This window comes from Cicer arietinum, chromosome 5, assembly GCF_000331145.2.
Source record: "Cicer arietinum cultivar CDC Frontier isolate Library 1 chromosome 5, Cicar.CDCFrontier_v2.0, whole genome shotgun sequence".
Taxonomy (NCBI): Eukaryota; Viridiplantae; Streptophyta; class Magnoliopsida; order Fabales; family Fabaceae; genus Cicer; species Cicer arietinum.
The window spans coordinates 49,550,507-49,613,483 of NC_021164.2; the positions used below are offsets into that span (position 1 = coordinate 49,550,507).

The window sequence follows — 62,977 nt, forward strand, 5'->3', positions numbered from 1 at the left end:
AACACTTTTTCTATGAAGAATATTAAACAGATGAAGATTCAAAATGATGACCGTCCTGCCTCAAAGAAAAGAAAAACTCGTCCTTCCTCTGTTTCTCAAAACTCTGAAGTTGAAACCCCTCATCCTCCACCTGAGGATACACCATCACCACTTATTCCAGAACCAACCTCTCCACTGCGTAACTCTCTTGATACTACTCCTTCTCCTGCCTCACCTGTCCCCACAACAACTCAGTCTACACCAATCCACAAACTGACTCCCCTTCATGAAGCCGATCTTATCCCTGAGGATGCCTCAAATTCAACTTCTCCTCAACATATGGAAGATGGTGAGGAGTTATACTTTGATCTGAATTTATCTTATCCTCCATCTCCTACGGATGTGCCTATGGCTTCTCCTCCCACTGTGCCAGTGGATGAAGATGTAATCCCTCCTGCTGCAAACTTTGAAAAAACTGCTCAACCTCTCCATGAGGTTACAGGTGTGTTCAGTTCCCTTGACTCCTTCTTTACTGCCACAACTAATAACCAGTCAAAGGACAAGGCTGGGAGCTCTCAGAATAAGAGTTCTAGTGTAAATGATCAGCCTAAAGGCTCGGTTCCTAGCACAAGGATTGGGGAAAACAAGAATCAGATGAAACTCCTCAAATTAATTAGGAAAGACCAGAAGAAAATTCTTCAGCGCTTCACTCATTTTCAGAACTCTTTGGTTCAGTTTGGGCTCATTCTTGAATGGGTTACCAAACACTTGGTTCCTACTATTACTCCTGGAGATCATCCTCCTGAGCTACCAGCCCAGTCAACCTCTGATGTTCCATCTCCTTCATCCTCATCAGATGAACCAGCCTCCTCAGATTAAATTTTTTGTTATTTCTTTTTGCTGCTGCCAAATTCAGAGGGAGAATGATTATGTTTTTATGATTATGTTTTTTGTTTAGTGATTATGTTTTTTGGTTCATGCTGTTAAAACTGTTTAATTATTGTGGTATTGTTGTGTTGCTTATGAACCCATGTTTATGCTTTGTTGAACAAATCTTTAAATTATTATCTAATTATCATGATGTCATATGTTTGGTCAAAATCATGTTATTTCAACACTTTTGGCATACATTTAGGGAGAGTAATGATTTTTAGTTTTAAAAATTATTACACATATAATTGAGGGGGAGCATAAACATTTTATCTTTGTCTTATTTAAAATCATAATCTAAAGAATTTTGTCATCATCAAAAAGGGGGAGATTGTTGAGACAAAATCTCTCAAATGATTTTAATGATAACAAAATTACTTAAGAGATTATGATTGTGGTTAATGACTAACATGTGCTCTTGAGTGTATTCATATAAGATAATAGGTTATTAATCATTAAGGCAAAAAGAAGGAAAATGTGATTTTGGCCTGAGGATGGAAAACCCATGTGAGGATGGAAATTGCTGCAAACGTGAGGATGGGCTGCAATTTGAAAAACTCCAGATTTGGACAATCTGATCTCTCACCAAAACAAATGTGTTTATTCAAATGCATAACAATGTCAAACATGAATAAACAAAGCATTTAAAATTAAGAGTCAAAAGGTCAAAAGAAAAAGATGAATATGGCTAGATCTAGTATGCAGAAGATGGCAGAATAGGCAGAGCATAGGCCAGCAAAAGTGAAAGCAACTCATCAAGCATGTGCAAAGGCTAAAATCTGAACATTTATTGGGCTTGCACGTTTTAATACATGAAGAAGTCAAGTTAACAAAAGGCAACTTGAAACAAGCCATAAATGGAAGATCACATGTTGCTGCCAGATCTGATCCTCGGACTGAGTATGACACCTATGTCATAGGGTGGCTTTTTCTCTCTTGTCAACATCACCTCAAAAGGTGAAACCAACCTAGACCTTAAAGTCTTTGAAAAATGCAGCTCAGAAACAGCCTTTCACTCTGATTAAAGAGAAAAAGCAAGGACATGTCAAGATCAAAGCTATGCTGCGAGAGGATGGGTTCTGCCTAAGCCTAACAAGCTGAGTGGCAGTTCTATAATTATGATGAAAACCTTGGATCCTTTGAAAATGAGCTCCAACGGTCATCAAAGGCTTGGATCTCTATAAAATGCAAACAAGCTCTCCATTGGAAGACACACAACACACTTGCATAAAAAGATCAAGTATCTTAAAGCTTTCAAGAAGCAAATCACATCCTCTCTTATTACTTTCTTTGATCCTACACTATATCTTTGTATATCCTTTGATAAAGTACTAAGTATCAATCACTCTCATTCTACTTTGTAATTTCCTAGTGAGTGAAGCTTGGAAATATTTGAAAATTGATTGTAAGTTTGGTGAAGCTTGATAATACACAGTTTGTAATCATCCTCGGGTTGAGGATCGATCTGTTTGAAAGTTAGTGAAATCTCACAAGGATGTGAGGACTGGACGTAGCCATCTTTGGGTGAACCAGTATAAAATTGTGTGTGTGTCCCTCATATTCTGCTCTTACCTTTTTTGCTCAGCTTAGATCTAACGATTTAAAAATCTCATCCTCGAGCTAGCCATCCTCAGCGAGAGGATAGTTTTTAAAAACACTTAAATTTTTTTAACAGCAAAATCCCTATTCAACCCCCCCTTCTAGTGATATTTAGCTACATCATTTAGGAGCCGTAGGGCATTCCAACGAAGATTGCCAAACCCTAAAATCTAAAATGCATGAACTGACTAATGAAAAATGGATTACCATCATGGAAGACAGTCCCAACATAGGGAGTAATCCTTTGTCGGGCCACGAAGATACCTCTATAAATGTCATTGAATATGACATAGACCAATGTGCAAAAGATGACCATGTATCGACCATGCAGCCGTGCATGGAAAATAGATCTTTCCCAAGACCATTGGAAATCCTCTATAGAAAATAGAATCTTAAGTCAACTCCTAGCAGGCCAAATGCAATAATTGTCCAAGCACCAATCGTTTTTCCTTAAGAAAATATCAAGGCAGTAACATGGAATTATGAAGTCACATCCCATTTTGTCAATCATCAATCAAGTGATAGCTTTTAACCTCAAGGAACTGATGTCACCAATATTTTAGGGATCGGTGGGATGACTTGGAGTGGTTGAGTATACACTCTTGAGCAACTTAGAAAAAATGAGGGTCATGGAGAAAAAGGGAAAAAAGTTATGTATCATACCATAAAAAGACACGAGACTAGCAAAAAGACGGTGTCTGAAGAAAAAGCTAACGAATTTTTGAAGTTTATCAAGAAAAGTGAATATAAGGTGGTGGATCAGCTAAATCAAACACTTCCAAGATATCTGTTTTCTCGTTGTTATTGAACTCTAAAGGACATAGAAATGCACTGATGAAAGTTTTAAACAAGGCCCATGTTACTCATGATACATTGATGACCAGTTTGATGGAGTTGTCGGTAATATCACCGCTAATAATTTTTTGAGTTTTAGTGATGGCAAATTGCCAACTGAAGGGACAAGTCATATTAAAGCACTACACATTTTTGTGATGTGTCATGATCATATTCTTACATGAGTGCAAGTTGATAATGGTTCATCATTAAATGTCATTCCAAAATCAACACTATCAAAATTATTTGTCAATGGAGCCTGTATGAAGCCTAGTGCTATGATGGTCAAAGCATTTGATGGATCCAGGAGACAAGTTGTTTGCGAGATTGACCTGTTGATTCAAATCGGACTCCATAGTTTTGGAATAACCTTCCAAGTGATGGATATTAAACCGGCGTACAGTTGTCTTTTAGGGACACCGTGGATTCATGCTGCTAGAGCAGTGGCATCCACTTTACATCCAAAAATAAATTTTATAGTGACCAATAAGCCGGTAATAACATCTAGGGAAGAAGATATGATAGTGATTCATTTATCTTCTATAAGCTACATTGAAGACACAAAGAAAGCCATAGAGACTTCCTTTCAAGTATCAGAAATCTCCAATGTTGTCTTCAAGGGTGAACAATCTCGCTTAAAGGAACCAAATTTGTCTACCACATCATTGAAGTCTACCAAATCCGTGTTGGAAGGAGGAATTTTTGTTAAATTGGGAAAATAGTTAGAAATACCAGAAAAGAACGATAGGTATAGGATACAATATGTACTTACCAAAGTTGATAAAGAAAATGTTGTTAGAGAAAAAAAGGAAAACAGGAGGACTCGTCTGGAAAAATGGGTACCGAATTCACTGAATATTCTTATTTGTGACATTCGCGAAACCTTTCAAAGCACCGAAATAATATATCATAATCAGGTGGTTGTTGCGGAAGAAGATTGTGATGATACCCTCAAGCTAGTGTACCATTGTCCTCCAAACACCATTCTCAACAATTGGAAGATCATCGATTTTCCCGTGTTTGCTAATTCAAGTTCAAAGTAATCTTGTATTTCAACTCCTTTTGCTTTGTCCAAGGTTATAAGGATAACTAATTAGGGCACATGTATTTCAATTCTATACTTATTGTCAATAAATGCATTTTTGAATTCTCCAACCGTTTTTTTTTTCTTCTTGAAATGGCAATATTTATTCATAGTTTTTTTCTTTTTTCTTCTAAATTTAAACAATGTAGATTCAAAAATGAATCTATTGAAAATAACAGCGCTAGAACTCACTCTTATAATTTTGAACACTCAATTAATCACGCTGATGAGGATTGTGAAGACAATTATGAATCTCCCCCAGAACTAGAAAGGCTAATGGAACAAGAAGTTAAGATGATCCAACCCTATCAAGAACCTACTGAGGTTATCAATTTGGGGTCTGAAAATGATAAGAAAGAAATTAAAATTGGTATACCTATGAAAGAAAGTGAACGAGAGAAGTGGATTATTGGGATTTAAATAAAGATAGTTCTAAAGACGATTTTCCTCTGCCTCATATTGATTTCCTAGTGTCGCACTGCTCAATATTCTATCAGAATACTGATGGACACAAAACTAGAAGAGACATAGTGGGTTCAATCACAATATGACCAACTGAATCTCATAGAAGAAACAATAATGATAGTTTTGTGCCATGGTGATAACGTTTAAGCAAGTGTACTAAATCATTGTAAGTAATAATAAAACGATAACCGAGTGTCGAACTCAAGGATTGCGTTTTACTATCGAATTGTATTTAATTACTAAAATTGAACAAAAAATTTCTGAATTGATTGAAAGAATATTTGAAATTAACAACAATAATAAAATTGATCCTTTATTATAAGAAAAATGTCAGAGATTAGTTTCACTTTGAATCCAACTTTGGTGTTTAATTTAATCTGAGTTACTGAATTTGTTTATTGAATTGTTATTGAATTCTCTTTATTATTCTTGCCCTAATGTCTTAGTGACAGAACCTTTAATTCCAAAGTAACTCTTAATTCCTTAATGGATTTAAGATTAGAATTAAGCCTTATCGTACAGGAATTCTCTTGTTAAGCTACTGCCTTTGCAAATAATTTAATTGGTTTCATGACTTGGATTCATCCCTAGACTACAATATCATGAATTTCTCATCTCAAGCATTCGTAAAGTCCACTTACGTTTCAAAATACGAATCGTAGAACATTTTAAAGTTGATCAAGCAATAAAAAGCATTAAGCACATAGATGAGAAAAATAATTCAATAAACTCACTCATATAACTAGAAATCAAATCAAAAAAATAAGTGTTTCATCTTGTTACACTCATCCCTAACAAATAGGGTTTAGTTACTTATGACAGAGATAGAAAAGAAAGAGATTAGAGAAGAATTACAAGAAGGATTCACGAGTGATTCTTGATAAAACTGCTCAAATGGTGTTTGAAACAATCGTCTCTGAGTTTCTCCGTTAAGGCACAAGTTTCCAAACTTCTCAATAGTAAAAAGGATCCCTAAAAACTGAGGAAAAACGTGTTTTATTGTATTCTATTGCGTGTCACGTGCCTTGGGCGCACTTCAGGCGCACCTGGACAGTGTTAGTTGTGCAAAAATGAGCACGAGGCGCAGGTTTTTGCGCTTCTGGCGCAAAACCTCTTATGTCTGGCGTATAATGCATTTTGATTTTCTTTTGAGTTCGAATTTAGCTCCAGTGTCCTCTTAAAAGATGTAGCTCTGGATCTTAGCTTTCATGTTCACTTGTTTTGAATTTAATTGGACATCTACGACTCTAGATATGGCTGAAATACTACACATATGTCATGTTGATTTCTCTCCAAAATTCAACACTGCATTAAAACAAAGAAACAACCCAAAACTAGGAAAATCTCTACTCATTCAAGGAAATAAGAACGTAAATATTTCATTAAATTCAAGAACTAAAATCAACAAAATATGTCAAATAAATTCTTAAATTAACTAATGATTGAAGGTAGATAAGACTAAAAACAATGAAAAATATGCCAATGATGAAGAGTCATCACATGGTCAGCTATATCAAAAAAGACTTAAAAAAGCATATGAGAAAAAAGTTCGTCCTCGAGAGTTTCAAGATGGGGACTTTTGTTAAAGAAAATATTGCTCATAAAATAGGATTCTCTTGAAAAATGGACTTCGAACTACGATGAACCATATATTGTAAAAAAGGCTTTCTCTAGGGGAGCTCTAATACTCGCAAAAATGGATGGAGAGAAGCTATCACTTCCAGTAAATTCAGATGCAGCCAAAAAATATTATGCTTGTAAAAATTTAAAAAAATTAAAAAATGGGCTCGCTAGGTTGATTACTTGAAAAGGCGATCTAGGCAAAAATTAGAGCATCCTGATGGATTGAAAACTTGGAAGAGTGGTCCATGCAAAAGTTAGGGATAACAAAAAAGGATGAAGCGGTTCAAACTGGAGCAATTATTATTCTTGGAAAATGACCAACAAGAGTCCTAAATGACAATAATGACTAGCGTTTGTTACCCCTCCAACTAAAGCTAAACACACTCATCAATACATTGTAACTCCAATTGTTTTGTTTATAATGAAATGAATATACATTTTTCAATATCGTCATTCAATGTTGTACCTTACACTCTTTATATACCAATCCCGTTTCATTATTGATTTCTATTGTTTCAAAATTTTGTTTTATGACAATAAATGTTGGCTAAACTAATTTAGTTTCAAGGTTGATTGTTCTAATATTTTTAAATGTTGTTTTATGATAATAAATGTTTGAATTTGAAATATGTGGAAATATAAAAAATATATTTAAGTATTTTGACGCTTGAAAAATATATACACGAGAACTCAAGATATATGGGTGTGTAAGAAAAAATGGAGGGTAATTATTTTAAACAATGCACATTTGATTCACCTCGAAAAAAAAAAGAAAGAAAAAGGTCGAACAAGATGTACTAGAGTTATCACGGTTGTTATCTTCATACATCCATTGAATCTTGTGGGCATATAAAATCGTAAGGATCGGGAAACTAAAAAATAAACAAGAATTTATCTACATTTGCATGCATCTTACATTCATTTTTTTTTTTTTTTTTTGATGTACTCACACATGATTTATGCATCTTCATTCATATTTTACATATACTCAACAACTTTCTTTGTGCAATGCATAATGAATGAATCATGAATATCTTATATTTATACTTTATTTATATTCAATAACATTTGTGTTACATTGTTCATTATACGTTTGTGTTGCAATTATCATAAACATGTTTTTTTTTTATAAAAAAAAACATTTCACTCTTTATTTACCTTCTAAACTAGATCTATATGTTGCTTATGATCAGCATTTTATTCATATTGATCTATGCATCAGTAACTAATCTAAAGACAATCATGCTTTTTATTTCCGTCGATCTACATATCGACAACCAATCTGAAGATAGTCACTTATATTTTTGTCGATCTACACCGAAGACAATCATTTTCATTCATGTTAATCTACGCACCAGTAACCAACCTAGGGAATATCATTTTATCTTACTCGATCGTATCTTTAATTTTTTTATATTAAATATCAAATCATTTTTTGTTTTCGAATCATGGTTTTGCATTAAACATGTGTTGCATCCGCTCTTGCATTAAAAATTAATCTACTTTCTCAATTTAGACAAAATTTAGGTCCTTATATTTAATTATCTTTTAACAATAACAACATAATATTTTTGTTGTTAAAATATAATTAAATAGGGACAACTCTAATACCTCAATTTTGTTGATCAATTAAAAATAATTTTTTAAAATTAATAATAATATGTTTAATAAGCATTTTGCACTTATTATTATTAAGTAAAAAATCGTTATTTTATAAATGGTCCAAATTTTAATTCTATATTTATATGGGTTTCTATTACATTATATTTAACAAAATAATAATAATAATAATAATAATAATAATAATAATAATAATATTAATAATAAGTATCCGAGGTTGCTTGTTTTTGCTGCAAAACAATAAAAAAATCCAAAACTTAATTTTATCTCATGAACACATTTGTGCAACATAACAAAAAAAATAAAGAACTTCTCATGAACACAAAGATTTACCACTTTGTTGTATAAAGTGAGACAAAAAAATCAATCACCAAGTGTAGTTTTTGAGAAGAGATCATATACTGATTCTCATAAAAAAACAAACACTACAAGAAACGAGTTTTATTTCTAAGAAGAAAAAAAATATAAAGATAAAGAGATCTGAAACAAAAATAATGATACCTTGTATTTATTGGTGGCTTTGTTGATCTCATGCTAAAAAATTATATTCTTGATCTCATGCTAAAAAATTATACTTATTAATTTAAAGTTGAGAGATATATTGTTAAAATGATGAATTGAAAACTGATATATTGGAACTCTTGAATGGTAGAGATAGGTGTATGTAGCATAGCATAACAACAGTGGTTAAATATTCTTTTTATCTAGATAGAATAAACTAGAAACCAATCGATTAGATTATTTTTCTTTCTTTCTTTAAGCGTGCAAGCTATAACAATAACAAGTGTCCTTTTTATTTAGCTTTAATGTATCAGCAACTAGTATTCTTTTTTAATTTATGTTAGGTACTTTTTATTCTTCTTCCAGCTTGCATTGGTTGTTTATTAAATTATTGTTTTTTTATAAAAAAAAATACTGTAAAAAATAAAGTCAAATACAATATTGTTTCTAAGTTATGTGTGAACATAGTTGTTATATCACGATAATTCTAAAAACGCATTTTATTTTTAATAAATAAATAATTATACAAAATTATTTTAAAATGATTAATTAGATGTGACATCTTTTTAATCTTTGAAAAATATTTTTAATTCTTGAATACTTTTTAATATAATTATTTAAATCAAACAAACTCATTTTATTTCGTCAAAACTTTTTTTCTTTTCAACAACAAAATAAACTTACTTTAAAAAGACAATCAATACATCCGTATGTTTTACCTAAGAACTACGTAGCTTTGATTTTTCCATCACACCGGGAGATACGTAAGAGCAATATCGCACTCTTGTCAACCATAATAATAACAAAGTTTTTTTTTTCCTCTATGTTTTAAATATACTTTTATGATTAGATTTTTTCCATAAAAAAATTATATTTGCATTTTAAAAAGAAGAAATAAATTCATATACGTCAGCACTATTTTTTGCACAATTAATTATAGATAACCGTATTTTAATGGATATCGTAGAGTGCTAATACATTTCCTACGCATAATCGTCTCTCGAACTCAAAATTTGGTTTCAAATACTTTTTTTTTTCTTTCTTACCATTGAATTCGAGGAAAATTCAAAATTTAGGCCGCAACAGTTATATATGTGTTTAGTCCCAACAAAATTATGACATTTCAAGTTTAGTTCTTTAAAAACAAAATTATCCACTTTTATTCCATATATTGATTTTTTAGGGACTTTTTTTAAGGAATAAAGTCTCAATTTTTTATAATTTTTTTCAAAATAGGGACTAAAAGTAAATAGCATAGTTTTTTATGTTGCAGATGTTCTAAGCAACCAAATTAAAACACTAGTCAGATTAACAATCAGAATTAGGAGGCTTCTTTGAACACTCCAATCAAATTCATTAACACTACAAACCTGGATGGGAATTCAAATCCCTTCGTCTATAGACCATCTAATTAGAGAATATGAAAATTCAGAATCTGAAAACCAGAAAGAAGAAATAAAAAGGTTTTCAAAGTTGAAACTGAAACTGTTGACATATAGGTTATATATTTCTTTAAATTTAATTATTGTCTGATATTATGTTTACTGTGATAACAAGAAGCTTGATCTTGAAAATCAAAGGTAGATAATTATTTTGCAAGTTCTCAAAAATTTAGAGGAACAAAGAGATCCACATAATATGAACACTTCAGCAGAAGTAGCATAAAGTTTGGTTTTCAAAAACAAGCAGAAACCACCAGAAAAAAAATTTGATGTTTTGGTTGAATTTATTTCATTCTTCAATTATCTTATTTATATTATGTTATATGACATATAGCTTGACCTTAAAAAGCCAAAGCAAGTCGAGGATACTGCAGGCTTATCGGAACCAGAGGAAGCAAATGCAACGAAACCAGAAGATGGAAAATCTTTAGAGGATGAATCTGATCAAGTTAGAATCAGTCAATATAAGTCAAAAGAAAGATCTGGATAGAAGTACAAGTATTCTCATCTCATTGTAAGTGCAAGTGATCATTTGAGGATCAAATCATCATTAAAAGGTACCACTTTGTTTGGATCACTCTCATCAATTGAGCTTACCACTATTGATGAAGCATTCGCAGATGATGGGCGGATTCTTACAATGCAAGAAGAGTTAACTGAATTTAAGAGGAATGATGTTTGGGATCTAGTACCTAGACCAAAGAAGAACATTATTAGCACCAAATTGGTTTTCAAAAATCAGTTAAATGAAAAAGGTGAAGTGGTCAGAAATAAGGCAAGACTTGTCGCACAAGGATATAGTCAGTAAGAAGGCATTGATTACACTGAGACATTTGCTCCAGTGATCAAGTCAGAAGTTATTCGTATCCTACTTATTTTCCAGCAAATAATAACATTACATAATTTCAACTGGATGTTAAAAGTGATTTTCTAAATGGTGAAATAAGTGAAGAAGTCTATGTTAAATAACCCCCCAGGTTTGGAAATTTTTGAATTTCTCAATCATGTTACTTAGGAAATCTTTGTATGGTCTAAAACAAGCACGTAGAGCATGGTATGATAGACTTAGTAACTTCTTGCTTAAAAATATCTTTGAAAAATGACAAGTAGATAATACACTTTTTAGAAAATCAATAGAAGATGACATTCTTATTATTCAAATTTATGTTGATGACATTATTTTTAGATCTACTAATGGCATTCTTTGCGGAGAATTTTCTAAATTGATGCAGCTTGAATTTCAAATGATATGATGGGAGAACTTAAGTTATTCTTAGGGATACAAATTCAACAAAATAAAAAAGGTACATACATTCATCAAACTAAATATACAAAAGAGCTTCTTAGGAAGTTTAAGATGAGTGATTGCAATCCTATGGCTACACCAACACATCCTACCTGTTCACTTGAAAAAGATGATTTAGGTCAAAATGTTGACCAGAAAACCTATAGAGGAATGATAGGATCCTTACTTTACCTTTCCACTTCTAGATCTGACATCATATTTAGTTTATGTGTATGTGCAAGATTTCAAGTTGACCCTAAAGAATCACATCTAACTACTGTCAAGAGAATCCTTAAATGCCTAAAAGACATTATCAACCTTACCTTGTTTTACAAGAAATCTCCTAAGTACAAACTAAGTGGATATTGTGATTTTGATTATGCTAGAGAAAAACTTGAGAGAAAGAAAACCAGTGGCAACTGCACTTATCTAGGTGACAACTTAATATCTTGGTCAATTAAGAGACAAAACACCATTGCAACGTCAACAATAGAGGTTGAGTTCATTTCAGCAGCTGACTGCAGTTCTCAACTACTTTGGATTATACGTCAACTTAAAGACTACAAAATCCTAGAATCCAACATTCTCATCTATTGTGATAACACTCCAACCATTTGTCTAACCAAAAAACCCTATCTTACATTCTAGAGCTAAACATAGAGATCAAACACCATTTCATTAGGAACTTTGTTCAAAAAGGGATATTAAACATTCAGTTTGTAGACACTGAACATCAATGGACTGGTATATTCACTAAACCACTACCTGAAGATAGGTTTGACTTCATCAAGAAAAACCTAAACCTTACCTTCATACTTAACAGATGATGTGATAACTTCAAAGTAGTTTAACTTTACATTAGTTTTTAAATTTTCTTATAATATGCTATATTCATGTTATTAAAAAAAATGAAAAAAAAAATCTTACTTTCAAGTTTTTCTCTCTAATGACAAAAAGGGGGAGAAATATATTAGATAAAGTAGGGGTGAAAATGATACTTAGACTTAGAGAGAGTCAAAGAAATATAAAGAAAATATGTTATAAAAAATACAAGTTTTGTCATCATAAAAACTTTAGGTATAAAATCAACTTGGTTCCAATATATATATATATATATATATTTTAATATTGTAAACATAAAAATGAGAACAATTATAATATATTATTTATGATTTTTTTCACAATTTAATTTTTTCACATTGTTTTTCTGAAAATGAGTAACCAAAGAAGTCTTTCAAGCATACAATTCATACACATGACAAAATACTTCTCACTAATAATTAGTCAAATTTAATATTTTTTATATCTTTTAAAAAATGAGAATAATTACAATATACTAATTTGAGTTAATTATAAAAACTATACACAACACAAATGATAGTCGCTAAAGTATTTAATAAATTAGTATTATTTTTTTTTAAAATCAACAACATAAATATGGGAACAATAATAATACAATAACTAGAATGATTGTACACTTTAATTTTTCATGTTGTATTTATAGAAATGAGTAATTAAAGAAGTAGTTGAAGTGTCCAGTTCATACGCGAGACAAATATTTGTTACTAGTTAGTTAGTTAATTATTTATTATATCTTCTAAATAAAAATGAAAATAATTATAATATAATAATTTGATTTTATTTTAAAAATAATACACGAGATAAATAGTTAAAATTAGTATTATATTTTATTATAGATAAAATTAGTATTATGTTTTTCATGTTTTATATTTTTTTTTAAAGTCACTGAAGAAACCTTTGAAATATACAAATCATACACGAGATAAATGTTTGTTGACCATGAATCAATTTATTCAATTTAGTGTTTTTTTTTTCATCTTCAAAATAAAAATGAGAATAATTATGATATATAGTGATTTGAGTTTAATATAAACACCATAAAAGTAGGGGTGTATGTGGGTTGAGTTGGGTTAGTATTGACAAAATTCGACACACGATCTGATCGTTTATCTTTGGGTTGAGTTAAGTTTTAAACCAGTATGTTTTCATTTAATCTAAAACGAACCGCTCAAGAATGAGTTGGGTTGGATTGAATTGACGGATTATACATAAATAATAACCTGTGTTTTTATTTTACGGGAAAATATATTAAATAAAAATATATTTAATATTTGAATGTCTCAAAAAGTATAAAATTTCAATCACATCATTCAACTCTTTAAAAAAGCCAACAACCTCTCACACAATAAAATAAATCCAACAATATTGAAATACATAAATAAATTCAACAACAGTAAATCAATAAAATATGAAAATTCATCAATTCTAAGCAATGTCAACTTCAAGTCTAAACACTTAACATGTTCCTCAAATTATGGAAGAAAACAGTTGGGAATATGCAAAAAGTTCAACCACTTAAAGTTCATAGCACTTAACAAGCTCATCATTACACATAACTCACCAACCATTTTAGTTTACTAAACTACCATAATTTTTTAATAATAGTTTTTCATTTGTTTATTTTTAGAGTACTTATTGTTTTCAAATACAATACTAAAAAAGGTGTTTAATAGATTTATATGAAAAAAATGTAAACTAAATTCATCATAAGCTTAAGCTTTTGCATAAGCATCATTTGTACTCATAAATAGTATTTAACTCAAAAAATTTGTATTTAACAAATGTAAAAAATTTGAACTAAATTCATCATAAGCATAAGCTTTCAGTTAATACCTTCATTATGCAAAACTATAATAAAATATAACATTTAAATAAATATCAGTTAAGAGCACCCGCGAAACGAAAGAAGAACATGGTGGCAACACAGTGGACGCATATATGGAACAAAATAAGAAAATGGACGTATAAAACCGAAAAAGAAGGTAGATCACAGCGGTTGAACATTCGAAGAAAAAAGAATAATAGTGAAATCCTATTGGACTGCCAAACACATTTTTTTTGTTTTGAAAAATTATAACTAGTTACTGAGTTGATTTTTTTTTTTTCACGTTGTTTATGTGAAAGTGAATCACTAGTTATATTCAATTCAGTTTATTATAAAATCATACATATGCCAAATATTTGTCACTAAAAAATCACTTAAAAATGATCTACATATGAAGATAAAATAAAAACTTTAGTGGAGAAAATTATCTGACAACAATGAATTCAAAACAAGAGATATTACCTTATTTAAATTTTTTTTAAAAAAATTCTCACAATTTATGTCGTTAAAATTTCAGTAAAAATTGTGTTAATTGTTATTAATTCATGAAAGAATGACATTATTTATCATTAAATTTTTTGAATTTTGTTTATTTAAATATGTTTATTGTAATCATAAATTAAATTTGTAAATAAGATTATAATTCACATCAATTCTTTTTTTAATAATATTTATCCCAAATTCCTTAGAATATAAAGTTACAAATTTTACGGAATATAATCAAATAGATTAATTTATGTATATCATCTAATTCATTATATGTGTAACACAAAAATATAATATCAATGACCATATTATAGTATAATCACAAAAATGACTTTAATTGATTGACACCGGCTACTAATGTAGAATATACCGTAAAAGATCCTTTTTTTCACATAAATGTACACGGTAAAAAAAAATAAAAATAATATGGTTAGGAAAATACTGGCTCCATCGATTAGTTCCGAAAGATTACATAATCTTTCCTTACTCTTTTTTGATTAGATTACATTTGATTTGGAGAGAGAGAAAGAGAGAGTCCACGTGAAATTTGTTATTGTTAGGGACTTTAAATTTGGACTGAGATTTCAAAGAGGAAGTAAAATACTTCTCTTTACCTTAACGCCTCCACCACCAAACCCCACAACAACAACAGTATCCCCTAAAACTATTTTATACTAAAACTAAACAACCATCAACAAGAAACTACAACCAAATTTGACCATATAAAAATATTCATTGCATTTATACTTTTTTATTTTAATTTTAATTCATTCAATACCAGAGATTCCAAGGTATCATTCTCTTTCCTTATTTTTTCTCTAAACTTTTTTTCCTTACTATTTTCATTGTCCCTTTCCCTTTCCCTTTTCTTATTTATTATTATTGTATTCTTGTTATTGTTTTGCAGTGTTTTGGTTTCCAATAAACCTTTCAAGATCTCAAAGGGGCATGATCAGAACCTAAAAATACATTCTTTTTACATATAAACAGTGTGTTCAGGATCGTGAGAGTTGATTTCACGACCCTGACACAATAGGGTTGTCTCTGATTTTTGTTTTTCTGGTTGGTTTCTTTTGTTTTTTTTTCCTTTTCCTTTGAGTTAAGGTTTTGGTCGGAAAGTTTTGATTTTTAAGATACCCTTTTCTTAAAAACCATGATTTCATCGTTGAGACAACAACCTAGTATAGCGATCAGTGGTTCTGATGTTGTTTTAAGGAAAAGACATGGAACCCTAGTTCAACCACAGTCGTTTTTACCTTCACTGGTAAGAGGAAAATCACAGAGATCTCTTGTTTCAGTGCAAAAGCCTCTTCACCTTGCATGTGTTGGTGTTGGAAATTTTGGGTCAGTGAAGAGTTTTGATTCAGTGAAGGGTTTTGGAAGTGATGATTTGGTTAAGTGTGAAGCCTATGAAGCTGATAGATCGGAGGTTGAAGGTGCAGCAACACCATCAGAAGCTGCAAAAAAAGTGAAAATTGGGATATATTTTGCAACTTGGTGGGCTTTGAATGTTGTTTTCAATATTTATAATAAGAAGGTTTTGAATGCATACCCTTACCCTTGGCTCACTTCAACTCTCTCACTTGCTTGTGGCTCCCTTATGATGTTGATCTCTTGGGCCACTAGGATAGCTGAAGCACCTAAAACTGATTTTGAGTTTTGGAAGACTTTGTTCCCTGTAAGTTTGATTTTGTTTTTGTTTGTTTCTTTAGATGAAAAATTGATTGGATTAATTGAAAGGTTTGTTTGTTTGTTTGCTGTTATGTTTTTTTGTTGCAATTTGTAACACACAACTGGATGATAATTTCGTTGGTTGAGTTCAGAAAAAAACAAAATAGAGAAAATTTATGAAACAATTTGGTCATTTTCATTCATTCATTTATCAATTTGGATGGATAGTGTTGACTTTAGTCTTTGGTGTTTCAACTTCAGGTTGCTGTTGCTCACACAATTGGACATGTTGCCGCTACGGTCAGTATGTCGAAAGTTGCGGTATCATTTACACATATTATCAAGAGTGGCGAGCCTGCTTTTAGTGTTCTGGTTTCGAGATTTATTTTGGGTGAGACCTTCCCAGTGCCAGTCTATCTGTCCTTACTTCCAATCATTGGTGGATGTGCACTTGCTGCTGTGACTGAGCTCAATTTCAATATGATTGGTAATGAACTTGACTCTTTAAGAATATTTTGTTTTTGCTTTTTTATATGTTGTTTGATACAATAATAAGTTGGAGATGGGATGACAAACTGACTAGAATTGCAAATTGGACTTGAAAATGATTGTGTTGATTAATTTGGTGTTTGCATTTTTTCGGCTAGCAAATTGATCTTTACTGCATTTGTTGTCTAATCATGCTCGAGATTATCCACCAACCAATTGATGCCACTAGGGAAGGTTATTTGCTATGTATAACATTGTAGATTGAAGGCTTGTCAGGTGTTTGACACGACATGTGTAGTTACATTCAATTACTTCAATTTTTTAAAACTTTTACAGTTTTACTTGTGTCGTAGATTAAAGCCATGTCTGGTGTTCGGCACCTTTTCAAATTATTATTGGTGTCGGAAGTGTTGTTGTCAATGTCGTGTCTGCTCTCTGTGTCAATGCTTCGTAGGTCATTTGTGTTGGAATGCGTTTCTCATAATTTTGCCGCAAGATGTTCTTAGTACTCTCTCGAATTTGATTTTACTGACTTTGTTTTTTGTTTCTGTTTTTCAGGTTTTATGGGGGCTATGATATCAAATTTGGCATTTGTGTTCCGTAACATCTTTTCGAAAAAGGGGATGAAGGGAAATTCTGTTAGCGGAATGAACTACTATGCTTGTTTATCTATTTTGTCCCTTGCAATTCTCACACCCTTTGCAATTGCCGTGGAAGGGCCACAAATGTGGGCTGCTGGATGGCAAACAGCTCTCTCTGAAATTGGACCTCAATTCATATGGTAATTACGAGATGTCTACTTGAGTTAATGTTGTATCTATTATGTTTTTTATCACGGTTGCACTCATCTAAATCTGTATGCATCTCCTAACATAAGAAGTTATTCTCGGTGGGCATTTCTCCATTTTCTGATTCAGATTTATTTATGTCATCGTTATAAATAAATAAAATATGAACTTACTTCAGAATATCAGTGTAGAGAGTGCACGAGAACATGTATTGCTCGATAAGATTGATGCCAATTTTCAATTTCTTTAGTTGCGGGATTGAGTTTCTTTTCTGTATCATGTTAATTTACAATTGATAGCCAAGAGATTGTCTGTGAGGACTTAGGAGCAATGGACTGGTTATCACAAATACCCATTTTGTTATGAGTTAATGTTAATGACAGAATAAACGATTAGTGTTGTTAACTGTAAAATCATACATCATACGTGAATAATATGTTTTTGCAACAGAAAGCGGAGTTTTTTCCTTGTTCTGATTGAGTATTTTTTTTTTCCACTTCCGTTTATCTTTCGATTTTGAAAGCATCGCTGCTCCATATTATGACTAAAGTATGGCTGATAAATGTACACAACAGGTGGGTAGCAGCTCAGAGTATATTCTATCATCTATACAATCAGGTGTCTTACATGTCCTTGGATGAGATCTCTCCCTTGACATTTAGCATTGGAAACACCATGAAACGTATATCTGTCATAGTATCTTCAATTATCATCTTCCACACACCAGTTCAGCCCGTCAATGCTCTTGGAGCTGCAATTGCTGTCTTCGGGACCTTCTTATACTCACAGGTATTTTTTTTTATCATTTTTTATTTTGATATGTTGCATCAGACACTCTGAATCAAAGGCATGTCAAGTGTCCGACACATGTCAGTGTCTGACATTACACTGACACATGCAGTTATATTAAACCACTTCCATTTTCTTATATTATTACCAATGACTACGGGTCAGTGTTGCAACTAGTGTTTGTATCTGTGTTGGTGCTTCGTCTGCCATTATTTACTATACCCTCTGCCCATATTATTCGCCATTGGAAGAAAATGGTGCTTCGTCTGCCATTATTTACTACCCTCTGCCCATATTATTCGCCATTGGAAGAAAATAATGTTTAGAGAGGGAATGTGTTTAGAGTGTTTGTGGATTGCTCATTACAGGAAATTTAGGAGGACTAGAACCTCAAAAGTGGTGAACCCTTCTAGCAAATCACATTGGTCGGTGAAGGCATTGTTATTTTGACTGGAGTAAAAACTGCAACAGGATTTTAAACTTTCTCTCTCTCCTTTTTATGAAAACAAATTTAGGATCAAGGGACGGTGCCTCAGTCCAAGGTAGGGAAGACTTTAGGATTCACCGAACACTTACAAATGGATTTACATTTGCCTCCCTCCAATGACACTAGCAGGGATAGAACTGCAATCTGTGTAAACTGATTCTCTTTATGAAAAGGGTTAGGTAGAAATATATTAATTCATCAAGAGTTAACTATGGAAAAAAAAATGGAGGGTCATAGGGTAGAAATATAGAATAGAGTGTTAAATGTGCCTCAGGATGTCTTATTTTCCTATCTAATAGTGCTATTCAGAAGTTAGGTGATTTAATATTTTATTGGCAAAACAAAACTATCCCTGAAATTGCCACCTAACTCCATTGGTTTGAACTATGAACCTACCCTACCTACCATCACATATTCCTTTTTTCCATTTCAATCAATGTCAACATGAGTTGGCTTACCTTCTAAAGTTTCCATGTTGACTGCACCAAATATTTGATTCACACCTTCAAATTGAGTCTTCAAATAGGAGCTTCAATATTGACCACTAAAAGTAGAAGAAAAAAGAAGGGTTAGAAAAAATTTAGAATATTGACTAGATTCCTTAGAAATAAGTAACTGTTTTGCTTTTAAAAATAACATCTTTTGATTGATGCATACACTTGTTATTTTTCTGATTATTGCAGTCAAAACAATAGAGTTGTGGAACATAAATTCCTCAAGAGACTACTACAAGGAAGTTGATTTTGGAACATGTGGCTGCTGGATTTTTGTAAGACTAGGATGATCCGGCTGTTAGTATCTGTAGATAAACAATAATAATAATCAGAAATGATGATGCTGAGAAACATTATCATGAAACAGATGCTTAGAGAGGTTTTTTATTTTTCAATTTCTTAAATGCCAATGGATTGAAATAAAAGTTCCTGTTTATATAGTCCGAGAATAATAATTTCTCAAAACATTGTTTACTATATAAGGAGTTTTATCTATAATAACATTATGCGTGTTATCTATTTGACGCTTTTTTTATGATTAATATTTATGAAGGTGCAACTTGGAATATAAAATTAATGAGCTTTATATGTTAGAGTTAAATAAAATTTGATCAAAAATTGTTCAAACCAGCATTTGAATCCTGAGTTTTCATGAACAATTTTGGTCGTTAATTGAAGTTTATCAAGTGATTGTCAACCTTTCATTTTTTTTCTTGCCTTTTCACCCTTTACAAGTTTTCCATGTGAACTTTGTCTCGTGAGAAAGCGACTTTTCATTGTTCTGAAGCACAAGTTTTCTCTGTATTGTTGATTGATACAATTCTCAATTCAATAATCCATACTAATTTATTCCCCAAATGACGTAACCACATTTCTTTTCCAAGCTAGTAAAATGAAATTATTATTTCAACGCAAAAAATTATTTACTATCAGGAAATTAAATTAGTAAAAATATCAAGCAGTATTTAACAATTAAAGCAATTTAAGGTTTATTTTAGGCCTCACTCGCAGTCAACTAAAGCAGTATTTTTTTTTTTTAGACGAGATGATATAATATTAAAATAGTAGGCATTTGTAAGTTGACCACTTATTTAAGAGGTTCAAATCTATAGTCGATCTTTTTTTTTTGGTCTATAGTAGAGGTGGTAAATACCACCATAAACTTATACCTAATAGTGATTTATGACCCTGCTTAAAGGAAAATGTTGAGTTGTTGAAGGTTTGATGAAATATTTACTAACATGGTCACGTGAAAACAAATGAATATACACATTATGAAAGTTTCATATATTTTGATACAATTGGTAATTGTCAATTGACATATTTGAGCCTCACATTATCCAATAATGTAAAAGAATTCATACGATAGGAACCAAGAAGCACTTTAACTAAAAAAAATATTCAGAAGAATAATACTTATATTCCTAAATTTAAGCTCCATCTTAAAAAAAAAAAATCATCTTTTAATATAAATCATTTTTCAAATCATTAGATACATTAATCGACTACCTTTTCAGTAAAAAAAATAAAATTAATCGACTACCTTTTGATGTGTCACTGTTTAACTAAAACAATAAATTTTGACACAAATTGAAGAAATTCAATACGCTACTTAATTAAATTTTTTAATGTGTAAAATTAAACTTGTAAAATGATGCTTATAACAAGAGACAAGGTAGTAGATATGAGAGATAGATGAAAAGAGAGAAAGAGAACTGAACCAGTTTCATGGAGAGTATCTATGTATGAAGGTACTGCCACAAGACGTGAGAACATGAAGATGGATAGAGCAATCAAAATGGACTCTTAAAAATATTTGTATAAATTTTGGTAGAGACACTAGTTTATAGGGGATGTTGTGGATGATATATTTTAAGATTGAGGTGAGTTCCAAATAAAACAATTTCATGGATAAGGTTTCCATAAGTAATAACCACAAGTAAACAGCTTACTTCCAAATTTTCCAAAATAATGTGGGTCACCTTATAAATTCCTCCCAAGTTAATGAACTAAATTGTATGTGTTTGCAAATTTCTTTTCTTTTTAATATTTTCGTTATAGATAAAATAGTACTTTTTTTTAAGCAATTTACAGCTAAGAATTAAGAAATTATTCTTGCCCCACGTTTTCCATTTTTGCACCTTTTGTACTTAAAATAATGAGTGTGTATTAAGAAGTATATTTCTTTACTTAATCATTAAAATAAGTTGTGTTTGAGTGGTATAAACAAAATGTGGTCCAAACAGAATTCTTGATAAAGAATATTGTTGTGTGCTCATGTACACAGTACACTCACATTTGAAATGGCCAGAGACCGTTTTTGGTGGTGGCGTTTGACAATGGCTCCGCTTTCGGTAGAGTATATACAAATACTCTGACGTTTAAGTCAATAGAAGTTGAAAGAAGTGAGATGTAATAAATTAGCAGATACATTAAGGTGGTAAAATTGAGTTTCACCAATTTTGTTGAATTTGCTTTTTTAAGATAAGGTAGCATAAAATTAAAAATAGTTTTCTTTCTTCAACCATTGGAATATACATTTGATAATTTTTTTATCATTGAAGCAAACGGTGTAGATGCATAAGTATGACTTGACGTGTGAAAACCATTTGTTAGTGGTGTATGAAATCTAAAGTAAATTCCATAAAAAATGACCATTGAAGACGCTCTCACTAATCACATAAGGATAAATTTACAAAACTTTCATAAATTTTCCCCAATAAAAAATGTTGAAAGGATAAAGATACTCTTTTATTGTGTAGAAAAGTCACACTATTAATGCATAGTTATAGATGAGTTGAGATCCTCTGCATTTTTTGGTGATTTCAATATTTCCTAACAGTATACAAATACAAATAGTAAATGAAATAGAGATATCTATTTACTATAATTTTGGGGTATATAAGTGATATAATAACACATTACAAAAATATGATATTAATTAAACATTTATACATACAAACCACAACAACAAAGATGCTAATTTCTTTTAAAAAATAGAGAATCTGGTAAGTTTTGTATCTTTTCTCCTACAAGTGCAACATTACGTACGTAAAGGACGTGAAGTATTTATTTCTTGACAAGATCAATTTTCAAAATCAAAGGTTATTGTGTCATGAATATTCATGGGGAAGGTTTTAGAAAAAATCATCTGTGACCACAAATTATACTGCAACATTCAATATTCTGATTTCTCTGCAACTACAGTTGAGACCGCATCAAAGACACTTAACCGCAATACTCAGTGATATCAAGAATCGCACACGACTGCGATTTAAAATCTCATTCATATCAGGTTTTAAATCTCAAGCAGCAAACTTCCAAAGTACATTTTTGTGGAATTTATTCATTTCATGTAAAATTCAAAAACATAAGATTATGAAAGACCGTATATAAGCAGTTCCGTGAAGCAAATCTACATGGCATAGTTATTTAATTATAGCTTGCTTTTTTAAAATTAAATTGAACTAATTATGTCACTAAGTATAAAAATGAAGCCCATTTAGCAGCTAAACGATCGTTTGATACAACAACACGACCTTTTCACATCTTCAAGTACTTGATAGCAGTGTGAACGTCCTTATCACCTCGGCCGCTGAAGTTAACCACAACCTTTGTTCCATTAGGAAGGGTTGGACATATTTTCTCTAGATACGCCAACGCGTGAGATGTCTCAAGAGCTGGAATGATGCCTTCAAGTCGTGAAACTCTCTTAAAAGCTGCACATTCAATAAAAAATTAGATAGAGATGCAGGATCTTATAATAAAGCAGCATTAACATCTAACCAACAAATCAGTTTTTTGTTTTGAAAAAAAATGCATATCATGCATTTATTAGATTTTATATGGAAAATTGTTGCTTATGCAATAGAATGATGAACCTTCCTTAATTCCCTAGTAATATGATCCCCATCAAGACTTATGTTCTACATGATTGCAGATTCATATATCTACAAGCAGCATACACGCGTCTAGAGGTCGATTGCGAGATTACAAAAACAAAAATTGTTGGTTTGTAGATTTGATATGCACCAAATCATAATGTCCTAATTTCCAAAAGCAACTTGCTTTAGACATTTAAAATTCCCATAAATATCATTTACTGATTGAACAGGCATGAATACAATATTTTGATTTCAACAAGTTCACAAAAGAGTCAATGCAAATGAAGGAGAGGGAAACAAATTGTGACAACTAAAATTAACAATCAATCCAAATTTTCACTTTATACAAAATATTTCTGCTTATATGTTTAATCATGTAATATAAGCAACAAAGTCACGGTAGTCTTACCTTCCAATGCTTCATTGTCAGTGATGCTATGATATTCAGCACGGCCCAAGTCTTTCAAAAAGCTATGTTCAGGTCCGACACCAGGGTAGTCCAAGCTATAAAACAGTTTATTTTAAAGCATAACAACACAATCAGAACAAACATAATCTAAATCGACGCAAGAAAGCTGATGCTATTGAACTATTCAGTCAGAAGAATTACCCTGCACTGATAGAGTGAGGCTCAACTATTTGTCCATCATCATCTTGCAGCAGATAGCTCATAGCTCCATGCAAAACTCCAACTTCTCCCTTCGTTAATGTAGCTGCGTGCTTGCCACTGTCCAAGCCAAAGCCAGCAGCTTCCACGCCAATTAGCCTAACATCTTTGTCATCAACAAATTCATGGAAAAGTCCCATGGCATTTGAACCTCCACCGACACATGCAATCAGAACATCTGGTTTTCCTCCCCATTTTTCCAATGCTTGCTTTCTGGTTTCTTTGCCAATCACAGCATGAAACTCTCTCACCATCATCGGATATGGATGCGGCCCGGCAACAGAACCCAAAATATAATGAGTTGTTTCAACGTTGGTAACCCAGTCCCTTATTGCCTCGGATGTAGCATCCTTAAGTGTAGCAGTCCCAGCATGGACTGGTCTCACCTATATCACAGGAATCAACTATTGGATACAATTGAATAGATCACATTTTTCAAATGTAGATCTGTTAAACTCAACATATAGCAATTAGGTTTAGTCACACTCAATGATCGTTACACCTTGTTCACTGCCAGATAAAGAGACAATTTCGCATATGAACAATGTACTAAAACAATCCAAGCTTTTATATAAATAAATCAATCAACCTTTAGTCTTGGATGCTGCAATTAGACAAATATAACTAAAATTCTAATATGGTGTTGAAATTTTTTATTTTTGCTTACAAAATTTGCATATCTGTCTTGTCCCAAGTCTTATATTTCTGTGCTATCGGGTGTACTTTAACATCATGCATGTGTATGAACAGTACAAAAACTTGACATGATTGCAACCACTAACCCTCTATGTGCCACCGACACTTTATATTGAAGGCATGTCCGAGTGTTTGACACATGTTGGTGCCGGACACTGACACTTGATCACATACAATCACTTTCTATTTTCTCAAATTATTACCGGTGTCAGTGTTGGTGTCGTGTTTGGTGTCCAGTGTCATTGTCTCTGGCGGTGCTTCATAGCTAACAGTTGACAACCTTAAACCACACTATTCTCTTAAGCCAATGATAATTCATATGAAGTCATGAACAACAAACATAATAAAATTAACTTTTTTTAGGGATAATTTTTAGCATCTTTTTTATTTTCAAAAATCAGAGAACAAATATAAGATACATAAACTAAATCAAATGGAATAACAATAAAAACTGGTATACCTCAGCACCAAGAAGACGCATTCTGAAAACATTCAGTGATTGCCTTTCCATATCCTGTGCACCCATATAAATAATGCATTCTAAACCAAATCGAGCACATACAGTAGCAGTAGCAACTCCATGCTGTCCAGCTCCGGTTTCAGCAATAACACGTTTTTTGCCCAAACTCTTGGCAAGCAAAGCTTGTGCAACAGCATTGTTAATTTTATGAGCACCGGTGTGGTTAAGATCTTCCCTCTTCAGGTAAATGTGAGGCCCTTCACCATTAGGCCTCTTGTAATGCTCCGTCAACCTTTCCGCAAAATAAAGAGGACTCTCCCGACCAACATAGTCCTTTAGAATCCCTGCCAGCTCTCTCTGCAATTTAAAAATATCTATCTCAGAAGATTTCCTTCATAGAAATTACATTTACGACAGCTGAATGCTAATGTATGTGCGATTGTGAGCGTGTGACATATACAAAGTTATTCTCAGTATAATTGAGTAAATAATTCTATGGTGCTCCAGTAAACATTAAGAAATAAGCTTGACAATTTAATGACCCATTCAGATTGTCACAATTAGTGCAAACTTTACAAGCATCAAAGTGTATGAAACAATAAGGAATATTCTGAACGAGTTTCCATATTGATTAGTTCTGTATGAAACAAAAATGGTAAACATTCAAATTATCATAAAACTGAATTTTACAAGCAACAATAGTTCAAGAAACAGCAAATAAGAAAAAAAGGAAGTAAAACATCAAACAGTGTAGATCAAAATAACAAGTTCGAGTGCAATCCTTGGCTCTCCCCATTCCCCATAGCAGAAACATAACATCATCTCAGTTTCTGGCAAAACCCTAATTCCATGGCAAACCAAAGAGGATCAATTGAACAAACAAAATGACATTCCAAACATATTTCAACTTTAACAAAACAAAACTACCAATTCTTTCAGTGCTACATTTCAACAATCAATTAGTGTGCAATACCAAAATTAATAAATAAAAAATACAAAAAAGTGCAACATTGAAAACAAAACTCATTATAAGCAAAACTTCATCTCAACCCAACCAAGTGATTGTACTCAAGTAGTTAACGAGATTCAGTTAAGAACGAATCGTTCAAAAAAACCCGAATTTGAATCCTAGTTAGAACAATTATTGACCAGATTTTACTTATCTTCCAACGGAACTCTGGATTACTATGACTCATTTCCCTGTGACCCAGAGGCTTAAAAACAAAATTCATCTCAACTCCACATTGCAAATAAGAACATCAGTAACCAAATCCAATGAAACAGCTTCACAAAATAAAAATAAATGAAGCAATTCCCTTAAAAATAAACATAAAAAAAAAAAACCAAACTTTTTTTACAGAACCTGAAAATCTTCATCAGCAGTAAGGGAATAGAAAGAAGCCTCAAGTTCAGTGAGAGCATGCATAAGAGTTTCAGGAACATATTTCCCACCAAATTTCCCAAACCTCCCAAACGAATCGGGTCGTTGATGCACAACCGACCCATTATCAAGCTTCGTATGATCCAGCAATGGAAGAACAGAGGAAGGGTCTTTAGTAACAGAACAAGAAAGAGAATAAGAAGAAGAAGAGGTTCTAGAAGGGAAAGATGAAACCTTTAGAAGGTTTGAGTGAAAATGGGAAGATGGGTAGTTTTGTTCTTTGGAAATGGGAAGTAATCTTGATGAGTTGAGGGTTGTGATGGATGAAGCCATGTTTGATTTGGTTCTGTTTTTGTTTTTTTTGTTTTTTGTTTTTTTTTTTGTTTCTTCTCAATTGAATTTGGTGAAGGATTGTTATGAGAGAATGAGAGAAAGCGAGGTGAAAAGTTTTATGGTGTTTGGGATTTAAACGTTTGATAGGGATTTTGTCTTCAAAAAATGGGGTAATGAAGATAAAGAAAATTATGGAATGTATTAAATTTTGTGATTAAAAATATTGTTCACAGAAACATGGTTAGGTGGATTCAGAAATAGTAAATAAAGATACTAATGGCAAACGTTAATTAATTGTATTAGTATCATCGAATGATAAAAATAAATAAATAAATAAATAAGTATTATAAATATAAGAAACAGATGGTAACAAACAAGCCAACAATATCAATAGTTTTATTTATAAATTGAGTTTTATTACTTGTGCATAATGTTCAATGTTAAGATTAGGGGTGAACATGAGTTGCAGGTCGACCCATCAACTCGATCATTCAACCCAATTTAATTTGATTTTTATTCGATCACTTCAGATCCAACCAATTCAACCTGTTGAAACTTGTTTATATTTGGTTCGGGTAATGGGTTCAACAATTTGAACTCATCGATCTGATAACTAATTATAACTTTTTTTTTAATTTTGTTTGACAGCCCAATAGGATTTCATTACTCTTCTTCTTCTTCAAATTTTAAGCAACCGTCATCCATCTTCTTCTGTTCCGTATATGCGTCCACCTTATTCTATTATTGTTTTGTTTCATGCATATTTTACTTATTTATTATTTCTTATTCTTTATCTCCTCACTTTTATTATTGATATTTGTTTTTGCATATTTTCAATTGTTCCCTTCCATAATTTGATGAACTTGTTAAGTGCTTGAACTTGAAGTTGATATTGCTTAGAATTGATGAATTTTCATATTTTATATATTTCGGAAAAAAACAACCTTTAAAAATTTGATTTTCAAACATATTATTTAGAATAGATGAAACAAAACACATATTATCAACACCACGGTGTACTTTGGAAAATACATTTAACTCTTTTTTTTTTTTTTTGAAAGAATATACATTAACATTTTAAGTTCCTTTCAGTTTTAGGTTGTGAATATACATTTAACATTTTAGGCTTGTGAGAAACATTTGCTTACAAACTATTAATTGTGTGGTTAGTATATTGATAACGTTCACTGAATTTTTCAGTAAAAAAAAACAACAAACTTTCACCGAATTTACTTTGACATGAAAATCTAAAAAATAAATTTTAATATTAAGACATGTAATATATTGTTACACTATTTTAAATAAATAAGGTATGTATAATAAAGGGGTTAGATTTACCGAATAAGCTTAAACTCATAAATTCGAATTTAAATTTTTATTGTGAGAAATATTTTTTATTGAAATACCTCTTAAAGGATGTTTTTAATATTATATAAATAAATAGAAACAATTAAATTTTTTTCTAAATTTAATAATTAGCTATTTTTTATAGAATATAAAGTTAGTTGTTAAATATTATAAATTCAGATTAAGCTATTATATTCTTCTTTTTTTTCAATACCATATATGTGGATGAATTTCAAAATTAAAAAAGTTGTTAAGAAATGTTAAAACATTTAATCTTCCAATATTTATTTTATTGCTATTTAATGTGACATTTGAAAAATCTTAACTAAAACAGAATAATATTAAATTGTATATAATTTTTTATTCAAATACTTTTTTTTTATGTATATATTTCTTTTACCGAAAGTAATCATACTTGAAACGCATCAATTATAGATTTTTGTAGGTACAATTTCTATATTTCAATTTTGTTTTATAAATATTAAAAAATAAAAGAGTATTGAATCTTTTCCAATATTTAATAACTTAGCTATTTTTTAAGAACAATTATTTTGTTGTTAAATATTATATATTCAAATTCATTTATTGTTTTTTTTTGTCAATACAATATATGTTTGTGTGGATTTCAAAATTGATTTTTTATGAAATTTCAAATTATTTTTTATTAATTGAATGAAATTTCAAATTGTTAACACCATTGATTTGTATATGTATTTTTTTTATTGTAAATTCTACTATAATTAACTCACACAACTGTGAGATATCATATTCGAATTCGAATAAGACGTTATGTCGAATAAATTCTTTTAAATTATTTCCTTTGAAAGATTTGAAAATAATACATAATTGTTTTCATTCAAAATTATTCAGTACAAATGCATATGTGAAGTTTGGATCAAATAATTTATATTTCTCATAGTTATATGTGTCAATTTTAGGTGGTATTTATCAAATACATTTATAGACACACAAACATAATTGAAATATGTGATTGCATAAAATATGAATTATTAATTTTTTGGACTAAATATACATTGTTACTATTTGCTAGTTTATTTGTTAAATTAATTATGTTATTATTTATTATGCATTACATTTAAAAGTTATCAATGATTTGTAAATTTTGAATTTTGAGTTGTGATATGCATATAGCATGATAGTCAAGGAAGCATCCACGCCTGTTTTGAAATAACATTGATGCGGTAGTAAAAAATGAAAATTTGTAAAAGAAATGGTGAAAATTTGAATTATAACATAATAATCAATATTATATTTTGATAGTTTTGTTTATTTTTTATTACCTTGTACGTTATTTTGCATGTTAAACTTAATACGTAATTATTATAAGGAGGTTTTTTGTTTTTTTTTTTTTTTGAAGAAACATATAGCTGTTATGATTTATTGAGAGGTTGCCATGTTGGCAAGATGAACTTAGAATGATTCTAGAGAATTTATTTTTAAACTTACAATTGTTTATAGTAATAGATTAGATTGAAAAAATATCAAATGTTTAATTAAACATCTCAATTATATTAGCACTCTTAATCCATCTATTCTTTACACTCCAATCAATTATATTAATAATGATAAACAAAATAAAATTAAAAAAAAATAGGTCAATATCTAAGGAAACAATGAATTTTGAAATGTCCAACTGCCTCATTAAAAACTAATTACCGAAAAATCCGATGGGATACCATACTCAAGGGTACCGTAATTGACAAGAACAAACATCAAGTCATATGCAAAATCGAAATTTGGGAAGCCATACTCTATTATAGAATAAGTCTTCTTTAATACAAGGAGATACCAAATCTTATCAAATAATATTAATTATAAAAAATCTACATTAACTAATTTATTTGCACAATTGTTACCCTTTCAATAAATATTAGTGATTCTGAAGCGACGACCTCTGATAAATTGGATAAATTGTATGCAATTACTCCATATATTCTTAAGAATGTCATGGAACAATAGATGGATCACTGAAAGCCTGAATAGCGATGTTATAATCACACTCCAAACATATATTAGTCTAACCCCTTTTATTGTCCATTCAATAACCAACATAACAACAATCAGCTCACCATGAAAGAGTAGTCGAGACTCTTAAGTTAGCTGCAAATCCACTAAGAAATGAGCCATAATGATCTCTAAAAAGTCTCCCACAAGCATAACTGCTAGAGGAACCACTAGAAGCATCATAAGTATTGCATTTTATCTAAGGCTACAAAGGGGACTACCATATCATTTCTTTAATCACCAGAGCATTTGGTGTATGACGAGCAATATTGAATTCTGTAAGGATCCTAAAGTCACGCATAGAAGATCTCATGCATCACTTAAAGTTGGTATCTGACAAGTAGACACTTTTGATATTATTAATGATCTATTGCAAATTCATATGATTATCTTCAAAAAATTCATTTTCCTGCAAAACCAAATACTTCAAAAAATGTTAATGATAAGAGAAAACACAACATCTTCAGTTTGTATTCCTCAATCCATGCTTAGGACCGGCCCAAGGACCAAACCACTAAAGCTAGGGCTTTAAGCCTAAAATAAATGTTTACTTAACAAAGAAAAAAAAGCCTCCAAACTAAGTAGTTTATGATATTATTAATTATGTTAAAAATTTACTTGTAGTTATATGTTAGATTTGGAGTCTACTTTCCATGGTTAATATCTAGACTGTACCATTATTTTTATGTTTTTTTTACAACTGAAAGTCTCATTTTTGAAGGTCACTTTATGCTTTTGAAGATTTTAGGTCGATCCTATCCATACTACAAGTGCCTGGAACTGTCAAGGGAGAAGTGAGATTGATCTTGCAATCGAAAACTGCTTCAAGCTAAGTCCAAAGATTTATAGAAAAAGACACTCCAAAAAAAGGTGTTGAGCATTTTCCAAACTATACCCACATAGGTTACAACAAGAGACCCAAGAAAGACCTCTTTTAGCCAAATTATCATCAATTGCAATGATATTTTAAAGGATTCTTCAAAGTACCAACAATTTTATCGGGAGAATAATGAGACTTCAAACCAAATTTGTCTCAGAACACAATATTTTGATGATTAATTTGAGCATTATAAACCTTCTTAAAGGTTAACGAACCATAAGCTGTAACATTTCAAATAATACAAACAAGATTAAGAACAATATGCTTAGTATAAGTAACCATACAATACAACTTCTTATTATTTATTTATTTTTATGTTTTTTTTATGTGAGAAAACAGAGAATACTTTAAGTTGAAAATAGAGAATTAATATTTTTTGGGTAAAGAACAGTAACAAATATGTAGATACTTTAAGTTGTGGAGAAAATATTTTTAAGCATCAATAATATTTGTTGATATTTTTCTTATATATTTCACCAATGAGCACTCAAATGATTGGATGTTCCAAAAAATCAGGCCTGATATTTTTTTACTAATAAAAAAATATGCATTCTTGCAACATTCAAATTAATACAATATATCAAATACAATATAAATTCAAAATGACTAAAACATAAAAATGATGAACTTGTAAATAGTCTCGCAACATCCAAATTAATAACATATAACGACACAATGTCTATAAATATTTTGATATAATCAAAGTAATTCAAATACTCATACATTCAAATTCAATAATTAATGACCAAGTCATTAATTGAATATATAATAAATCGAATTGATATGTCAATTTGAACCATGAACAACACACAAAACGGTGCAGAGGCTTATTTCGAGCCAAAAACAATAGCTTTAAATAAAAATATGAAGAAGAAAAACGATGCATAGAACTAATGTAGAGGAAAAAAAATAGCTTCAAATCACCCCTCTTTAGTGGATAAAGAGCAAAATAAAAACAAAAGAAGAGAGATAAAGTAGTACCTTCATATATTCTTCTCTCTCTCTTTTTTTTTATAATTTTTTTTTAATTTTTAACTTTTTGATTTCTCAAAATATAGAATTACAATTATATGAAGTTCGGCCAGAGATAAAAGATATATATTTCATGCATATCTTCCTCGCTTATGTTCTACTAAAACAATACTTTCTCATTTTATGAAACATATTTTTCAACCAATTATCCAATAGAAGTGTTTTTTAATTTTCTTTTTTAATTAATACTCAAATTCATTGAATTGACAATATGAGTAGTAAAATATTTAGGAAATTCCATCTAAACATTCTTTTTATGAACAAAATATTATAAATTTTGTTATAAAAAAATTAAAAAATTTCAAACCTCAACAAGTCATTTACATATATTTTTATTCTATATAAATCATTTTTATCAATTGAATTTAAGTTTTTGTAATTTTTTGCATTCCATAATCTTTTACACTACACTTATGATAGTATAAAAAATAATAGTAGTAGTTTGTAGTTGTAACTAAAAAAGTGACATAAATGTGTGGTGCTGCTTCGTGTTTCTTCTCCACCATGCATGTTGTGTTTATTATACGTTTGTGTCTTCTTCAACGAACACGTCACTACGTCACAGCGTTTTAAATTAGGGGAGACTTGTGGTGTTGAGTTTGGGTGGATATTTATGGAGGTGTCACAAATGAAGTTTTATAAAGTGCATGTTCGGTTTCATTGTGAGACGGATAAAATTACGGAGAATTATTATAATTTATATAAAATTAACTATAATTAACTCATGTATTTGTGATTTACGAGACGATTTAATCAAATAATATTTTAAAATTGTAATAGATACATTATATTTTAAAATTGATTTTGGTATAATTAGAAAAGATAAACAATTATTATCTATTGAGATAAATACATACATGGTAATGTAATTGATTACTTTATGATTGGTTGTTCAATTCATGTTCAAATATAAATATTTTTTTTTAATGTTTTAAAGATTAAATAACACAGCGATCCTTTAACTTAATTTCAGTTAACGTTTTAGTTTTTTATTTTTTATTTTTTTTGATTTGATCTTTTATTTTAATTTTAAGTGACAATTTGATCTTTTATATTTTAAAATGTCAACAATGTTATTTTTTTTTTTACAAAAATTAAAAAAATGCATCAAAATTTTCAAATAAAACCCATAAAATTAATTATCATCTTCAATATAATGCAAATTTAATCAAATTTATAACTTAAATATTTAAATAAACTCATATTTTTATTCTTTATTTGATGAATTTGATATTGTTGGAGATGAAAATATGAGTTTATTTAAATATTCGAGTTATGCATTTGATGAAATTTACATTATATTGAAGATGATAATTAATTGAATAGGTTTTATTTGAAAATTTTGATGAACTTTTTTGAATTTTTATATAAAAAAAAAAGATAACATTGTTGACATTTTAAAACATAAAAAATTAAATTTTCACTTAAAATTAAAAGTCTAAAACATCAAATGAAATTAAGTTAAGGAATCGCGAGTGTTATTTAACTTATTATAAAGCATACTAATAATGCATTGATATCTTTGTTACTTCGTTGTGTTTCTATACTCCTTATCTATTTCTTGCTAATCACCATTGGGTGAGTTTGTTTAAAATATTTAATAAAATGATTTTTATAGTATTTTATTTATTTTTATTATATTTTAAAAAAAAGCTTCAAATAAAACATTAGTTTACATATTTTATTTTAAAATCTCATTTTAAGTATTTCATCTATTTGTTACATCTTTTTTTGGATAATGAAATTTTAAACAATAATTAAAATAAAAAAATTATTTTGAGAAACTCTTTATAAAAATCAATTTTGAAAGCTATATTTTAAAAAAATGTATTTTTTATTATGTTAAATTTTTTAATAATAAATATCTAAATTATTGAATATCAAAATTATTATTTTTTAATTCATAACTAATAAATTTGAAACAATTTATACTAATTTGAAATAAATTATCACAAAAATCATTTTTTAAAATATAAAATCAATATCAAGTTTTAAAAATCTTTAACAAACAAATCCAATTATCAATTGTAATCCATAGTCACTATATTTATAATTCTTAAGAGAAAAAAGAATGATACCTGTAACACCAACATTGGCCCAACAAGGGATACAGGCCCAAATTCATTTAATAAAAAGAAGGCTATGAAGTTAAAAAAAATGATTTTCTATTCGAGCACAAAACACATGAAAAATTTCCCTTGTACCCCCACACTTTGCCTTGTACCCCCAAAAAAATTCAAAAATGGCAAAACTACCCTCAATTTTTTTCACCATTTTGTAAATGACTATTATACCGGAAATGTAAATATTTTTTTCACCATTTTGTCACAACCCCAGCCGTAAAACAGATTTCCGGTAAGTGGCAGTTTTCCGGTAACTACCGGAATACTTGAAACAAGATTTCCGGTACAGAGTAAAGTACCAGAAATGTTAAAACTGAGTTTTTCGGTACAGAGTGTAGTACCGGAAATGTTAAAACTGACTTCTCCGGTACAGAAGGGGAAAGTTGTGTACCGGAAATCTTGGTTGGCAAGTATTCCGGTACAGTAGTAGGTTCCGGAAAACTTCATTTTTGAGTTTTCCGGTACAGACCATATTTTTTTAATTTTTTTTTAAGTTTTTTAATTTTTTTTAATTTTTTTTAAATGTTAACAGATATGAATAATCCACTACTATTAATGGACAAAACATGCGTCGATACTACAAATATTTTTGACACAGATCAGGTATGAATAAATATATTTAATATTAATATTATAAAAATATATTTTTGTGATTAATTATAATTATTTTATTTCAGATATTTGATTCAAGGGATACTGTTGTGAAATGGGCAAAAGAAATTGGTATAAAAAATAAAGTTACCGTTATTATCAGAAGATCAGATATAGAGACGGGTGAGAAAGGACGGAGAAATAAATTAATATTAGGTTGTGACAAAGGGGGAAAATACAAGTGTGCTGCTAGTTCTATTCGAAGTTCAACAAAAAAATGTGATTGTCCTTTCAAGCTTAGATCAAAACCATTAAAAGATGGTTCAGGATGGATAGTTAAAGTAATTTGTGGAATTCACAACCATGAATTACCTGATACTTTGGAGGGGCATGCATATGTTGGGCGCTTAAATGAAGAAGATAGAAAGCATGTTCATGAATTAACAAAATATAATGTTGCACCGAGACACATATTACTCTCATTGCAAGACCGAGATAAGAGTAATGTTACTAAGATCTCACAAATATATAAACAGAGAAGTATCATTCGATTGCGCGTGAGAGGTAATAGAACAGAGATGCAACATTTATTCAAGTTAATTGAAGATGCAAAATATGTGTGCTGGAATAGAAAGCGTGAAGACTCCGATGTTATGAGAGATATTTTTTGGGCGCATCCAGATTCAGTGAAGTTGTTGAATTTGTTTCCGATTGTGTTGATTATGGACAGTACCTACAAAACCAATAAATACAGAATGCCATTACTTGAAATTGTTGGTATGACATCAACAGAGAAAACATTTGTAGTTGGGTTTGCTTATTTGGAATGTGAGAGGGAAGAAAACTTTTGTTGGGCATTAGAGAGACTAAAAGATTTGTTTGTTACACAAAATAAATTCCCTCAAGTAATTGTGACAGACAGAGATCTTGCGTTAATGAATGCAGTTGGCATTGTGTTTCCACATGCTGTTAATTTACTTTGTCGATTTCATATCGAAAAAAATGTTGGAGCAAAATGCAAGCAATATGTCTTAAAGGATAGACAAGAGTCAATATTGAATATGTGGAAAGACATTATGTATTGTAGTAATGAAAAAGAGTATATGATGCGCTTGCATATGTTTGAACAATCATGTGTTGATACTAAAGTGTTTGTTGATTATGTCAAAGAAACTTGGTTGACTCCACATAAGGAAAGATTTGTTGAAGCATGGACAAATAAAGTGATGCATTTGGGGAACACAACGACTAACAGGTATTTAATATAATTTTATTATATATTGTTGAATTTTACAGGGTTGAGTCGGCTCACTGGAAACTGAAGTTAATGTTAGAAAATAGCATGAGTGATTTGTGTAAATGTTGGGAGGCTATGAACAACATGATAAGGTTACAACATAAAAGAATCAGAGCCTCGTTTCAAAAAAGTTTTTATGATGAAGAGCATGAGCACAGAAATCCATTTTATCAGAGATTGAATACATTTGTATCAACAGAAGCTCAAAGACGTATTGCTGAAGAATACGACAAAGTTGAGTGGGTGGGTACTGACAAATCTATATGTGGGTGTTCTCTGAGAAGGACATACGGATTACCTTGTGCTTGTGAATTGGGACAATATAAATTAATGGGTGAACCAATTCCTCTAGATTCTGTGCATATTCAATGGAGAAAATTAAGCATGGAATGTGAACTCACTCAAGACACAGAAGATGGATCAGAGTTGGATATGTCTACTGAGATGAATGCCTTATGGAAACGCTTTCGATCACTTGATGTTATTGGGAAACGAGTGTTGAAGAGTAAAGTGCGTGAACTTGCTTTTCCAAGTACAAGTTCAATATGTCCACCACCTGAAAAAGTCAAAACCAAAGGAAGAGTGAAGAAGAGTAAGGGTATGAAGCCAGATGGATATGATGTATATCGAGACCCTTCTTACTTTGAGCATGTTAATGCAACATATGGTGAAGATATTGGTTCCCAACCCTCTCAATCAAAGAAGAGACAAGCCTCTCAATCAAAGAAACACCCCTCTCAGTCATCTCATTCTTCAAAAAATTTGTTATTGACACAATTTCCTGATATTATTCAGCCATACATTGATGACATATTTGACGTGGCAGCTGATGGAAATTGTGGTTTTCGCGCTATTGCATTATTGCTTGGTTTCGGTGAAGAGTGTTGGTCTTTGGTCCGCAAGAGATTGGATCAAGAGATTGTTTCTCATGTAACTCCATATGATAGATTGTTCACAGGACGCATTAAAGAAGTAAGAGATTCGTTGATGATATCCGGCTTAGGTGTTCAACCCATGGATAAATGGTTGTCCATGCCTGATATGGGTTACGTGATAGCGACAACATATAATATTATTCTTGTCACGTTCGGTCTGACATTTTCAATGACTTTCTTTCCTATGAGGGGTTCACATTCCGGATCGACAAAAAATGATCGCATTTGTTGTATTGGTTTTGTTAATGGAAATCACTGGGTTCCGGTAATTATTTTCTTATACTTTTTTAAATTTTATTCTGATAATTTTGTCTTATATTTTGTTAATTTATTTAATTTTTGCAGTTAAAGATGAAAGATGGATTTCCAATGCCAGACATTGCACCAGGTTGGAAGCAATATCGTACCAATGAAGCAACTTCTTGGGCAATAGCATACACAGGCCGTCTACAACACTGGGGGTATTTATTAGGCCGGTTGTCACGTGTTACCCAAAATCCACCTACGGAACCCGTAGAGGCAATGTCTTTAGATGAACCTTAATGTTTTAAAATTGATACAAATAATAATAGTTCATCAAAAGTGTTCATAAAATAACCTACATAACAACAGTTACAAAAGTGTTACTACTAACTAGTGCGACTACGTGATAAATACAAAGCTTTATAAAAGTGCCTATACAACTCATCATCTGGACTAGCTTGATGTTCACTCAACCCCTGCTGTATAAGATCACCGATCTGCTGTAGGATAGGTGGCGGCTGTGAACTAGAAGCATCTGCACTGGTGGGCGGTACACTATAACGTGGGACCTGAGGTACACCATCTGGTCGCACCAGCAGTGGATGAGACACCTGATAGAACCACTCCAAATATCCATCTTCACACTCAGATGGATATGTAGCTGGACGAAGCTTGGGAAATAGCTCTGTCACTGGCGTCACATATCCCAACCATTCCACATCTACATCAAATAATCTAGCAGGATCTGGAAGTGGCGGTGAAGGAATATACTGGATATATCCGAATTGTCTCAAACACCTCTCTGGTAGATATTTCGCTACAGTGCTGCATAATCGAATGTGACCAGTATAAAGTGTGATATCATCAAAAGGAATGACACCCCTGTGATTCTCCCATGGTCTCCATATAACATCTGCAGGTGTCAATGCATCAATAATACTTCTGTATTCGTGGACCTTATGCTTGCCTTGCTTATAGCACCATCTATTCATTCGGGCAAAACATTCCACGTCAGCACCCTGATCACCTCTATTACAAATATTCGGAAAATATTCGTAAATCCAGCACTGTTACAAATAAAAATATTAAATAATTAATACTAACAATTAAATACAACATAAATAAATTAAATAAATAATTAACAATTAATACTAAAATATAATTGATACCTGAAGCAACGTCATGTATCCACCTAGCTGTTTGGTGTCATAATAGCAGGCATCTGAGAGGTAGTCATAAAGCACCACTAGTGCAGCAGTACCCCATGCATATCTATCTATACCATCTAAATATCTGAATAAAGGGAGGTACTTCGCATCAACTAGAGTATGACTCTTATCAGCGAAAATAGTACTCCCGACTAAATTCAACAGATATGCCCTAGCAGCACAGTCAAACCTCTCTGCTGCACACTGCCTTCTGAACACCTCCTTCAACCAATCCAATCTATAGTGTGCACCTCTAGTCTTTCTGGTCTCCTCCCAGATCTCTTCCGTGGTCACTCCTAATAGATGGACGGCAAGATTACATGCTGTTACTCTATCTACATCGGGTGGACTGTAGAACTCACCCCTAATAGGCAATCCGAGAAGATTGGCAACATCATCCAAAGTAATCGTCATTTCACCAAATGGCATGTGAAATGACGATGTCTCAGAATGCCATCTTTCAACAAAGGCAGATATCAAGTTGTTGTCGATCATCTTCAAACTACCCCGTTGTAATGGGTTCAGACCAGACAAATTCACCCAATTCTCTATGGGTCGCGGAAGTACCGGCGGAGTAAATTGTTGCATTTTCTTCCCATGCGCAACAATTTTCAGCAATGGTCGCTCCTGTATACAAAAAAAAATATATGACATTAAAATTAAATTTAGACAACAAATAATAATTAATTGAAATAAGTAATAATTAATTTAATATACCTCGCCAAACCATAGTCTAGCTGAAACATGATAACGGTATCGTGTAAGGACATACAAATCATAAGGTCCTCCAGGATACCGTGTGAGCTCACCAGGTCCCTCAGCTCCATCATGTTCCTCCTCCATATGCTCTCCCTCATGAGCAGGTGCAGCCTCCTCCTGCTCATGTACATCCACCTGCTCGTGCACCATATGCTCATGTACCACATCTTCCTCATGCACTGTAGAAGGCTCCCCCTGATCATTATGTCCCTCATCATCGTCTTCACTAATCATACGTCTTCTTCTCCTTGAAGCTGTCGGTCGAATCCTCTCTGGGGGATTCATCGGAGTCGATGTAGAAGTATCAGTGTCCCGTGTAATTCGAATGATTTTGCCGTTTCTTCCTCGTGCACCCACTGAAAAATTAAAATATTAAAAGAATTAAATCACAATTAATTATAAAATTATAATTAATTAAATTAAAAAAAAAATATACGTAACTTCCGGAAAACTTGATGCTCAAGTTTTCCGGAACGCTTTCTGTACCGGATATGTCAAAACTAAGTTTTCCGGAACACTCTTCTGTACCGGAAAACTTCCTAAAAAGATTTCCGGTACCGGAAAACTTTAAAACAATTTTTCCGGAGTACAACCTCTGTACCGGAAAACTTGTTTCTCAACTTCTCCGGAAATTTTGAAAAAAAACTTACTCTCTGTTCCGGAAATGTGAAAGTGTGGAATGGTAATTTTGTGAGGTTTTATTATTTATACGAGGGCAAAATAGTCATTTCATTCTAAATTTGGGGGTATAGGTATAATAAGGAGGGTACAAGGGAAATTTTTCAAAACACATGCATATAAAAGAAGAATACCTATGTTTTTTTTTTTTAAAGAAAAATACCTATGTTTTTTTTAAAAGAAAAATATGCTAAAAAATCATCTAATAATAAAACCAACATTAAAAATGTGCACTTAGAGTTTATTACCATGTCTAACTCATAAATACCGAATTAAGTGTAAGAAATTATTTTGAGCTAAATAATGAGATTCACTCCTTTCTTCTGATTCTGAATTCTCTCTTCTCTACTCAAGAACAAATTAATGGTCTAAGTTTCAATATGGTATGGTTTGGTTCTGATCCAGAACTTTGTCTTTGCATGGAGCGTTGCAACAATCTGGTTCATGCATGGATTATGAATTCAGTACTTCCTTCGATTTCTCAAAGTATAATATATATAGATTTATCCCCAAAATTCTGGACAACTTTGAAATAAAGATTTTTTTTGCACTTTGAGTTAGAAATGAGTCGAGTTAAGTTGAACTTAACTTCAACTTGACTCGATAAGAATTGGTTCAATTTAAAATTTGATTGGAGTTTGTCATAAATTTATTTTATATTTGGAATTCGACTCGATTCAAGCTCATGAACAATTTAGTTCGACTTAATAGTTGAAATAAAATAAAATAAAAAACAAAAAAAAACTTAAAGGAACAAATATGTTCCTTCAATGTAAGTTAAAATATTGATAAAATTAAAAAAAAAAAAAAAATAAGATTATTCTTTTGGTCACTTGGAGTTATTTTTTAGTTTTCACTTTGTTTTAAGTTTTATTTGTTTCATTCTAGTCTATTAAGTTAAAAACATTAAATACTTTAAATTATTTAAGCTACAAACGTTATACACTTAGCCGATTTCTAACACTATTAGAAATTTCGCTTTTAGTAACTGATTTTTCAGTTGCTATTGTTAAAAAATCAATCTCAATTGCTTTTAGCAATCGAATCAGCAACCTTTTAAATTTAGTTGATAAACTACTAATCGCTAATTGTTGCGATTCAGCGACCAAATTTACTTACCGATTTTGGAGATTGAATTAGTGACTAAAGTTTGAGATTGATTTAGCAACCACTTTGAAATTTTTTTTGATATCATTAGTACATGGTTTATAGACAAAATTTGTGACATAAATTGTTATTTTTATTAAATATTTGGTCACTAATTCCGTCTTTAAATGTTACCGTTTTTTTTTAATTCATTATTTTAATGTCTAAAAAAATAATTTTTTAATCTGATTTCAATATCTAAAAAGTTTATGCACCAAAATTATTTAAATGTATTAATTATATCAATGTATATAACTAAATAACATAATATATGAAGTAATATTTCTAAGTAATCAAAATAATACAGATAAATTTTTAGCTTAAACATAATATATTTAGTCATAACAAATTGCAACATATTGATTTTTCGGATTAACTTATCAGTATTTATCTAACTCTTCATCATCATGATCACAATAATCATTATCACCAATCTCATCTTCATGAATTTGATCTCTAGTATATAACATGAGTTTAAAGTTCAAGCTATTAATCAATTGTTTTATCAAATGATTATTGCGTACAACTACTCTATTTGTATTAGTCAATTCCTCTCGAAGTTGGTCTCTTTCATTTCTCATTTCTTCAAATTTATGTCTTTGTACCAACTTTGTTGATGAAGAACGTGATCTACAATAATATGGTCTCCCTAATAATACAGTGGATTCTATTCCAAAACCATTTACTCGTCCTTTTTTTATTCATACAACCTCGTAACCACTCTTGCGTTTACACGTCTATGCAAATTTAAAGCATGTCCATCAAGCATTTTTAACTCGGAAATCCATGTATGCACATAATTTTATTGATCACTAGACAAAACATATTTGCCTTTAGGCTTTAAAATTTTTCCACTAAATTGTATGTGTAGCTTTAACTCTTTTGTGCAATGATGTTTCATATTCAACCAAAACAAAACATCATTGTGCTATTTTCTTTTCATTCATTTTGATGTTTTAGATTGATGACATGGAAAAGCCAATATCTCATTGAATGCAACCTATATTTTTTTTTCTCCTGTGTGATTTCCCAAAACTTTTTGAAAAATCAAGAGTTTTAACATTTGTATGAAAGCTTATTAACATTTGGAAGTACCTCTACTGATTATTAGCTGAATATTTTTTTACAGTAAGATAGTAAAAGGTAAATTTATATCCTTAGATGAGGAAAACAATTATATGAAAACTTATTAACATTTGGAAGTACCTCTACAGATTTAGAATTAGTATATATGCCAGGGGTCCAGATGTCTAACTCATAGCATTCAAAAGAAAATTAAACAAAGTAATTCTGGTTTTGTTTATACTTTCACTAACACAAATAAAAGAACTATATGCCAGAAAAATTTCCAAATAATTCCCTTCAATAGAAAATTTTGTTCAAAATTCAGATTGAATGCAGCCTATACTTTTTTTCTTTCTCTCGTGTGATTTCTCAAAACTCTTTGAAAAATCAAAGAGTTTTAATTCCAACTATTGGTCAATTTTCCTTGGATAGCTTTCACAGCAAAACACACACCCCATAACATAGTTCTGATCTAGTTGACCAAAATAAAAACATAGCTCTGATATGCCAATTTCTATTGTAGATCACTTCAATAGCTCCATAACATTAAGAGGCCTAAATTTTGTTACTACAGTGGTTCTTGGTTTTCTATATGATATTGCAATAACTCCGCACCCAAGTGATCATCCTCTATCATCATTTGAAAAGGAGATAAGGATATATAGAAAAAGAGCTAAATGACATTAAAGATGATAACAAACCGTCGCATGATAACTAAGACAATTTATTTTATTTCTTTAAACTTTGTATGACACACATTAAAAAGATGAATTTAAACTCTTATATCAGTAAATTGAGTCACCCGATTCTCATATGACTTAAGAAATTATTTACAAAATTAAAACTACACATATGAAAGATCTATTCAAATACTTCTCATGATTCAAGGCTAAATAGACACTAGAGAAGGGAAACGTAAAATCATAGAAACTACTTTCGACTAGCCCAAAGGTTAACAAAATATATACTCAGCACAATAAGCTTATTTACAAAGTAAGGCCAAAAAACTATCAGCAACCCATTGAGACGTTTTACACAAACTATCTACACATTAACTTTCCAAAAATCGAATATTTAGTTTTATATCTTGTACAGAATAATTGCTCAGTCTCCTTGCTATTCCCAGACTCTTGCTTCAAATATTGATTACATGGAAAATCCAATATCTCAAGTTCTGAAATCAACCAACAAAAATATTCTCAATTAAACCATTTTCAGAATTTCTTTACCTCCTTTAGTTAAGTAAGTTCAAAATGATTAGTTCACAACAAAAAACACAAAGAATGAAGCATAATAAAAAAAATTAGAAAATAAATTGCTTACCTTCTGGTTCACGGTAACCGACGAGACGACAAAGAATGAGGACTTCACTTTGCTGTTGCGGTTTAAGGGTGGTTTAAGAGAACTTGTTGGTTTCACGGTTGCAGAAGAAATCTGAACCCGTTGGGTTAGCATTAGAGAATGGTTTCGTGATGAAATGACAATGAGAGGATGGTTAGCAATAGATGAAATCCAAACTAGTTGGTTTCGCGATTGTGAATTGTGATGAAATGACGGTGAGAAGGAATTAGCAAGAGATGAATGGTTTTAGGGTTTCAGATGGGTTGAGAAAGAAATGTTTTAGGGTTTTAGGTGGGTTGAGAAAGAAAGAAGAACTGATATGTGTGGTGGTGAGAAAAATAGAACTATGTAATTAAAAAATAGTTAGCACTGAAAGTTTAGTCGCTAAAATTCAAACTCTAAATTTCGTTAGCTATTGATTTAGTGACAAAAAAATATTTAGTTTCGAGGTTCAAAATTACCGTCTCTATTTCGGTAGCTAGTATGACTGAAAATATCCGGTCTCTAAATCGATCACTAAAGACAAAATTTCTAGTAGTGTAATAATTTTCTCAAATACACAAATTTACGTATGAATTAACCAAAATATTTAGAGGTGAGAAAAGAAGCCTTCATAACTTAAAGAGGAGAGGGTATCGGAATACATTTTTCAATGTGCAACTTCAATAGAGATGTTGGAGATAGTTCATTTGAGTGTATGATTTCTAAGTGTTGAACATAACAAAATAACCAACTTTGAGTAATAATATATAACACTTAAAACAATTTTATTTATCTTTATGGTATAAATAAGAATTATATATTTTGTTTCTAACTTTTAATTGTACAAGTTTTATCTCAAAACGACATTTATAACTCAATATTATCACCGGTAGTAGTTGATTTAAACAACAAATTAAATATCTCACCTTAGACTTGTTGACAATTTTGTTTATCATATTAGAGACCCAATTTGGTTTTTCTATAAACAATGGAATTGTATGTCTTTTAAGTAATTTTCAAAGATATAGTACTTCTTAATATTAGTTTTTCAAATGATTTTATTTCATTTCAAAATGTCATTTACAATTAAATTATTTTTTTAACAACTCCCAAGTGAAATTTATTTCATACAAAAATTATATATATATATATATCGAGCTGGTTCATGAACCAAAAGTCGAACTATAGATAGCTCAAGTTTATGAATCAAATTCAACGAGTTAAATATCAAACTGAGTCTTGATTTATTTTCAAGTTGGTTCGATTCATTATCAATTCTATTTAAACCAACCATATCTACAGTTTGGATCTTCAATACGAGTTGTATAGTTTCAACCATACGCAAGATTTTAGTGAGAGTTTTATAACTCAGTGTTATGTGCATATCATTACGATTGGAAGGGTTTGACAAATCCAATGTTTGGGAAAGTATAATAGTAAAAACCTATTAGTGGAGGTCGTCAGACCCTCGAGGTTTTTAAGGGGAGAATTCCTATGTGGTTTAGAGTTATCCTCCAATGTTGGAAGCCACCACACAAATCCTCGTTTACCATGAATAGTTATTTATATGAGTATCATGTTATGTCGAATGCGTTTGTGTGAATCATGTGTCAGTCATATGTTATTAAAAATTAGTGTAACTATCAATTATATTATTTTGAACTTTAAAGTATTACATTAGTGGTATAAGATCAAACATGTTCAATAATATGACTCATGTGTTAGTTGTGCTTGTGTGTGTACCTCTACGAGTGTATGATTTGATACTTAAATTGATTGTGTTGTGAACTTTATATTCTTATTTGAGCAGCTAAATGATTTGTGAATTGGTGTGATTATGTACACTTGTATTTTGTTGTGTTTCATATGATATTGTAACACCCCAATTATTGCTTGTATATTTGTAATTATGTGTATATGTTTGTGATCATGTGAATATGAAATTGCCTATTCTACATGTGCCCAAGTGTTGGAAGTTAGTAAGAGAGATTAGATTAAGTTAAAACCACATAGACCACTTACAATAGAGAAAAACCGAGTATGTTTTTGCATACACGAACATTATGGGGGAAAATTAAGTTTTGGTATTCATCGCATATGCAAGGGATACGACACATCGACATAGCTATTTAAGGGTTTTAGGACATATTTGAGAATTTTATTTATTTTTTTTCTCTTCTCTAAAACTCAGGTTATTACATGAAGTTCTTATTTTTTATATTAATGCGTTACAATATTTATTTTATATGTGCAATAGTTATATGTTTCTAGTTTTCTGACCGTTAACTATGAGTGTATGTTTCATTCGATCTAGTCTTAATTTATTTTGAGTGATATAAAAATTAAGTTTAGATTAAATGATGTAAAAAACTCTCTCCATAGCTTAATCATCAACATCTTACGATCTAAGAAAATTACTTTTTAAACATGCATTAAAATTAATTTTTAAATCATTTTGATTTGAAAATATGGAGTTTCAGACATGCATTAAAATTACAATTTTCCCTTAGAATGGCTGTGTGATTCCAATATAGCTTTATGCTGCTCTGAATCAACTTGTAGAATTGTGTTGATTCAAACCATACTTGTATGTGATTCCAATCACTATTTAAGTTTTGAGGTAAACAAAATGATTTGATTCGAAACAAGTTGTATATAATTCGAATCACTTTGTCAAAAAGTATGTTGATTTGAATCATGCACGGATTTTTTTTAGAATTTTAATGCATCATTATTGTGTTCTCATTTCACTACCTATATGAGCATTTCTCATTCATTCATTACATTAAGGAACATTTTTTAGAATATTTATTCATTTGTAATAAAATAAATTAACGTACTATTATTTAGATAGCTAAAAAGAGGAGTGGAACATGGTGGAATGCATTCCATCCTATTCCATCATTTAGCTTCACTTATATTCCCTTTCAATTTGGAACGAATGAAATGAAAAAATTTACTATTTTTCATTTCATTCTAAAATATCTAACCAACAGAGTAGATGTTTTATTTCATTCCGCTCCTCTCCACTTCATTCTACCCTGTTCTGCTCCAATCCATTCCACTCATTTCGAAATATTCAAACAAACTCTAAGAAAGGTAAAGAGAAGAAGGCTTTGAAATTCTCATTTGGCAGTCGGCAAGATTGTATTGTACAACTTAACATAAATATTTAATCCGTATCTTGTATAAATATCAAGAAACTTAGATAAACTGACCTATAATCTCTCTGAAAAGAGGGAATACACACAAGTGAGACATGATTAGAAAAACTAATGCTACAATGTTTGTTTCAATCACTTCTGATGAGCAGGATAGAGCGGATTGGGAGGTCAATGAGTTTCACGAAACAGAGTTCTCGTGCAGTAATACATATTCTCGGCTGAAATTAGAAAACAATAATTCAACAATAAATAAATAAATATAAATATACATTTATATAGGTAAACATAGCATAAGCATTACATGTGCATCACTTGAATGGTAGAACCCATTGTGGGTTCTTATTTTTTATAGACTCTACAATGACCCCATAGAAGAAAAGGCTGGTAAAAGTTTCCACTCTAATAGTAGAACGCTTATGAATTTAAAACAGGACCCACAATCAATCAAGCGTCTATAAAGTCTTGTCTAGGAAAAGAACCAAATTTCATAAGAACGGTTCTTACTTACGTGACATATCAGCTCATTCTTCACTAATGTTAAATAAGTTAAGAACCTATTTTAAAAATTTAATTGGAGATAGTGCAAGAAATTTCTTCCATTTGAAGTACCAACACAAGAAAAGGCAAGAAAATTCCTTCCATTAAAACGCACCAGACTAACTCAAGCCAGCAATGTAGTTAAAAATGCAAGTTTGGTATCAATTTCAAATTGGACTCGGTTAAAATTCGAATTTTAACAACCTCGGTTAAAATTCGAATTTTAACAAACTCGGTTAAAATTTGAATTTTAACAAACTCCGAAATGAAACCAAGTTTACTCGGCTTGACTCGAGTAAATTTGCAGGAAATTTTTAACACAGCTTTTGTTCTTTTTTATCTCAGTTTTCACATTTGGTTCATTTTCTTCTTTGTTGGTTAGATTTTGTTCATGTCAATTTTTTGCTTTATAATTGAGTTGACATTTTGAATAATGGAAGCATTTATTGTATTATATAAATATATACGTCAGGTATATACAACATGTTTTATATCACATGAAAAATCATCAAGGAAAGAACGCGATATCCCAGTTTTCACATTTGGTTCTTTTTCTGAACAGGAATTCTCTAGTTTTAGATTTTACCGTGTAGGAAAGATTGGAAGAGGAGACAGCAAACTAATAAAAGAATGTCCAATGGTTTGGTTTAGAAGAAAATGTGGGAGGAAAAGAAAAAATAGTGGTAGGTCCCACAATTTTGCTTTTCACCCATTTTAGAGAAAGCTCACTAAAGCTGTGTTTGGGGAGGGAATGGGAGAGCCTTGAGAAGGAGGGAGGAGAGAGAAATCTTTCACTTTATTTGAGAAAATGAGAATGTCATGCATATGATTAATATTAGAGATAATTAAAGAGATGATAATGTTACGTTGAAGGTATGGAAAGACTAGGCAAGATAGAATAGAGAATGACAACATTAAAGAGAGAGAGAGAGTTGGGGTAGCACCTATCATAGAAAGGATGATGAAAACTCGGCTTAGATGGCTTGGACATGTGGAGAGAAAACTAGTAGATTCTCTGGTAAGGAAAGTAGATCAAATAGAGGGTAGTCAAATCACTAGAGACAATGGGAGACCTAGAAAACGTATAGCCGAACTTATTAAGAAAGACCTAGAGATCAATAAGATAGATAAGATATGCTATAAGATAGAACATTATAGAGTCGCTTGATCCATGTAGCCGACCTTACTTAGTGGAATAAGGCTTGGTTGTTGTTGTTGTATTATAGAGAGATGAAAATGATTTTAAGAATCTATCTCAGTGTTATTCATAGCAGATCGCGGAAAATAGCAGACCGCCAAAAATCCAATATGAGACATAGCGGATAGCATAGCGGACAGATGGTGAAAGCCGCAAAGCAGTTGAAATATAAATAATTATATATAAAATAAAGCATGCAAGGTTGATGATATTCTGTTATTTTGTTTCTAATTTTGGAGTTGGTTAGCTCTTGTGATCTGGTTAGTTGAATAAGCTATTCATGGGGGGATTTTCTGGCTGTCTGCACTGTGCAGAAGGGATTTTTTATGTTTTATTTGAATAGAGGATACTTCCTTTGTAGAAGTGTAACTCTGGGGGTTGATGTGAATGGGTTTGCTAAACCAATATTGTCGTAAACCACCAACTAAACTTTGTATTCATCATTCTCATTACAAAATTGTTCTTTCTAAATAACATTGCTGAATGCTGAGTGGAGGTTCTTAACAGTGAGTACATGAACATATGCTCACGTTATTGACCACAGCTAGGTAGTGGGGTTTAGGTATTATATATATAATATAATACTCACTCCCCGACTCAGCACTTCACGTTTTAAATTATATAACTTTTTAATGTTTGCAAAAATTGGTCCACCACAAAAACACTGCAATTCCACTATTCAGTGTTTGCCGCTATAACCGATATATAAAAAAAGCGCCGCTATTTGCAGATCCCTAAAAGGACATGTTTTTTGACAACATCATTTCTTTAACATTCATTCCTTTTACTTTCTTTTCTGACCCAAACAAAGCCAAAGGATGTGATTGGATTTAGACTTCTACAGCAATGCCTGGAAACAGTACCAGTGACATTTTCCATGCCTCAGCTGGAAGTGAGAACAAGATATAGTTCCATGAATTCAAATATTATTCTTTTTTTTTTTGCATTTCTTTACCTTTCCACCAAAAGATCCTCCTTTCTATTAATCGCTATACATAACCCTTTTTATTACTGAACTCTAAACTTTTAGACCTGATGACATCAACTATTTTCGTCAATCGAATGTTTTTAGCCCTATTACCACAACAGTTTAGCTCTAATAAACCATGATTCAGATGACTATAGGTTAAAATAGCCATATAATAAAAAAATTGCCTAATATTGTCTAATTTTTTTTCTCAATATTGCCTATTATTTTTTAAACCAAACAAGAAATATAATGTTTAAACACCATGAAAAACTACTAATATCTACTGGTCAGATTTCACTTACCTACTATTACCAAATTTAATGGTGTCCTGCTCCCTAAGTTCATAATAACGTTGAGGTTCAATGGGATTTTCCTGCAAAAACAAAGCATCAGATATTCAATAACACACATCCAATTTCAGCTCACTATTTGCTACCGCATCAATTGAACATAACAAACAAACTAATAGAAGACATTCAGTGACCACTCACATTAAGGAAAGTTTTGTTTGTGCTTCCGAGGTCCATTATGTAAGGCCTATTGCAAGTTGCATAGATATTAGGGATTTACATGCAGAAAACTTTAGCAGTATATGTTGAGTCATCAAGAAAAAAACGAATCAGGCATTACCTTGTGTGCTTTACTAATGTACCATCAGGTTGCTCCTTTTCAACTTGCCTAATAAGATAATAAATTAAAAAAATACTAGTGGGAAAACCTAAAACACCAACAATGCAAGGAAACCTTAATGGAGTCTTTAATTGAAAGTAATACCGGAATTGAATAACAGCGTGTTGCTTGCTGCAAGATGGATGATCTGTTGGGATATCAGCAATCCTTCTTTCCCTTCCAAAAAGGTAACAACTTTGGCGATGTATATATAAGGGCTCTGTCAATCATATACATTTCTTTTAGTAAAATGCACAAGTAAAAAGAAATAGAAGTATATTTGGATGACAAAAAAACTTGAATTTCCATTTAGCCCCATCAACATTGTCAAAGATTTTTAATTTAATAATTTAACTGCAAGAACTGAAGAAAAAAAGGATGACTAAAATTAACTAATGAAAATTTATGAAAAAGAAAGGAAACTGTACCCATGAAAGCAGAAATACAAATTAATGTGGAGATGGAAAAGAAATGGCAACAGAGGACTTATCTAGTTATGAAGACTTTTAGAAACTCTTCTAATGAATTGCAATGGAAAATATATATAGATAGTGATAACTAATTATCAAATGTCATGCTTCAGGACTGAGCAACAAGAGCTTACAAAATTATGCTGCCGCGACGCAGGAAAAAGTGGCCAGGGTTTGGGGGTTGGTTATAACAATATAAAAAAATGAATATATAAAGTTTAAGCAGAAGCCATAATGACTTACCATTCAACACTTCACCACCCTTGAAAACATAGAGCCTCCATTTAATATCAGGTTTTCGAGCCTCTGGTGGTTCATTGAACAACAAAGTAATGCCTGAAAAATATATACTGTTTAGCAAACAATTAAATGAAAACATAAACTCACTTAACAAATCAAAACACATATTTCTACATGTTAAAAATAGTTAGTCTCTCACCTCTGACACGATTAGTTTCAGCTGCAAGTTTTCCAGATAGCTCAAATGAAGGTTTTTGCTGCAAATGACAGTATATTAGAAAAGCCAACAGGAATAAGTCACTCAAAATCTACATCCTCTTTCCTCCTTTATACAAACAAAAAAATAATAGTTAGCTTTTAATTTGTTAAAGCATATTACTTTTTTTGAGTTTTTTCTGTTTTTCTATTTTTCATTGACTAACATAAATGTTTTCAGTGTTTTTTACTTCAATAAAACTTCAAATATTAATATCCTCATCATATCTTCTTCTTTGTTTACTTAAAAATCATCTGTCCTTTGTTTTTCCTTTTTAGATGGCTAAGTGTCCCCAACAAATTTAGCAGAAGTATACCGGTATCTAGAGACTGGATGTCTCACTCTAACCTCCTTAAAGGAAGAGGACACCAGATTGAAAATTATGGTAACCGGTAAGGAAAAAACTGTAGCAAAGAGCTACAGAGCATCCTTGTTTGAGTGCTTTAAGAAGAAAAATATCTATCTCTATAGCATCCAATGGTAACCTTGGTTACATGTAATTCTAATGGGAAACTAAAAGGGACAATTGAATATTGTTCACACATGAATACCTATCTATCTCACCAAGTTATCAATAGAAGCCTCCAAAATAAATGCAGAGGTTAAATTATCTAACAGGGAGTTAGACCCCTACCCCAACAAGCACAAAAGATATGTGGAGGACTACATAATATTACAGGCACAAGATACTTTGAGAAGAGCACAATGTTACCTTCTGTTTTTCTTCCAGAGCCTCTTCCGCAGCCTTCATCTTCATAACAGAATCATTCTCTTCATTCCTGCCAAAACATACAATACAAAGTTATACTTTAAGAAAATATACAAAGTTAATGTCATTTCAGTTTTATTACCATTATTTTAACAATTGAAACATTATTCAAATAAGTGCTGAGCCTCTCCAATTCCATAACAAAGAATTGATCATAATTTTCTCTTGTATCAATGAGACTTCATCTTTTTTCAATTGCAATCAGAAAAGCTGTAGGGAACCAAATATAGGAGTCATGTAGTATTTTCAAGCTCGAGGCCAGTTAAAACTAAAATCTTACGAACAAGATTTATTTCTGATGTTCCCATAGAAAATCTCAACTGATATGATCACACACACACACCAAGGCTAAATTGCATAGTAGCACCATTTATGTACTATTGATCAACAAAACATGAACACGGAAAAGACACAAAGCATATCCAACAAATGAACATGTAAAGGAAAAGAATTTTAAAGATAAATATTCTACAAAACATTAATATTAGTATATGAATAGGATTACTTCCGGTGGAGGGAACCTATGGGAAACCAAAAAATAAAAGTATATGAATTGTACATATAAACTACCTTACTCACAAATTATCTGGGTTTTCTAGATCTTTCATTTACATCCAATGATGTCTAATGTCTATTAGCCAAATCCAACTAATCATTTGAATTTTGAAATCATATCTCTGATATATATATTTTTTTTCTCGGGTCTTATAGATGAAATGGTAAAGAAATTTGCACACAACTGCAAGGTCTCGGGTTTAAACTCGGGATATGGTATCCATGCCTAACAATTTCTGCATTTTGCCAATTGAGCTAGGTCTTACGGATCTTTGATATTATTTCTATCTGTACCACAACTAGCTCAACTATCCAACGCATTATTTCCAATAGTAAGATTTACATATCGATCTCTATACTACACATCTAAGAATTACAACAACCTATTTAAATGGTTGAGTATTGTTTGGTCTTCAATTGAAGCTACCCAATTCTTTAAGCAACTGTCTTCATTCATAATACACTAATGTCTTTGGTCATTATCTATAAACTTTATCATTTTAGTGGGTGCTCTTTCTAGGCATGTTGTCTCTCAGCATCCCAACATTCTGATCCATACACCATAATATAGTAGAAATCTTTTAAATGGGTTTTATAAGGTAAATGCTACCATCTCATGTCATATACCCACCTAAGATTCACCAAACTTACTTAAACATTTATCTTCTATGCACGCCAGACTTTCTTGTTGTAAATTCTAGCATTTACCCATTAGATTTTTCTTGTCTTAAGCCAAATTACACTAACATCCAACAAAATTAAGTCTTGCCCTACTAAGTGGAGTCAGCTACAAGGATCGATCAATGTGGTAGGGGTTCATAAAAAAGACACATTTTCAATAAAAATGCATTTTCTTAATCCATAAATCAACTAGTTAAAATCATATGCTACACATAATATTAATACATTTGATCCGTTCTGATAAATAAAGAAATACATCCAAGATAGACTCTGAAGTCCTCTAATGTGCTCCTACACATGTCCATAAAGACCTCCAATCCAATCTCTACATACTTGTCAATACAGTATAGCTCCCGTTAACTTAAACCTCATTTCACTGCAATTAGATTTAGTGAACCATCTTAACCAGCATAGACATTATTTTAGATTTAGATTCATCTTCAATGACTTCATGAGGTCAACAAGTAGCATCCAACCCTCCCCTTTTCTCGTATGTAATTACACACAAAAATGCTGAAAAACAAGTGTTACTCCAAAATATAGCATTCTTATTAAAAGCTTAAAACCACAACTAACAATTAAACAGTATGAACAACATCAATCAGAGGCAAGACTTGAATACGCAATTCAAAGTTGAAAGAACTGCTTACATTATTTCAGCTCCTCTTGAATTTGTCACCTGAAAAAATTAAACAGCAACCCAGATAAGCATCAATCCCTGGGAATATGAAAGCTTATCATGCACTGAAGCACAAAGCAGGAAGCAAAGAGAGCACAATTGGGAGAAATGAATGTTAAATGCAAACAAAGTTTGGAAGAATAAATAAAATTTTGGGAACCATGAGAGGATGCAGGAGAAAATAAACTGCTCCGAAAGAAAAGTAAATAACAGACTATTCCCAATAAGTCGGTTCAAATACATGGATCAAGCAACACCAATCAAGTCTAAGGAGAAATCCATTAAATATAAATCCTTCTTATTGTTTGACCAAATCTTTTCTAATCTTTGATCTAACTCAAACTACTGGATTACAATCCATTTAATCTACTCTTGTCACAAGGGCTTCTACAAGTTTTCTCTACACATGCCTAAACCACCTAAAATCAAGACTCTTAACTTTTGTACACATGCCCAACTTTAGTGCCTCTCTAAATCCTAGTCAAAAGCCTGATTCAGGCGGCTGTGCAACCAATTATGTTACCTCACCACATGCAAATTCCACTCTTCAAAAGCAAAGGGACTTCTAACAGGTTGTCCATAATTATTTATATTTGTTTATAACTCTCACGATATCCATAATTTTAGCCATTACCTAAATCAGTTGATCACATAACTAGTGTAGAAATTATCATGCCAGTAAGTAACACTGTAATAATCACCTATTTTTTCTCCACTTCTGTCAAACTCATATATTCAACCAACTTCTTGTAACACTTAAACCCTAAATCCAATAACACCCTAGAAAAACTCACTACCAACAATCAAAAATGTATGCAAACCATAAATATAAAGCAAAAAATAGCAGCATAACGCCATAACTTCATTACTTAAACCACATCATCATTCCTTAAATTCCAAAAACATCATAAAAACAAATGCCTGAATTTTTTTCTATTCAACATAACAACAACATTCATATATACCAATAAAAAATTAAGTGAAATTGAATAAAGAAAAAAGCTGAAACAATGGTTTGAACTAGGGTTGGATATCACCAGACACCTCATCACGAGGCTTTGAGTTTGCGGCGGCGGTGGAGTGATGCTGCGGCGACTGAGACCTATGCCTGCTTCTCCCATTGCGGTGGTGCTCCGGCGACCTCTCATGCCTCGACCTCGACGACCTTCCGTTCCTTCCACCATCATCATCGTCATTCTCCACCCTCTTCCTCTCCTTCCTCTCAACTACATCCTTCTCCGAATCCCTCCCTCTATGGTTCCTCTCGTGCTCGCGTTTAGGTTCGCGTTCGGATTGAACTTTCTTCAACCGCTTCGTTCGTGGAGAAGGAGAACGAGAACGGCGAGGAGGAGGAGGAGGAAGATCAGGTGAACCGGAATCCGACCGAACCGGTTCGTGTCTCGAAGGTCTTTGCTTCTCTCTTGGCGGAGGAGATATGCTGCGGTGGCTCCGGTGTCGACGGGAAGATGGAGAATGATTGGAGGAGGAGTGACGGCCCATGGTTGTGAGAGTGGTCCTGACTGTACAGAATCGAGAGTTCTAGAATTTTAAGTAAGTGACACTGTTAAAGTGATTTTTTTTTATGTAGAGTACTGTGATGAGTTTCGGGAGATTGAAGTTACGATTGGCAACATCCAACTTTGGTATGGTAATGAGAGTAGACAGACACATACGAATCTACTCCAATTCTGAAGGTCACAACCACTCTCGCTCTCACCTCCAAGACAAACTTTGGGCTTGATGCAGAAACAACGAGGCCCAAATCCGCTGGGGCATCTCCTCTAGTTTAGAACAAGAAACATTTACCCCCCTGCTGCTACAATTATACCCCCTACTCTCACACACTATCTCTAAAAGAATCCAATTTTACTCCTGTTTACTTTTTTTACCATATCAATTTTTTACTTTCATTTTGAGTTTTTCAAATCAATAACTCTCACCACCATTGAGTTTTTCAAATCAATAACTCTCACCACCATTGAGTTTGTTGGTAAGAAATCATAATGACTCGACAAACTTGTTCTAAATTTTTCAGAATAGAAATAAGTTCCGATAAATGTATAGTTGAGTTTGTTGGAATTTTCAATAAACTTGAGTTAAGATTATATACAATTAGTTTTGGAAAATTTAGTTTAAGTTTATCGAAATAACTTTTTTTAAAAGTAATATATTTTTTAATTTCTTGGTTTTTGATAACACATACGAATATACTACAATTAAGTGATAAAAAAATGTGTAGATATTACTAATACATTCACAACTAATCCATTAATAATACATTCGCAACTAATCTTGTAAGAATAATGTTAAAAGATATTATTAATGCATAATTGTAATGTGCTAATGTAACTTAATTTATTTTAATGTACTATTGTATATTTTTGATACATGAGATGTTATAATGCATTGGGATAAGGAGGTTAGAATTAAAAATATGACGACTATTATCATTATCAGATTAGATATAGAGACATGAAAGAGAGGAAATAACTCAAAATTCATCTTGAATTGTGACAAGGGTGGAAACTATAACCCAATTAATAATTCAACACAAAGTGCTATTAAAAGGTGTCGAGATTATATCAAAACCATTAAAAGATGCATGATACCGATAGTTAAAGTAATATGGAGATTTCACAACCACGAATTATATGATATTATGGAGGGCCAGTTAGTCAAGAGTTTGCATGACGTTTAAGTGTAGAACAACGAAAATGTGTTTGCGATTTGACAAAGTATTATGTTGTACCGAGAGACATATTACACTTATTGTAAAACTAAGACAATGTAACTCTAATCACCCAATTTTATAAGCAAAGGAGTACATGCACCAATTTGAGGTGAAATGTATTAGATCCATGCACCTTAATAAAACATAAGTTAGTATAATGAAATAATAATTAGAATCACAAAATACAACTGAAACTACATTTAAAATATAATTATCACTTGTTTTGGTAGATTCATAAATTATTATTATAACTTGAACTTATTTAAGTCTTTAACAAATTTTCATTACATCATATAATTCAATACACCAGAATTTAAAAACTAATAAGTCGGGACCAATCATCTGGTGTTCAGTTCGTATCTTGTTTTTCTCTAGTTGCTAATATAGAAATAAAAGAGGGTGAGATAAAAATGAGAGGTAATTTAAAAATATTTCTTTAACATGATTAAAGTCTGAATGATATGAAATTGATGCTATAAATAACCATTTCATGAAAGTTTCAGTTGACAACTTTTCCGTTAATTTTAAACGAGCAATGTTTTTGGTCTTCTTTTCTTGACTTTCATTTTGTTCTAACCTTCCAAGTTCGATTTCATGTTCTTGGAGTTTTCCAAATAATGCAGAAAGAGACATTTTGGATAGATTTTTCTTTTCGGAGATTGCTGTTACCTTTGGTTACCAAGCCCTCGTTAATGATCTTAATACTTTTAGATTTAGTTCATCATTGGTGAAGGTCTTTCCAAGAGCCGACAAATGGTTGGTTAAGTGGGAGAACCTTTTCTGTAAGTCTAAGATAGATTCTCTGGGCAACATTCGAAATAATTTGTATTCTTGAGATAGTGTATTTAGTTTAGATCTTTTTACTTCAATGGTGCCTTCATGAGTTACTTCCAGCGTATCCCATATTTCTTTGGCTGTTTTAAAGTGGGATATACGGAAAAATTCATCCATTCCTAGTGTTGATTGTAGCATATTTTTAGCCTTCTTATCGAACAACACTTTTCAACTGCATCCCATATGTCGTCTCCTTGTACTTCAAGATACACTTGCATATGTATCTTTCAAAAATTGTAGTGCATGGTGGTTTGTTACTATTGCCACCGTCTCTAAAAACAGGTTGTGCGGAAGCCAAGAGTAATGATCGAGGAGTAAGTTACTTGAACCTGCTCTGATGCCAATTGTAAGTACATAGGTACGCCTAAGAGGGCGGTGTACACCACAAGAGATTAATCCACTTATTGTCAGAAAACGTACAATTCCCACCCTGAGATTTCTGCTACAAACTTCTAACAATACTTCTAGATAGCACACGACTATCTTAGATTAAGCTACTTTAAGAAAGTACTACTTTCTTTTACAAGTGATACAATATGATCTGGAATAAGGATATAAGAGAGGTATAATGATTTCAATCCAATAATACTTCAAGTACTTTGAGAACCTTTCTGAATGATATGAAAATGAAATGCAAGTACTTTGTAAAAAATCAGAATTTTGTTCAAAGTTGTTCAATGTTTGATTCAAGGATTGTGTGTTGTTTGATCTAAAGTTATGGTGTATTTATACTCCATAAATATCTCTTCAGATTCGTGGCCATTGATCCAAGAGGTTTGATGAACAAATAGAATGATCTAGAACCATTTCAGATCTGAAAAATTGTATTGCTTCCAGTTATATTCGAATACAAGATGTATGTATTCGAATACACCTCTTTGTAACGTGTTCAGATTTATTCAAAATTTGCACCTTGTATTCGAATACATCCTTCATGTAGTCGAATACAGATTTGTGATTTTTTCCTCTAACTTGCTTTGTATTCGACTACATTAGATCGTAGTCGAATACATATGCAAATGTTTTAGCTACTGACTTGCCTTGTATTCGACTACAGCACATCGTAGTCGAATACAGATGCAAAGGTTTTGGCTACTGCCTTGTTTTGTATTCGACTACAGCAGGTCGTAGTCGAATACAGATGTGAAGCTTTTGCTTCTAACTTGCATCTGTATTCGAATACACTATGTTGTATTCAAATACACCTTTGCTTTTTGTCAAAAATATTAGTTTTAAGACTTTGTTAATGTAATTTTGACTTTTGAAAATACTTTATATGCATATGTAAATATGAATGGTTCTTATGTATTTGAAGTATTGGTTGTATCATTTACCTTTACATTAAACATCTAATATGTTTGGATTTAACGATTTATCAATGAAGATATTTAAACTTCTTTTTGAGCTTGTTGCTTTGATCATATTTGTTGATATTTGTCTTCATTAAAAACATGTATTTTACATTCTCCCCCTTTTTTATTATGACAAAATGTTGTTGTTTTGGAGAGATTGTATCATTCTAACATTGTTCCCCCGTAATGTATGCGTATTCCCCCATTGATCTTGAATGTATGTGATCACATTGAAAACTTGTTTGAAGACCTACAAAGGTTTTTAAAGAAACAACAGTATCAAATTTTCTCCCCCTTTTGACATGATCAAAAAGAAGGAAAAATATAGAAACATACAATTCCAAGCATGGAAACACGAATAAAGGGAAAATTAGCACACATTGTAAACAAAAGAGAATAACATAATGAATGATTAAGTCATGTTCAATTAAATACATCATAACGACCGAAATGGTAAGCGAGTTTGAATATTGTCAGCATTAATCGATACACAACCAAACTATAATAATTAAAATCCTAGCTTTGAAATATTACACAAACAAACAATAGCAAATAAACTCCTAGCATCGAACTAGTCAAAATTCGTTGGAATGTGGAGATGATCAATCTTGTCAGATAAACTACTAATGTCATGGGATAATGTGTCATAGTTGCGAGCAATAGTAGTTTCAATGTTGTGGAAGCGAGTGTCGATAGAAGTGGACAGATTTTGGAATAGGGTTTGCATGAAGGTTTGTGATGAGGACCTAAAAAAGCTAATTAGGAAGAAAAACAAAGAATATTTCAAGTCAAGACTTTATAATAGTTTTTAGTTTTATTTGTGTTTAATTTGAATTGTAATAATTTTGGTTAAGTGGTGTAAGCCCAATATAGGTCTAGAGATTTGCCTTTGGCCCATTTCAGGAATAAGGTAAATCCTTCTTAAATACTTTGTAAGAGTCTCATTTTGAGATAACTTTGAAATGAATTAGAATTAGTGAGATATGTCTCCTCTTTGAGTTCTTGGATTAGAACTTGAATCTTATCAATGGATTTCTTCATCTTCTCCATCTAATCCATTTTTGTTTGTTTCTTTTCCCTTTTATTTTACCACTTTATCTCAAGAAATCACTTGGTTAAATCTTCAATCTCATGTGGAAGCACTCAAATCCACATCAGTTTGGAAAGAGTCAAGTTTGTTCATGATCATGTGATTGGAGATATAACCATCATTAGACAATGTTTCCTTGCCGTCTTCATCATATTGGGCAGTAGCATTTGAGGGACCAGCAGTGTCCTCTTGAGCGACATCAAATGCTTGACCAAGGTCACTTTTATGCACATATGATTGAAACTGCTCATTCCATACTATCCTCATGCTAGGCAGGACGCCCAAGACCAGCAGATTTTCCTTTGTGGGTGTATACATGACTTTGTCAGAGAAATCCACCCCAAAGTGTTCCAAAATCCGAGAAACTTCTTTAGCATACGGTAACCCAGTAGCTTCTTTTGACCCAAACATTACAGATTTAACAAAGTATGCCCAATTTAGTGGATATCCTTCATACATAAAGTTCATGATCTGTAATTCAAACTCCGAAATTTGGGAGTAATTGCCAGCCTTCAGAACCAAAATGTAACTGAGAAAATAGTGCAGAAGACGATAATCAACGGTAAGATTCCCAACTCCATACCCGATGTTGCGCATATTTTGAACCAGCCTGAGTCCTCTTCTGCTCCATAGTACGTTTGTCATATCGATATAAGGAAACATAAACATCATATTTAGATATACCAGCCCATTCACATAAGTTGTTGGGACAAAAATTTTGACCTTCGAAGGGAATGTTCAAGATTTCCCCAATGGTTTTGGTGTTTAACCGAATGGTTTTGCCCTTGACTCGAGACACTAGCACATTTCCATCTTGGATGAGATTACAATAGATAACCCTAACTAAATCAGGATAGACAGGACCTTTGTAACTAATAGATTCTTCAACATGTTGGACTTTGAGCAAATCAGGAAATTGAAAGGCAGAGAAAGAATTCAAAGTACCATAATTTGGAATGATGAGTCTCTTGTCAGAGTATAGTGTGTGAAACTGGTCGATATCTTCTGGTGTGTGTAGAAGTCGGGATAAATTCGTGATGTTTGGATTCTTTGTCCGCTTTCTTGATGGACCTACTACTGCATGCTTCGTTCTTTGTCCTCGTTTGCGTGCGTCCATGTTGAGAAAGGATTTTTTGACAGTTTGGTGAAAAATGGGTTTGAGAGGAAATTTTTGACAAATTTGAGAAATCTGATTTTGAATGAAAGATTTGAGTAGAAATTGATTTTGTTTGCAAGGTGGGTTGATTGGGTAACTTGTGGAAAGGAAGATTGATGAGATTTTTGGAGGAGAGAAAAACGGCTACGGCTGTGTATTCGAATACCAATTGTAAAATTAACCCTAAAATGTGAAACAACTTTTATATTTGGGCAAAAACGCGAATGTGTATTCGACTACATGCTTGTTGTATTCGAATACAGATTGTTCTGGGAACGTGTATTCGACTACACAGGGGTTGTATTCGAATACAAGAATTTCTGGAAAATTATGTATTGGAATACAAGAATTTCTGGAAAATTATGTATTCGAATACAATCATTGTGTATTCGACTACATCTTCAAATTTTTGCTTAAAAACTAATTTTTTTCACATAAATTTCATCATGTAAAGCACATATTCATATATTAAGAACCAATAAACATCAAAGAATTTAATTTTAACAACTTAAGAGGAAATTTTAGAGTTTGAAGAGAGATGACAAATTATACCTTGCACGTTTAAAGATCGTTTTCATGTAAAATGTCAAGCTCTCTGCGTGTTTTGTAAAATGAATCTTTAGGTAAAGGTTTTGTGAAGATGTCAGCTAATTGGTTGTGTGTATCCACAAACATTACTTCAACATTTACTTTAAGCACATGATCTCGCAGAAAGTGATGGCGTATATCGATGTGTTTCGTCCGAGAGTGCATGATTGGATTCTTTGAAATATTGATTGCACTGGTGTTGTCGCATCTTAGAGGAATGCATTCGAGGTCAAGTCCATAATCATATAATTGCTGTTTGAGCTAGAGAATCTGTGCACAACAACATCCTGCTGCTATGTATTCAGCTTCAACAGTGTTAAGGGCAACATAGGCTAGCTTTTTACAGGACCATGATACTAATGCATTACCTTAGATATGGCAAGTGCCGCTTGTGCTTTTACGATCCGTTTTGCATCCTGCATAATCTGAATCAGAATATCCAACTAGACTACATATGCTACCCTTTGGATATCATAGGCCTACATTGGTTGTTCCTTTCAAGTATTTCATAATTCTTTTTACTGCTACAAGATGCAATTCTTTAGGATCCGCCTGAAACCTTGCACACAAACAGACACTAAACATAATATCTGGCTGGCTGGCTGTTAGATATAATAGAGATCCAATCATACCTCGATATTTTGATATGTCTATTGAAATTCCTGATTCATCTTTATCAACATAGGTTCCGGAGCCCATTGGAGTCGCACTTTCCTTGCAGTTTTCCATTTCAAATATTTTGTGTAATTCTTTGCAATATTTTGCTTGACTTATAAAGATGTCGTGCTCGAGTTGCTTGATGGGAAGGCCAAGAAAATAGTTTAATTTTCCCATCATGGACATTTCAAATTCTCCTTGCATTATTAAAGATAATTCTTCACATATGTCATTGTTTGTTGATCTGAATATTATATCATCAATATAGGATTTAGACCAATAATGTGTGACCATCTCTTTTAACAAATAATGTCTTATCGACTTTCCCTTTTTCAAATCCTCGTTCACATAGGAAGGTGCTTAATCTATCATACCAAGCTCTTGCAGCTTGTTTTAGACCATAGAGAGCCTTTTTTAATTTGAAAAAATGTGAGGAATTTTTGGAGTCTTCAAAGCCAGGTGGCTGTTTGACATATACTTTTTCATTAATGTATCTATTGAGAAAGGCACTATTCACATCCATTTGAAATAGTTCAAAGTTCATAGAGCAAGCATAAGCAAGTAGTAAACGTATTGCTTCTAACCTTGCTACTGGGGCAAATGTTGCATCAAAGTCAATTCCTTCATCTTGATTGTACCATTGAGCGACCAATCTTACTTTGTTGCGGACAACTATACCATTCTCATCAAGTTTATTTTTAAACACCCATTTTGTACCAATGATGTGTTTATTTCCAGGATTAGGAACAAGTTCCCATACTTTGTTTCTTTCGAATTGGTTGAGCTCTTCTTGCATGGCAAATATCCATTGATCATCTTTAAGTGCTTCACCAATTTTGGAGGGTTCGATTTGAGAAACAAATGCCATGTTCAAGCAAGCATCTTGTAGTTTTAGCCTTGTTGTGACTCCTTTGTTGATATCACCTATGATGTTATCAATTGGGTGATATCTATGGGTTCTCCATTCTTTAGGAAGATTATCATTTTGCTTTTCAATGTTGACTTCACTTTCTTGACTTGGTTGATCAATTTGATGTTCTTTGCTTGTATCATTGC

General features: G+C 31.7%; 4 protein-coding genes and 2 long non-coding RNA genes across 9 annotated transcripts; 2 read left to right on the top strand and 4 right to left on the bottom strand.

Annotated features, from left to right (window-relative positions):
• Positions 1-15,125: 15,125 nt before the first annotated feature.
• LOC101501285 (glucose-6-phosphate/phosphate translocator 1, chloroplastic) lies at positions 15,126-19,771 on the top strand. 4 transcript variants are annotated; one of them, XM_012715756.3, is made up of 6 exons: positions 15,126-15,325; positions 15,442-16,212; positions 16,467-16,692; positions 17,253-17,475; positions 18,058-18,271; positions 19,442-19,771. In XM_012715756.3, the coding sequence occupies exons 2-6, from the start codon at positions 15,688-15,690 to the stop codon at positions 19,451-19,453; spliced, it is 1,200 nt and encodes a 399-aa protein (XP_012571210.1). In that variant the 5' UTR covers positions 15,126-15,325; positions 15,442-15,687; the 3' UTR covers positions 19,454-19,771. The 4 variants fall into 4 exon arrangements, with proteins under 4 accessions (XP_012571210.1, XP_073224671.1, XP_073224670.1 ...); XM_073368570.1 differs by having other exon boundaries at positions 15,157-15,325; positions 18,058-19,771; XM_073368571.1 differs by lacking the exon at positions 15,126-15,325 and having other exon boundaries at positions 15,379-16,212.
• On the bottom strand, positions 17,819-21,143 carry LOC105852128 (uncharacterized). The gene is made up of 3 exons (XR_001143897.3): positions 20,974-21,143; positions 19,416-19,557; positions 17,819-19,302 (listed from the first exon to the last, which is right to left on the bottom strand). It is a non-coding gene; the product is annotated as an uncharacterized lncRNA (long non-coding RNA).
• A 1,359-nt stretch (positions 21,144-22,502) lies between these two features.
• LOC101502024 (tryptophan synthase beta chain 1-like) lies at positions 22,503-26,814 on the bottom strand. Its single transcript, XM_004499981.4, has 5 exons — positions 26,323-26,814; positions 24,960-25,316; positions 23,747-24,189; positions 23,546-23,640; positions 22,503-22,971 (listed from the first exon to the last, which is right to left on the bottom strand). The coding sequence occupies exons 1-5, from the start codon at positions 26,671-26,673 to the stop codon at positions 22,796-22,798; spliced, it is 1,422 nt and encodes a 473-aa protein (XP_004500038.1). The 5' UTR covers positions 26,674-26,814; the 3' UTR covers positions 22,503-22,795.
• A 7,612-nt stretch (positions 26,815-34,426) lies between these two features.
• On the top strand, positions 34,427-37,446 carry LOC140920492 (uncharacterized). The gene is made up of 5 exons (XM_073368776.1): positions 34,427-34,498; positions 34,758-34,854; positions 35,208-35,235; positions 35,968-37,168; positions 37,249-37,446. Exons 1-5 carry the CDS (start codon positions 34,427-34,429, stop codon positions 37,444-37,446), a joined length of 1,596 nt encoding a protein of 531 aa, XP_073224877.1.
• Positions 37,447-42,765: 5,319 nt separating this feature from the next.
• LOC113786749 (uncharacterized) lies at positions 42,766-44,354 on the bottom strand. The gene is made up of 2 exons (XR_003473059.2): positions 43,326-44,354; positions 42,766-43,176 (listed from the first exon to the last, which is right to left on the bottom strand). It is a non-coding gene; the product is annotated as an uncharacterized lncRNA (long non-coding RNA).
• A 2,071-nt stretch (positions 44,355-46,425) lies between these two features.
• Positions 46,426-55,163, bottom strand: LOC101502354 (FHA domain-containing protein DDL). The gene is made up of 10 exons (XM_004499982.4): positions 54,558-55,163; positions 53,485-53,513; positions 51,542-51,608; positions 50,773-50,830; positions 50,577-50,669; positions 49,969-50,083; positions 49,825-49,872; positions 49,686-49,731; positions 49,497-49,567; positions 46,426-46,707 (listed from the first exon to the last, which is right to left on the bottom strand). The coding sequence occupies exons 1-10, from the start codon at positions 55,011-55,013 to the stop codon at positions 46,668-46,670; spliced, it is 1,023 nt and encodes a 340-aa protein (XP_004500039.1). The 5' UTR covers positions 55,014-55,163; the 3' UTR covers positions 46,426-46,667.
• Positions 55,164-62,977: the final 7,814 nt, after the last annotated feature.

Bases quoted from the DNA above. Each gene is read 5' to 3' on its own strand.
- LOC101501285 (XM_073368570.1), top strand. From the start codon at position 15,688: ATGATTTCATCGTTGAGACAACAACCTAGTATAGCGATCAGTGGTTCT. The intron at 16,213-16,466 runs GTAAGTTTGATT...TTTCAACTTCAG, and splicing joins TTTGGAAGACTTTGTTCCCT to GTTGCTGTTGCTCACACAAT. The intron at 16,693-17,252 runs GTAATGAACTTG...TCTGTTTTTCAG, and splicing joins GCTCAATTTCAATATGATTG to GTTTTATGGGGGCTATGATA.
- LOC101502024 (XM_004499981.4), bottom strand. From the start codon at position 26,673: ATGGCTTCATCCATCACAACCCTCAACTCATCAAGATTACTTCCCATT. The intron at 24,190-24,959 runs GTATACCAGTTT...CCTGTGATATAG, and splicing joins TGCGTCTTCTTGGTGCTGAG to GTGAGACCAGTCCATGCTGG. The intron at 23,641-23,746 runs GTAATTCTTCTG...ACTGTTTTATAG, and splicing joins CCTCACTCTATCAGTGCAGG to CTTGGACTACCCTGGTGTCG.
- LOC140920492 (XM_073368776.1), top strand. From the start codon at position 34,427: ATGTTAAAACTGACTTCTCCGGTACAGAAGGGGAAAGTTGTGTACCGG. The intron at 34,855-35,207 runs GTGAGAAAGGAC...ATATATAAACAG, and splicing joins AAGATCAGATATAGAGACGG to AGAAGTATCATTCGATTGCG. The intron at 35,236-35,967 runs GTAATAGAACAG...TGAATTTTACAG, and splicing joins CATTCGATTGCGCGTGAGAG to GGTTGAGTCGGCTCACTGGA.
- LOC101502354 (XM_004499982.4), bottom strand. From the start codon at position 55,013: ATGGGCCGTCACTCCTCCTCCAATCATTCTCCATCTTCCCGTCGACAC. The intron at 50,831-51,541 runs GTAACATTGTGC...TGTCATTTGCAG, and splicing joins CTCTGGAAGAAAAACAGAAG to CAAAAACCTTCATTTGAGCT. The intron at 49,873-49,968 runs GTATTACTTTCA...TTATCTTATTAG, and splicing joins CACGCTGTTATTCAATTCCG to GCAAGTTGAAAAGGAGCAAC.